Raw genomic sequence first — 72089 nt, 5'->3', positions numbered from 1 at the left:
TATTTAAATATTTATATAGGTATATTTAAATAGCTCTTTTAATACAACATTTCTTCAAGTCACTATTATGCCTTGTTAAGGATCCATTATTCCGCTTTAGCGGTAATCTGAACTCGTCTCTGAATAGTTTTCAGTTACATACTTTATTAAAGATGAAGTTGTAGTCGGTGGAATGGACAGTGAATTTGTTTGCCAGCTTGTACCGATTTTTATACTTAGTTTAATTAATTTTTTCTGGATTAGCTTAGTAACACTTTTCAAAAATTTAAATTAATGCAGAGTAAGAATTCTGTTATTAATCAAATCAAACTAATTTTATGTTCATACAGGAATTTAATTAAATAAATTCTTCGAAATACCTGTGCAATTTCCTTGAAGCTTTAGCCATTAGCCAACCACTGGTGGGAAGGGATGCAAAGCAATATACTCCTCCTAGTTATACCATTGTCAGATGAGGGAGAAAGTACCAGAGGGGACATATTTATACTGAAAAACTCGCTCTCACCCTTAATGGGTGGTTGTATAGATTATGTTGAGTTTCAGTTTGAGTTAACATACTTCCACATTATTCTAATTATCGTGCAAACCATATTAAAATTGTTCTTCCATGGGTACCTGAATCTGACGTTTCCTTTATTGGAAAATGTGCTATCAAAATAAGATTTAATACTCAGTCACCAACTGGGGCTGGAGGTTTAGGGAATATCATTCACCAAGAAATGATAATTAGAATAAACATAATGAGGAGTGGGGAGGGGGAGAGAGAGCTAGGCAAAGATGTCACGTCCGGGCAGATAAGACGCCCATTGTTGAGATAATTAATCTAGCGTCCTTATAATGCTTGTCAACATTGTCCTGGCCGCCAACATTGCCGAGTCTCTGGGAAATGATGCTTGGATCCAAAACTGTTTTCACAGTAATAATCTACCCCTAAATCTAAAACCTTCTCTTCTGAAAATTATAATTTAATCTTTATATTTGATGAGTTATATTTATATTTTTAATAAAATCCCAACGGAATTATGAGCAGTTGTTATTTTAATGTACAATATTGTTGGATTTCTTTTGTCCCTAGCTAGAAATTCTGATCAGTAAAACAACGATTAAACGTAATATTGCACTTATAACAGGCTTTATCAAGCATCTTACATCCTCAGCTGTTAAAATAAAACAAAATTCAATAACGCTAAACCATACTTTCCAGTGTTTCATTTCCAAACATTTAAACTATAATGTATTTATTACTTTCAAATTATAAAACATTGTTTTTTTTCTCCAATCAGTACACTTAGCTTAGGTAACAGTAGTATATTCTGTAAAGTCATTCACATATCTCATTTGTATATAAACGAGATTACGTAAATAAATTTAATTTTTTAAAATTCTTCATTAACACAAAGGAATAACCCTTCCTTAAGCCTCCTTCCGAAAATAGAAAAGTAGAATGGCTACGCCACTGAATATAGTACGCCAGCATGGCTTTGTGCGGGACAAACGAAACGTCTTCACCTACATTTGAATCCACAAAGTACACTGTCTTTTGAACAAGAGTTTTGGGCTTGGAAGAGTTTTTCGGAAAAGAAATTATAATTAAAAGAAACATAAATATTAAACTATATTATAATATATGATAATAAACATTATTAACAAGATTATATTCTTCTAATCATAAGTAATCTATATAAATACAATTACTGACAGAACAATACAAGTTTTACGGAAAACTTGAACATTTTGTTGTTTTTTATGTATTTAGAACTTCCTGCCTGTTGATTACGTAACTTGTATTCATATTCATATTTATACTCCAAGCATTACAAAATACTCTATGACAGTGTAAATCATTGCGCTGTAATGTTTGAGTGATTTGAATTCATGATTAATCAAGCATTTATGCTTGTGTAACCTAACACAGATTCTGCTCCAAAAGAACAGCCTATTTTGGCTTGATCCATACTCATCTGGAGTATGACATAAGTCTTTGGAGTAGCTGTTCTAAATACAAACTGGAAAGGGTATTTAGACTTCAAAAAGAGCTGACTGAACCATATTCAAAATTGAAAACTTGAGAATCATGTAGAGTAGCATTCATGGAGCTTAGGTTATTGACTTTACTCTGCCTCTATATTTTTGAGGTCGCCTGTACTGCAGGTCAAAGTGCGTTTTGACTCAAGTTAGGAATGTTCACTCGTATGAAACTAGAGACAGGGCCGAATATAGAACCCAACAACATAAAAGTGCACAAAGTAAATTAATTGCCTTCCTGACTGCATACAAAATTAAAACCAGAACCATTCCAAAATTCGCATAAGACCTATTGTTGGTCTATATGTATGGTGCGTTTTACACGATTGACAAGTTTTTTTTTCAAAACTGTTGAGATATTCAGTAATTAATTTCAGTAACACCACCACATATTTTGCTGTTAAGAGTGTTAATGGTGACAAAAAAAAAACACCAAAACTTTTGTTTTCTGTGGTGGTTGGACTGTTAACAAAATGTATGTCTGAAAGAGTTTAAAAATGTGTGTCGATGGTTATAAACATTTGACGATGCCACTTGCAACACGATTGTAATTGTAGGTATTATTAAAATAAGGAAGTTATTATTATCATTTAAATATATTATCAAGCCGTACGTTATGATATGGTGTACTTTTATGACGATAATCAAGCAAAAATCTTTTTAGTAGAGTTTACAAAATATAGAAATAGTGCTTGACAGCCATTGTTAAATTAAACAGTAGAACCTATTCACTTCACCACCACTGTTCACTGAGTTCATTTTCGTACGCTGGACCGGTGGGACACAACTGTTGTAATGTATGGTTTTATAATATAATTTTTAATATAATGATTTCAACAATAATAAATTGTTTAGTTTAACTTATTATTGTTGTTGATTGCTAATTTTTATTTAAAAAAATGTTAATTTAAAAAATTAATTTATTTATTTATTTAATTTATTAATTAATTTAATTAATTTAATTTTTTTTAATTTTTATTTTTATGAAAATTAATTTTATCGTACAAACCTATTTTTGACAGTTTTGTACTGTATATACTTTATAATTAACATATAAAATATTGTTAATTATTATTACGGTTTGTCTACGTTTTTAAGGAAAACTATTCCATCAATTTCACAAAAACTAAGTTGTGTGCGTATAAAAAAATAGTTGTCGGGCCATAGATTACGAAAAAATTAAACTGGTATGTATTTTATTCGCCGCAGCCTGGTAGTAAACGTTTGTACTTTCATACGTGGTGTATACTTCTATTAAATACATGACAATAGAAGAAAGAGTTTATATTAAAGATATTAGTTAAAACCTTTCTAGAATTTATGGTTTATATTTTCCAATAACCATATATTTATATTCTGCACCCGTACAGCTGTGCAGTTTTATTGTATTTCATTAGCTATTTTGTATTAAATTTACTATTCAAATGGAAGGGTTATTATGACTTGGCCATATCCAAGTCTATAATTTAAGGCCTCCTCAACATAACCTGCTCACTGTGGTTATTGACAATAATAAGGTACGACGCGCCAGAACATACGTCGCATGACAATCTTCGCTGAATTTACTTGCAAAGTGTCAAGTTTATGGTTTAAGCAATTCATTCTCAGGCATCATCCGGAGTTAAAAGCTTTGCTACCACTCAGCCACATGCGCCATAATTGAACTTCTATCTTGTAAATCCTAATCCTAATAATATTATAAATGCGGAAGTGTCTGTTTTTCTTTCTTTCACGGGTAAATATTGAACCGATTGTATTGAAAATTTACATGCACATTATTACGGTCCCTGGTATAAATATAGGCCGATTATTATTTAGAAAATCACTCCGGGCTATGCCCCACTGGTCTTTGAAATAGCAAAGAAATCTCTATCTTGATCTCTAAAGTTGTCAAATATTAATTGAAAGAATAATTTTATCAACTGTTATGTGTAAACATTGCTTTTATGGCAGAACAACCACATGTTTAACTGGTTTAACCACTATTCAATTTGTTTTCATTTATAGCGTGAAAGCATGGAGTAGGCTTGATGGTAACAACACTTCTTATTTTCAAACCTTTTCTGCCACCGCTGTTGAGCACAGAGTAAGAAAATCTCCAGATAAGTTAAATTAAAAGTTTTTCTAAAACTATACTTGTAATTGTACATTTTTAACAAATATTAAGTATTAGGTATACAAAAAGTTACTATCTTAAATGTTACTATAAATTTACAGACTGTTATAAAGCCCATCTTTTGACAGAAGTAGGCTTCTCAGTTGTATGTATGTATATTTTTTTCTTGATCGGGAAACAAGGTAAAATCAACTACGGAAGAAATATATTAAGACCGGAATAAATTAGAATAGCCATAAATATACACTGTTTTGTAAATTGTTTTGGTCGTGGCAACAAGGTAAACACAACATTGACTTCAGAAATAAAATTAACTCTAATATAAAACTATAATATATATATATATATATATATATATATATATATATATATATATATATGTTCTAATACACGCACAAAGCCTACGGAATTGCGTGCGAAGACGCGGGTTAACTGCTAATATAAAAATAAACGTAATGTCATTACAGGTTTGTGTGGAATATAATATGATCGTTCTCAATTTGTTTACATTTGTTTTATTCTCCAATTGTCTCGTTGCCATGATGTCTACCCATAACCTCAATATAAAATGTTGACTAGGTAAGCTAGGTCCCGTGAAATGACTTGCATGATCATGGAGCTCGTTATTTGTGTATGTACAGTAGAAACGAGGATGTATGCAAAATTTCACAGAGAAACTGAAGCAGGATCTGCTATATTGGAGCAACGAAGAACATTTTAAGAGCGTCTTTGAATTGGTTTTCTCTTCAGTGCCCTCCTTTAAAATACACTATGATTTGACAATCTTTCAGTAAAGTAAATATCTTGAAATATAATACAGCTAATGAGAACGAGTAAAGGATTTTAATCAAGCAAAAATTTTGTAGTACGTCGATTATAATATGACACGCTATTATAACTAAAAATTTAGAGATGTCATGAAATGTTCGCATAGAAAAGAATTTTTTTTATTTATTTGTCAGAGATATTTCGTTCGCGACAAAGTTGGAGATGAACAAGTAAACTATTTTTTATCATGCCTAGATTGGCCAGAACTTTTAACCCTTAGCACGCCGTAGACGGAATAATCCGCGATGTTGTTTGGTCTTATAACGCCAAAGACGAAATAATCCGCCGATCAATAAAAATACATTTTATTACTGTTTTTGAAGTTTATAAGTTCAATACATAAGCCACAATACAAAGTAATGTACTGGCTTGACCAATTAATCCAGTTGCAGCTGTCAGCTGGCCGCAGTAGGTAAACAGTAAATTGTTTTGTTGCTGGCAGCTGTTCTCCCACTCCCGTCTGTACGCCGATGACGATACTATCCGCCATTACCGACTGTCAGTGGAGCACGCAATGTGCCTTTGGGAAGTGTTCTTGCGTTGTCATTCCTTATACAAACAGTTGTAAAAAGTTATTGTTACCATGTTTTAGGTGTTATAATACAGTTTTTATTGTTTCTTTTCTGTTGTGTAATTATGGCTGCAAGTCATGTCCCGAGACCCCATGGCTTCATCCCGATTTTATTTTTGAAGTTTACCATACAACTGCCTAAATCTATTATTATCAGAACTTATAAAACTAATCAAGATCAGCATATTACATTTTATTTGTTTTCTTATCCTTGTACATAGTTTTCATATTTTTCATCACTTGCATTTGATTACTCTGTAACCTAAATTTGATTTTGATTGAAATATTCCATTATTATGAAAAATGTGATTATTTTAATGCAAGTATTACATTATTGTAAAATTGATTTTTTTGTGTGACTATTAGTCATTAGGATTGAATAGAAAAATTAGCTTTAAGGAATTTTCATTTTTATTTTTTCACCTTAAATGAGCGTAATCTAAAAAATTACTAAATTTATATCGGTGTTCAAAGGGTTAATTATGTATGGGAGTTCTGAGAAGACTGGGTGGGGTTTGGCTACCAAACCGCCACTCCAAGACTCACGCTCCTGTTGTCTCACAGTACAATACAGAGTTTACAAAAAAATCTTTATTTCAAAAATTACATAATTTTACAGAATCAAGTGATTAGAAGCACGTGTGACTTATTATTTCAGTACATAATATCCATAAATATGCAAAAATATACATGCAGTTGGCAAGTAAAGGTTGTTTCTTATTTTTATGTTTTCTTATACCATGGTGCACAAATACTGTATTCATACTATCAGAGCGTTAGCTAATATTTTTACATTGGTCTCATAAGTAACTATAATAGCAACGAGTAAATAACAGAATAAATAAATTTTTAAACGAGCTGAGTACAATCTTTTTATATATATAAATGATAAATGTTTGTTTGTATGTTCCGTTATAACTCTGGAACCAATGCACGAAACATCGTGAAATTTTGTACAGTGATTCTACACGTTCCTGGAAGTAACATAGGCATACTTTTAGAGATTTTAATAGTTTATTTCATTAATTTTTTAATTATAAATTGTTGTTGATGTTGGTGTGTTTTATATTGGAACCGACAGACTGCGCTACGACACGTAATACAAAGCGAACTGATACTTAACAGCTGATAATACTTTCAGCTGAAGTTCATCAAAGAGGCAAAAACATTTGTTTACATTTGAAATTTAAAACATTTTTATTTTAAAGTGCTTGATCAGTAGTGTTTTTAAATTCAGATTGCATCAATGATCAATAAACTATTTAATTCAAAGAAAATACTATTAAACGCTATTATGAAAACAACCTCATTATACAAATCCGTGAATGTTTGCACATAAGGTAATCGAATTTGGTTACATGGAAGGTAAATGAAAAGAGCCGAAAGAAGACACTTTATGATCGAAACTTGGTTTCTTTGATACATTTTCTTGAAGGCACACTCCTAAAATAATACTGGAAATATCTTAGACAGAAAATTAATTTTAACAGACCGAATGTGATTCTTTATAACCTAATTAGTTTACCGAGATTCATCCATATACAGTAATTGTTCTGAATAACTTATCAACACCTAGCAAAAACCACGAAAGATAGAGGCAGGAATATGATACATACCTTCATAATGCGCCCAAGAGGCTCACGAAGGAACAACTGTCAATTATCTCAGCAATGTTTAGAATGTGATAGAAAAAGAATAAGTGAATATAGTGTACTGTTTTCAACGGGAAATTGCGTGCGAAGCCGCGGGAAACTGCTAGTCTAACATATTTTAACACACTACAATTAGAACATGTGTTAAACAAATTTATAATGTTAAAGTATAAAGTAGGTGGCAATATTTGATTTCAGCGCACTTTTGCGTTGTAAACTAGGAACCTCCATGTACTAAAACAGTGAAGCTCTCGGGTTTTGTAGCATCCTTGATGATTCTTAAACCCATATTTATGGTTATAATCAACAAATATCGTGTTATGTATATAAATCATTAAATCAATTTCTTGCTGTTTAATAGCATTTAAAATTTTATATCATGAAGATTTTTATAATCTGTTAGATTTCACGATTGTTATTTATTACACTTATTTAATTATAATATTAGGCTTTCAGTTTATAGCTTCTCCCAAATATTTCATTTATTGTAGCACAGTGGCACTATTTTCAAATGGCATTAAATTACTATGATCTATCAGCAGCATTACGAGTAGGCTAAATCCCCTTCTTTAATAAAGGCATTTTTTCATTTCATTTTCATTTTATCTACTGATAAGAAATAATACGTTAATAACGTGTTGATTAAGGCCATATTTAATAATATATTACCAGAAATTATAAAACGGTGGTGTAAAGTTAATGCCACAGTATAAAATAGAGTTGTATTCAGCACCGTCAGCAGTGTTCTCTGGTACGCTGAGTCCGCAGAACGAGGAGTGGAGTCAAATTTATGTAATTTGATATCGTTGACCACTGATGAATAAAAAAAATCATTATTTTTCTAATAGTTGGCTTCTAGTTGGCAATATCAATGGTGTTAGAATAATATTTTCTGTATAATTCTTGAGATGTTTAGTTGATCAATCTATCGTATTAGTCGTAGACATCCTTAAACTATCGTATCAAATCTTCAGTTCTACTTCGTAGTTTAAAACAGGTGTTTTAGATTTGGCCATAGTACCAAGTTATACCTAAGGAAAGGACAGCTGAGTTAAACATTTAAATTTGATTTTGCATTGTCATAAAGCTCTTTTAATAATGTTAAATTCGACTTCCCGAATAGAAGGGTCACACAATTTAAATTATTGTTTTTCATTTAAATGTAATTACTGTATTAAAACCATTCTTTTTTTTCAAGATGGAGGCGTGCTTCTGTTGTTACGCCTTTTTCTTCTCTTTAGTCACGGGTAAGTCCGAAGACCACCGTGAGACAACAAATTGCAAAGATAAATGATTGCCAAATTGATACTCATTAACTCTTACTGGGCGATACGAGTGTTCATTTCACCTACAAACTGCTTCCGTCTGGATTGGCCTTATTTTAACATTTACTAAAGACTGAATTTTATACCTCAACTTATAAATTAAGTACAAATGAAACACGAGTTAGTAACTGATCAGTTATAGTTTTCAGTAATTCTGTACGCATGTTACAGTGTTCGGTCATCTTGGGACTAGGTAGGTGGAGAGTAAGGCTTCATTTTTATACAGGCAACACTGAGTTCGATGATGGTGCATGTCACTCCAAGGAATTTGGATGAGGGTTAGCAAATATTTTTCATTGGTATTATGAGTAACTATGATGGAAATGATAAAAACACAGATTAACAAATATTTATAACAAGCTGAAATGCAACTTGGTTATACAAGAAAAAATGCAGAAAGAAGTCAGTAAGAAAAGTTTATTACATGATTTGATTTCAGCACATTCTTGGGTTATAGTACCTTCCCTATCTCACCGAAACTTTTGTTATTTAAACACTGCTATGAAATCTAACTTAATGAACAAAATGTGAATGTATCAATAATGTCAAGATATCTCAAGAAGGATCATCTGTAGACCTTAAATTCGTCCAACTATGAAATTTGCCTGAGCATCGTTGAAGCTAAATCATTCAGTAGGGGATGGATTCTCATTCTTTTTGTCTGCTAGGGGATTTTAAAAATGTCTTTCTGTGCGATTGCCTGCCTGTTTATCTATCAGCAGGACTTCTTGAGAGTGAAATGAGCTGTAAATCCGAACCTCAATTTGCTCGAAATGTGGTGCCTTACCTTGTTGTTAATAGGTGATGGCAAAAACCCAAGATCTTTTTATGTGTATTTAAGATAACACAGGTGCAGAGTATATTTGTGGAGGGGAAGAAATCAGCAATCTCAATTTCATACTGTGCCAACTTTTCCGCAGGACCCCCTGATAATATAATGAACCATAGACTTGTAATTTTCCATAAAACTTCAGCGAAGCCTGAGGTAATGCGACTCTTGGTCTGACGTATTTCTCTTTGTAGCTATATTTTAATCGCCTACGCACAGGCTGCTTGCCCATGTAGGCTAATTTCCAAACACTATGTATAAGACTTTTAGTTATTTATTGTACATATATTAATTATCAATTTATATATTAATACTAATTGTAATAGTATTGTAATTATAATGGAAATAAACTTTCTTTCATTTCATTTCATTTCGATATAAAAGTATAATTTTACCTTAAAAATTAATAATTGCACACTATACTAAATAAATAAAAATCCGGCCTGGAAATAAATATTACTTCAAAAGTTATAAATGAAAACGAACGTTGTTTCCACGAAAGTTACTCAGAGAAGTCAAATACATATGTGTGTGTGTGTGTGTGTGTGTGTGTGTGTGTGTGTGTGTGTGTGTGTGTGTGTGTGTGTGTGTGTGTGTGTGTGTGTGTGTGTGTGTGTGTGTGTGTGTGTGTGTGTGTGTGTGTGTGTGTGTGTGTGTGTGTGTGTGTGTGTGTATTTTCATCTTACAGTGTTGAAGATTTGTTTTGTTAAATCTTTTATATGTGTGAAAGTCTTATTTCTTAATTTGGTTGGAATATTTTATACTTATAAAAGATTTACCAAAACGCATCTTCAACATTGTAAGTTGAAATCAAATATATTAATTCTCAAAATTGTTATAATATCCTTTAATATCTCATGTATATATTCGAATTCTTATTACAAAACTTTTAAACTTCATAAAATCTGTAACTTAATAAATTCTTTAAGTTTCTTTACGACACTTTCAAATATTCAAATGGAAGAAGAAAGAATATCTATATCTAACGTGCACTCAAAGATATGCATTGTTTTACATTTAGCACCTGAACTGATTTCGACATAACATTAATAGAAGGGAATTTACGAAGAAGAAGTAAGATGAGTATGACTAATATATGACTCTTATACGGGAGAGAGAAATAAAGCTACAAGTTACAATGGTGTTTCGACAATAATAATGCACACGTCCGAATCAGCTGTTCTGTTCTTGACCCACCGGGCCCGTGCTGCACATCAAGTTCACATAGGCTATCTAAATTTTACTTTTCACAAGATTTATTCAGTAACCTCTAAAAGAAAACACAACAAACCTTTCCTTGAAATAAAACCTAATTTTAATACCTCCTTTTGACCTCTTATACTCAGTAAAAAGGAGCCTAATGGCTTAGTCGTTATAGTTAGAAATTAAACAAAACCGGTGCATTACAATGTAGGTTAAATCACAAAGCGTTGTGGTATGCAAAAGGTAGGAATCAAACAAAATGATTTGTGTCAATCCCATGTACACTACAGTATATCCAAAACAAACACTCAATAAATATAATCAAATAATAATCAAACGAGGTAGATAATGTAGGTATAATCTAGGGATAATATAGGTGTGTCGGCTCGTAACTATTCATTGATAAGTTCCAACTTTTTTTTAGTCATCAATCGTTTTTCTATTATCAAAAAAATCTTTAACCTCGGCACAGCGTGTTACAGTTTTGACTATACACACACATACTGCCACAACACACACACACACACACACACACACACACACACACACACACACACACACACACACACACACACACACACACACACACACACACACACACACACACACACACACACACATACATACTGCTGTTTTGTGTTTTGTTTACTGCTCCACAGAAATGTACACACATTTCGCCATAAATCATAGCGGAGCCAAATTTATTACAAACTACAGTGATCTATGGTTATATACAAGACAATAATCTTATCCAACAATAGACACCTCTGTTACTCAAACTCACAGATTTATTGCATAGAGTAATAAATGAACTTAACGTAAAATTGTAAACGACTGATTCACCACAGAGCTAAGAGAGGTTTTCTTCCCTTTTTGTTGTTGTAGTAATGTTACAATACTGGATTTGGCTGAGCGTTAGCCAAAGTTTATATTGGTCTTATGGTAACCATGATGGCAACGATAAAATCGAAGAATAAATAAATTTTGAAACAAACTGAGAACTTATGTAGCCTAATGTTATCCAAGCTATTGACTTAAATGTTTGCACGCAATTTTCGCGACTGTTAGGCCTACGTGACATGCGGTATATTATTTACGTAACAACACTCCTACTATGTGAAAGATCCATCAGTTGCAAGTAGTGTTAATAAGAAGAATACGCTTTGAGGTAAGTAAAAGTTGAGGGCCAGAGTCATTTTTGTCTACAAAATATTTCAATCTTGTCTGAACAATATTTACACAATCTCTTTGTGTCAGTAAGTGTCGCTCGCGATCTCTCTAATTGACCACGTACAGACCTGGAGACAGAGTGGCTGTCACACCCTGTAGACAACCTGATCACTCGACACGACCTCCCAGCACACCTGCTCTTCTTTACCGATCACCTCAAGTAAATTAAACCTGCCCTTTTGAATGGAGATTGTAATGTATCATGGATTAAAGTGGAATGTTTTTTGTTTTAAATTTTAGTTTAAAATTTGGCGTTTACGTAATTTGGTAATTAAATTTACCAACATATAAATCAACAACCAATCAAGTAAATAGTGCCAAAACTTTTTTCACACTTCAAAAGTTATGGTATCAGGTGTTTCGTTCTTTATTCTTTTTTATAACGAGTTGAACCGTAATATTGTGTATTTATAAAGGTTATTTATTAGTATAACAAGATATTTTACAAATAATTGAATTTCTGTAAAAAATGTTCTGAATGCACATATATATATATATATATATATATATATATATATATATATATATATATATATCCGGAAAACTTAGATGTTAGTTAAAAGTGAAATCATACGTTCATTAATTACAGTCCTATTTTATTACATTTCAATATATTCTTATGATTGTATCTTAAAATACTGATAAAGCCTATCAATTCCCATTTATTTCTTTTATTTTTTAATTTATTCCCGACCTGTTATTATTATTTATCTTAGTAGAATGCTATTAGGTACTATTACGAATTATTTGAATTAAAGTGTATGTTTGCATATACGAGAAGATAAATGATCTATATAGTATTTTTAAATGAGTTGGTTTTATAACATTAATACGAGGAAATGTAATGATTGAACAAACGGGAATTCTACTTTAACATCTTTGAAAATAGTTTGCTTGCAAATTATTATTTTCTTTTCGGTTTGAATTATAAGAAAAACCTTTTATAAATCGTTATTATAAATGTATCAAATGTCCATGAACAATGTATCATCAGTCGTTTATAGATGTCGATATTATTTTCTGAATTTTATCGTGTCGGTTCTAATAAAATCCTAATTAAAAGTTAAAACTATGACAATTTTGAAACCATACGATGTTATTTTGTACATTTCTATCCATGAAATACATCTTAATATATATATACAGGGTGATTCATGAAGTTCTCCCCCCCACTTCTACAGCACATATGTATTAGTAAAAAATAATGAAAAAATGTTATATAAACATAGAAGGTCCCAAAAACGCTTCGTTAGCGAGTTACAGCTAGCGAAAGATTTCGCCCTGAATTCCTGGGTAAAGAGTAAAATAAAGCCATACTGAACTTTTGGAAAAGGTTAATTAAGTAAGAAATATCGTGGGATTCTTATGTATTTTTACGTGATAAAGCTAATAAAATAGGTTTTTTATCAGAACTGTACCTTAGTAGTTTTTGAGGGATTTCAGGGTTAAATGCAAAAATTGGTGCACGAAACAATGTTTTTTTAAGTTTGATGTACAATAACTTTGTTAAATTGGTAATAAATACATAAAATCAACAAACATTAATTGTAGAGAATTTAATTCTGAGAAAATTGATATAATCCAAAGTCTAAAATAAAACTCAGAAATAAGTACCAAAAAATCGATTTTATTCAGTATAATACATTACTAGCTGTAAAAGAAATACCGTACGGTATTTAGTTATAAAATAAAACAAAAACACAAAATGTTTGTTCCTTAATGATGAGATAAATTGAGAAAACAAGATTAACTGTTAAAAAAATTTGTTTGTTGTAAATAAAAATATCATGTTTTATTACGCTGTATTTTTTTTTTAATAAAAATGTACAGCAAATGTTCGAAAAAAAAATTATTGTTTACTAATCATCGAAATGCAGTTTTTTGTGGTTTTATTAATTTCTAAGTTGGTTAACGCACGAATAACAGCTGATCAACAATGGTATTCTGTAATGTTACGTTAGAACTGTGTATAAGTGTGTTTTGCAAGCTACAGCAGGAGATCGGGTTCTGTGAATCGGTTTATTAAATGCAATTTTTCTGTGAGTTATAATTCGATTGTTTATTCAGCGGAAAATAATGAATTACTTATTTACATCAGAGGAATACGCTGATATGGTTTTTATTTTGGGTTACTGTAATGGTAATGCTAGAGCTGCTGTAGAATAATATGAACTACGTTAACCCTAATAGGAGGATTCCAGATACCAAAACAATTTCAGGAACTTTTCGTACTCTTCGGGAAACAGGATCACTACCAAGTACTAGAACCCCATTATGAACGAGCTGTCCAACTTTGATGATGAGATATTGTTATTAATGCTGTTCATGCGCAGTCCAGGTGTAAGTACACGACAACGTATTTCTAGGCGGATAGGAGTTTGCGCAGTCAACGGTGTGGAGGTCACTTAATCGAAACAAATTTTATCCGTTTCATAAACAAAAGGTTTCAACATCTACAGCTAGGGGATGGTCCGCTTCGCTTGGAGTTTTGCAACTTTTTGAATATTAATAATCAACTCTACAAGCGTATTTTGTTTACGGATGAGGCACAATTCACTCGGGATGGTGTCAATAACTTGCACAATGAACACTCATGGGCAGAAGAAAATCCACATGAGGTAGTGGAAACAGAACTTTCAACAACGATGTCTGGTGTGGCCTTTTTGCACAATCGGCTTGATTGGACCTTTCATATTACCTGGCCGCCTAAATGCTGAGTTCTATTTGCATTTCCTTTCAAGAAGAGTTTGCCGCAGCTGTTTAGAGAATGTTCCTTTACATCTCAGACAAAATTTGTACTTCCAGCATGACGGAGCACCTCCCCACTTTTCACGTGCCGTTTCTGCTTACTTAAATCATCAATTTCCTGGACACTGGATTGGTCGTGGAGGGCCTCACCCTTGGCCACCAAGATCCACCAGATCTATCTCCATTGGATTATTGCATCTGGGGATGGATGAAAGACATTGTATACAAGACAAAAGTGAATTCTCGTGATGAATTAATTGCCCGTATATGGATTCGGCTGTGTGCAGATACAGGGAAGTCCTGAAAAATTAAAGAAACGCAACTAAACAATACACAAAAAAAAAAACGGTGCTGCAAAATGTATTGATAATGATGGCCTCATTTTCGAACATCTATTATAAAAAGGTGCGTACGGTTGGCCCAACCTGATAATTTTGCTTAAAACTAGTAAAGTATTATACTGAATAAAATCGATTTTTTTTGGTACTTATTTCTGTTTTATTTTAGACTTTGATTATACAATTTTTCTCAGAATTAAATTATCTACAATTAATGTTTGTTGATTTTATGTATTTATTACCAATTTAACAAAGTTATTGTAATCAAACTTAAAAAAAACATTGTTTCGTGCCCCAATTTTTTTTCATTTAACCCTGAATCCCTGAATCCCTCAAAAACTACTACAGTACAGTTCTGAAACTATTTTATTAGCCTTTCCCAAAAGTTTATCAGGTAAAAATACATAAGAATCCACGATATTTCTTACGAAGCGTTAATTAACCTTTTCCAAAAGTTCATATGGCTTTATCGTAATGGCGATCCGGGGGGAGGAGGACGGGGAGGGTCTTTACTTTACGGGGAAGGCGGAACCAGGAATTCAGGCGAAATATGTATCTTTCGGAGACCTGGTCGGAGGGGAGGGGAGCTATAACTAACGAAGCGTTTTCGGACCTATGTTATATATAACATTTTTCATTATTTTTACTAATAACAATGTGCTGTAGAAGTGGGGGGAGAACTTCATGAATCACCCTGTATAAGTAGCCATGCATAGTAATAATATTGTTTGGTTTCATAACCTAGTGAGTTATAATTGTTTAATAAAAAGCTAAAGACCATCAGTTGAGCAAGTCAACACCATTAAAATGTTTCTTTTTTTTAGTTGTTGAATCATATGTAAAGTTTGCTCTTGTAGTTTCGGAACATCCGAGTAGATTTTATAATTATTATTGTAAATTCAAATTTTGATAAATAAAGTATTGGGAATTCAGATACAAAACAGGCAATTATGAATAAGTTAGCAAACTCCCTTTACAGACATATTTCCGATTTTGAAACCAAGTCCTCAAACTCTTTGTAGTCTAATATGGCGAAGGAAATGTGAACGGTAACGTGGTATGTAGTCGTATGTGTACACAACTCTCCCCCTCTCACAGTGCGTCCGCTCTCGACTGATTTAATTTCTCGGTTATTGAAATTGCCGGTTGTAAACCGAACAATAAATCGCATGGTTGTGACCAATGAATCGTGTACCTAGCGTTAAATGAGGTCTGTAATGACTTGCAGTACGTAACCTCTCCCGCCGTGGCGCACTCGTTTGCCACTGTGCGTCTACATTTTCACGTTGCAATCAATTCTATTGTGCATTTCTATTGATATCAATTCTTGTGTGATTTATTTCGAAATGCAACAATTAATTTGAATAATCTATGATAGAAACTATTGAATTCTCCAAAATGTTTTTATTGGTATACAATTATTATACTTAAACATTGCGCCTTGGTGCAGAAGATAAATACATCAATACGTAATGTCATATTTTGTTAGCAATTACCTGTATTTATACTATGAATCAACAATTTAAGTGTTAGCTGGCACAAAATACTTAGCATGTATTCCTTTAGATCCTGGCTGTGTTTATTCACAGTAATGTGACACATTCACTGCATACTACCAAGTAAAGAGTTAAAAGTGCAGCTAACCTAAAAGAAATCTGTATTTTGTATACTTAGTCTGTATGAATGTAACTTTAGTTTAACTTAAGATGATCATATTTATACCTATCAAGTACTAAATTAAAGTTAGTGACAATTAATTTATAGATTTGTCACTTACAATCTTAATTTGATAATAATTTAAATTCCGTATGTAACCTTAACCTAACCGTTAAGTCATACACTAATTTAACTTATTAACTACCATTATTACCTACCGTTTGTCATAATTATTAATTCAACCTTCTTCAACAAGAATAAGAATTTAGACAATAATACCAATTAATATTCCAAACAGACAACAACAACAACAAATGTTTCAATAAAACGACAATCAATATTTTAAATGCTAGTACAGAAATTAAATAAACACTTTAGAAGGACAACGACCTGTATAATGACCAAGAATTCACAAAGAAAATAAGGCTTCTCACCAGATTAATAATAATTATAGGTCGTCAATCAATTAATGTTGAATGCATTACTTGTGATGAACAGTGTGTTTTAATTCGTGAAAAGACTAGTACTTAACGCATTTGCTCGTTATCTCAATGCATGTAACAAGTAGTGGTTTAGAATGTGAAATTAACGAGACGTGTGTAAAAAGTCAACTGAACACATGCACCACTGATTAGCTACATTTGTGCCCTTTTCAATTAACAATTTACATATAAAAATGACGGCATTAAATTGATTTCACTGAATGGCGGTTCTTTTATTTACGTTACATGAACACCATTAAATTACCGACTAGTACACGACGCGATGTGGGACAGGCAGGCCTGGACAGAGTAGCTCTCCGGACAACCCGAGCTCCTGCTGCCCGCTCGAGTGGCGATTATCTCAATTGGTCACAATTACTGATAACCCACGTAATTTGCACAAATTAAGCGACTTGGCGATTGAAACCGATGCTATAAAATGTGGCCGCTCCACAATATTTACCTTCTCCATCGTCCATTGCTCTTGTATTATTAGGGGTTGAGTAGATTCAACGGCATTAATATGTATACTCTAAAGTGTTTTGTTTTTGTTTTTTTATCAAAGAAAAATGTTTTAGTTGCTTGCAAGTCAGTTGATATGTAATTAATTTGCCAGACATAATGCGACGTAAATGTCCTCGAAACCTAGGATTTGTAGAACGTAATCAGAGATGACAGGTAAAGATAGTTATAGGTAAAGAGAGTGATCAATTTCAGGTTTTATTGATTTTTATTGTATTTATCACTGTTTTGTCATGGTTTTCCCAAATTCGTAACAGCATAGTTATTTAAATAAATCAATGAAGAAGTAGCTAATAAATGATATGTCAGATTTATAACTATTAGAGATGTTCATTTTGTAATGGACTTTTCGGAAAATCTTTGAACGAATTAAACGAATTTTTTAACAAGTAAGTGAGTTTTTCCAATTTTTTTGAATTGCATCGAGTTATAACATTAATGGAATGGTGTCCTTTAGATGGGGTATTTAGAATTTTATATCTAACAACAACAATTAAAAATGATTGTATCTAACCCATGATCAAAATTACAATAATGGTATAATGCATGACTTTTTTTCAAAGAGTATCTTATACTGAGTATATCTGTGAACAGGATCCTTATGGATACAGGGTTTCTTACCGATTCAAAGGGAGTGCCGATGGCCGAGCGGTCTAAGATGTTGGACTTTGAGTCTGAGTTAGAGATAGCACAGGTTCAAATCCTGTCTGTGACCGAAGCACTTTTTATCAGTACCATCGACTTGTTCTGTATCGACTCTCCTCCTTATTCTGTTTGATATGAGATCCTCGCACAGGCCAGTGGCCAATGAGGGCGGACAGAATAAGTCTTAAAAGGGGATCGGCCTCTCCTTAAAAAAAAAGATTGTGGCGAACAATATCGTGCAATTTTTTCCATGAAGGAATATATTTTTGTGATGGACTGCAAAATAATTAATTGAATGTTAAATCATTAAAAATATTAAAAATAAAACATTAAAAATATTATCTTTGGTTGCTGATGAAACGGCTTTTAATTTTAGCCTTTTTAATACTAATACAACTTTGCTTTAACATGGACAAGTAATCACCCTTAAAGAGTTATATTTATATTACTTCTTGTTTAACATTTTACACCAATTTTAATGTCGAGCCAAAATTCATAAAGTAATTTAACTTTGATCAACACTAGAAGATTAACATTCCGAGATAATTAAGTAAATAAAAAATATGCAATATCCTCCTGCTAATTATAAAGCCAATTATTGGGAATTTAATTAAATGCAAATATATTAGTGAAATGGAAGTAAAATTGTGTTTGACACAGGACGGTCATACAATGAGAACATTGTTGTCCGCTCCAGTTTAGAAACCGTTTAATGATTTACGGCAGTATGTAGAGTACAATGTTTCAATTCAACCCTTCTGATGAATGGAACCGATGATAAGATAGTGCGGGAGTGTACGGCTGATAACGACGCTGAGTTAATCAAGCAGGGGGTGGAAGGGTGGTTGGTGGGGTGGAGAAGGGTGAACTTCTCTGATTGCATAAACGACAACCAGTATACTCTAATGTTGGTTCGGCTTCTTCTGCTGAGATCAGAGGAATACCGTTGTGTCAGTTGATATACAACCTTACTAGAACAGATCTGATTATTTTGTCATCGTTTTGTTCCTTTACACGAGACACGTCTTTGTAGTTCTTATTTTTATGTTTGAGCCTTGCAACGTTCTGAATCTAATTTTTTTATTTCAATAATACGCTGCATATGACAATGTCACTTCATAAATTAAAACAAATCCAGTGGTACTTCAGACCAAATGAAAGCTTATTTTGTAAAAACGTGTATAATTTATTACAACATTTTTTTAATTTCGTCGTTACTTCTGATTGTTAGGGTTGACACAGTCAACGATATGGAGGCCAGAAGTGACTGTTCAAACTTGCAAGTATCTTAGAAAAGAAAGTACTCGAAGGAAATATATGTTGTATGTCTGGCTAAAGTACTTTAGAAACAGTCTACCCAACTAACCATTGTAACTGTTATTCCATCTGTTGTAAAGTTAGTGTTACTGTCGTTTGGATAAAAAAACCAATAATTTTATTTAAATGGCCAAACCTTATAAAAGACAGTATTTATATTCGATGGTTTGTGATAAGATACTTCCTCTCTAATATCATAATTTATTTTAAAAGTCTAAAAACGTTGTTTCATTTCAAAACAGTCTGCTGCTTCCAAGATGTATATCTTTTAATTCAATAGACATTATAAAACAAAGTTACATTTTTGGTTCTAACTCTTATATTCATTTTTAGTGCGTGAAGGAGCATTTTCGAATCAATTATATTATAGGTATGGTGAAGATTTCATATCTCAATCCGTTTGGAATATATTCAGCCGTATCAGGTCTTCATTTGCACCCTGTATAAATATACATTTTTTATCATGTCATTGTATATTTAGCAGTTAGATTTATTTATTGTCTATGTCGCAATAAAACTTTTCGGTGAAACATGTTTATTAACTTAGCATGTACCAATGTCCGAGACAAAGAAAGCTGGTTAAAAGTACTTATTTTCAGCGCTTGCTCCAAGCGCTTGAGAATTTTGTTGTGTGTAAACAACAAACGCTTGCATTTCAAGCTTAGTGTTTTTTCAGCTCTCGTTGAGACAAAGCTTCATCAAATGATGAAGAGTTATTTTTACTTGAAAATTTCTAATTAAAAATTCGTAGAAGGAAAGTTGGCGCTCATGCAATTAACCGCGGAAGAGGTAGGTTTGGGGATTACCACCATCTAGCCTATTTCCTCAATTGAAATTTAACAAAGTGAGGTTTTTTTCTTATATGAGAATGAAGTTAACCACGTTTAGTAACATCCTCAAGAAAATTGAAAGCGTTTTAGTCAATTTTTTGGGGAAATTGGCATAAGCAACCTATCCATGCCGAAGAACGACTAGTTATTTTATATTTTATTTGGGCGTTTGTCCCAAATAGCCCCTTTTCTAAAGCCTTGAGATATCAGTTCATCGACATCCATACTGCACAGTTGTTTGTCACTGACTGGTTTGGTCAACAAGATCCGAAAAACGAGTACAAAACGTTCTTGCGTGCTTGTCAGAACTTGTAGCAAGCGCTTGCTAGCCGGGACAGGCTTTGTCTGTGAACGCACACGCAATGTAGACTTTTCTCACGCCGGTTGGAGCTTGCAAGCGCTTGCCAACAAGCGCTTGTAACCAGCTTTCTTTGTGAAAGTCGCACCCATACATTCGTGCCTGACTCTAGTCAGGGAGAACTACCGGACTGGGAGTCACAGAACGGCGGTTCTTGAACGCAGGCTTGCTCTCGCAGGGTGGAGTTCATTTGATCAACTGATTGCCAAATGAAATAAAAAATGCCCGACACTCAAGGCTTTTAAAACTCGTTTGAAACGCTGTTTACCGTTCTTCGCGTTTTATAATGTGGACGAGTTTTTGGCAACAATCTGGGAGACCATGTAATCATTTGAATAATCCCGGATTGATGTGGGACTAATTGGCGGTGAATAAATGGAAATGAACAAAATGTATATCTGTGTGGGAGAATTGTGGTATGGAAGTCGAAATTTTAGTTTAATTTATTGTAACTGTTTTGTCGCTGCAATAAACATTTAACTTTACATTTAACTAGCGTAAGCGAAGTCCGTCACTCAGAGAGATGGCAAAAATTCTCTTCTGTCTATCTCGACACATGATATCTTGAGACCCAATAATTAAGCTATAGAATTTAAAGTTTGTATGAACCTTCATTTCCACAAAGGAAGCTCGATTCTGATTATTGTGCAAGTCCGCCTATTGGATCAGGGAAGCATATCGCTCAGAAGGATATCTCGGAAACAAAAAGATTTCTCGGAAGACCCTAAATTTTGCATGAGTCACCTTTATACATAGAGGAGGTAGATTGTGATATCCATATTCTATACGTAGCGAAGCCTGTTCCACGAAACGTGGCCTGGCACTCCACGAAACGGTTAGCATGCATTTAGCTTGGGGATCGAGGGTTATTATTTATAGTTCTTTCTTATAATAGGATCGGTTTTAAAATGTGACTTTTATACCTGCATTACAGTAGTGACCAATCGCTGCATACTTAATAATTGCTAAAATGTACAATTAAAAGTATATTTTTACTAAACCCTTAATTTTTTTATGTGGATATTTTCTTACCCTGTGTTCAACAGCGGTTGCAGTAAAGGTTAAAATTTGAAGTGTTACCATCAAGTTTATTCTATGCTTTCTAGGCTATAACGCAAACAAATTTAAAATAGTGTTTAATTAATTAAGCATATGGTTGGTTGTGCTGTCATAAAAGTATATTCGATTTGACAGTCTTTCAATTTATGACGGTCTGCTGCAACGCAATCTTAGAGACATATGGGACGTAATCAGGAGGAGTTTTCAAAATAAGAATAGGCTTATATGTTAACCAGTGACCCAAAAAATTTGTTTTTGCGTGACTGAGTAACACGCGCGCGCGCTCTCGCGCACGCACGCACAAACATAGACACATTACATTAGATTTGTATATAATAGTATAGGTATAGATAGCAGGCAGATAGAGGCAAGCGCTACCGAATCAAGAACAAGGAATGTGGGCAATTTTGAATTCTGGAGCTTTTGGCGCTACAAAAAGGTCTTGCGGGCATACAGCGATCATTAAGTTCTTGGACTGACAAAAAATCTTGTTTTTGGGAAGTGAACAGTGAAGTATTCAGATATGACGTGGAAAAGACCAGTTCGTTGACACAAACACACGAGCCAGAACGTTAAACCGCGTCACCACAGAGGTTATATACCTGCAACAATCGGGTTAATTGGTGGAGTCCCCACCTGATGATGGAATACTAGATGTATCTCGGAGATAAGTGTCCTCACCGCGCGCGTGGCTGCGCTATCGTAACATCAAATCATCCCGTGTCCTCAACTCGTCCCTCGCTGTCTGTTCCGGTGTTTTGGAATCATTTCAGTCTTTACAGTAATTTGTTCGACACCGAGGAAAATATATCGAGCTCGTGAGAGAAATACCCACATCTCGAGGCACCAAGTCAGATCATAATCGATTTCGTGGTGTCCGAGTAGAGTCTGTGGAAGGAAGGATATTTGTGTGCATCCAAATTGTAAAATTACTAATTACAATATAGAATATTCGTTAATAATTAGATATTTAAGACCAGATGCCAATTACCTAAAGCCGAATCGAAAAACAAATAAGTTTTTTAGGCTTAGTTCAAATTCAAAATAAATCTGGTCCAAAAAAAACAATATCTTAATTTTAGTAAAAGAACTTTATACGTGAACATATAAAGATCTGTAAAAACAGCATATAAACTTTAATTGTGATTACCCACAACCTTGACCATTTTCTACAGTGTATATAACAAAATATTTCATAAGTCGTGTTATCTAAGTATAAAATAGAGATAATTTCAAAAATTTGAAAGATAATATTTTTTATGAGAAAACTGTTATTTAAAAATGTATGACATTTATACGTAATATAGGGTTTTATCTATAAAATGTATAAATGATGGAACAACTTTTATAATTCTTGTCTTTTAAGAATAACGTATATATATCAATGCAAAATCCTACAAGGATTTCGTTGCTTGAACTAGTCCTTGTAAATTAATTATCATAGAAAATGCTAGAACATGTATCATTAATAAGAACTTATCTATTGATATTGCAAGTGTTAAGGTATATTATATGGTTCTATATTATTAAGAACGGAATTATTTGCACTCTTTACATTTTCTGTAGAGTATAAGAAACATTTTTTTGCGTTGTGTCCTAGATGGAAGTCACAAGATTTTAGTACAAAAGATACTTTTATTACTTAATAAATTAAGTAATATAATTTAATATAAAAGCGGTTTCACCAGTTAAGGTATTGTCAGTTAATGTAAACTGAAAAAATATGTATAGTATACAAAAAACCTATTATAAATCCGTAAAAAAATTAAAACTAATTAATCGTAAATACCAAATAACTAATAAATTATCAAAGTATTATATGGGAAAAATGTGGTTTACAATTTCTAATTTTTGAATGGATATTTCTTTTATTAAATGTAGGTAAATGTTACTGAAATTTACAGAAAGTTGAGAAATACACTCATCTTTCAAATCCGTAATACATGCACTTTCAATTTTGTTTCTTTAGTCTAGGAAGGTTCTTTAAAAATTACTCTTGAGGATTAATTTTTTTTTTTTTTTTTTTTTTTTTGAGGTGATCTATTATAGAATGGTCCACTAATTAAGATTTGTCAACGTTTTATTTTTTTATAATTATAAATATGTTCTTTTTAGTCTCGTTTCCCCAGGTATTGATGTTTGTTCAATATAAGTATTTTTGCATCCACATTCAATTTTATAAATTACATTCTTGGTTTCTTGTTGTTTGTCTTTTTGATTTTAATTTTCTTAAGTAACTTCTTAGATTGTTTTATTACGTATAAACAGTACGGATGTTGAATTTAGAATTTATTATACATTTTTTTCTGATGTTCCTTTTACATAAATAAAAAATAGTTACAGGAGTGAGATGACTAGGATTTTCTTTTTTGTTAATTTGCTTGTAACGTTTGTTTGTTGTCTTAGCTCGTTCAGTAATTGAATGAGGATAGTTATTTTTTAATCAAACATTCTTTTTTTTAATTTTATCTTTGCCATCAGTTACCAAGTTATCAATCTTCTTGAACAAACTTTGTACTAATTATATTTTATACACGTATTCTGTTTACATGCCTTAACCGTCGAAAGCGCTTTTGATTTTAAATTATATTGTGGAAGTAATAAAAATTGTCTTTTGTACTGTAAGTTACTATAACCTAAAAATTTTAGTTCGCATGATTTTTAAACTTGAACTAACTACTCCACTTTTAATTTATTTCAGCCGATATTTTGGACAAATAAACACGAATTAAAAAAATAATCGTGTAACAAATTACAGAGGCAGCCACGTTACGATACTCTACAACATAGCGGGATCCAGAATACGGTAACTCGCCTTCCTAGGCGGTTTGTTCCGCTAGATGAACACCCTCCATTGAAACCAAACATGTTCTAATGTTAATTTCAGGTGGTAGATTATTGTTATTCCGGACGAACGCCGGAAGCCGACTCTTCAGCCAATTAGAGACTAGATGCTATCATTCTGAGGAGCTTTGAGTGCAATAATTACTGAAACGATTTCAATGTATTTGGTCAGACAAATGATTTTAATAACGGGGCAGAGCGATTACCGGTCGGACGTCTAATGGCGATGTTGGCGCCCATTACAGGATCTGCATAATGTCGACATTATAAAAAACCTTTCAGGGGATTTTCAAAACCGTCCGACCGCACTTTCTGGGGAATAAGTGGATTTACTTGACGTGTCCTCAGAGACGTTTACTTTTCTTCGAGGCGAGTCTCCGGACAGACTGTTTACACATCGATAACACATTCGTTTCAATTTATGTCTGAAATAAGTGAACGAAGTACAAGGAGGGGTATATCCTTATTATCTATCCCAATTCATCGAACAACTACCTTTAGTAAGTCGTTTACAGTTTCTGCCTGTCGATTGTGGAATGCTTCACCTGTATACATCAGAGCCATCTCATCGATAAGCGCGCTCGCTTCGGGGTGGAGGCAGGGCCTTGATGCTGGGGGCTCGGGGGGTATAGCGGTTGGCGGCTTTGGAACGTGGTACTTAGGTCAATTGAATGCAAGTTGAATGAATGCGTGTGTGTATTGTTATAGTATTGTAAATATGGATAAAGTTACATTAATTATAGATGCTTGTTTTTTAAGCTAAGGTTCGTTTAGTATATAATGTAAATAAATAGATTTATATTTAGTTACAAATGTGTGTGTGTGTGTGTGTGTGTGTGTGTGTGTGTGTGTGTGTGTGTGTGTGTGTGTTTTGTGTGTGTTAGTTTGATTTTTATGAGGTTAAGTGGTAGAGAGGATGTTTATAGTCCTAACTTCGCCTCTAATAAAGACATTTTCATTTCATTTCCTGCAGAACACCAAGGTGCAAGTATTGACGTCGAGCTGTATTCAACTTTTATGTATTTAAAACATACCCACGTAAGGAGACCTTGGCCTAATTGTAAACACGAATATGTAGTCACTGAATAAAAGCACGTGTACACTTGTACTACAAGCGTTTTACTAGGCAACTCCATTAAGTACCCTAGACTTAACTCGTTATTTCATGACGCCTACAAAACAAGTGTTTACAACGACTGATAGTTTATTGACAACATGGCTGCCGGGGGCACAACACTGCAGAGGTCGTAAAGCTTATAACTTAAACACGACAGCTGACTAAAAGCAACATCGCGCAACTCCCCAGGGAACGTATATGGACACAGACATTCAGTTTTATGTCCGGCTTTAAGTCTCATAACGGAGACTGGAGCCGCTGGAACTACAGGGCCCTGGACACTGGAGTCTGGCCTGGCTCTCGTCCTAACCTTGTTTCAAGGGTCAGAGTACTTTACACTGCCGCTACTTTTTGTTACGGTGTTGTACTCTTAGCGGAATTATTAATACGACATTGATATTACCATCGCTAAATTTAACTTCCATTAAAATGAATGTACGAGTTGTATTACGGTACAAAAACACATTTTCACAAATAAGCTTTTGGTCAATGACGTTTCGTATTAATATTGTGTGACCATCAAGAAAGAAAAATGCCATTTTGACCCAGAAAGTAAAATATTTTTAGTTTTATTTCTATTTATAGTTTTTAAAGAGGGAATAATTGACACGGTTTATATTTGTTGATTGTAATTGGAGGGGGAGGGGGTCGGAAGGTGGACATTTTTTGTTAGTCTAGATTTTTATGCTACGTTCAAATGCTCACGTTCTCACTAAAGTTTTTGTCATTGACGTTCCGTAATTAGTATTGTGTGACCATCAAGAGAGAAAAGTGCCATTGAAAAGTGAACCAAGAAAGTAAAATATTTTTTGTTTTATTTATATTTCTGGTTTTTATAGAGAGAATAATCGATACGGTTATTTTTTTTAATTACATTTAGCTGGGGGAAAGGGTTGGAAGGTGGGAATTTGTTGCTGCTCTTGATTTTTATGCTACGTTCAAATGCTCATATTCTCACTTATAAACTTTTGGTCATTGACGTTTTGTAAGTAATATTGTCTGACTACCAAGAGAGAAAAGTGCCACTTTGACCCAAGAAATTAAAATATTGCTATTTTTATTTCTATTTCTGGTTTTAATAAAGGAAATAATTGAGACGGTTATTTTTTGGCTTGCAGTTGAAGGGGGGTGGTTGGGGGGGGAATTTATTGTAACTCTTGATTTCTATGCTATGTTCAAATGCTCCGACCGCAAACATTTGCTAGGATCCGAGAGCCAATTTGCATTTTAGAATCACACAATATAGCTTTTCGTGAAACTGATAGATACATTTTCGTTAAGAAAGAAATCTAGCGTCATACAAGCTAGTTAAGCTAGGAGTCGTAATGGGGAGGAAGTATCGAAAGGGTTAAACATGTCAAACACTATTGTTTCATGTGATATTTGTAAATTGCGGTAAAGTTATTTCCAACATTATACGAATGTTAATAATTAATTGGCTAAAAGTAGCGACATGTCTCGTTTGGCTGAATCTATTATTTATGTGTAAGAAAAAAAGTATCGTTTGATATGTTTAACTTTTTTCATAGCCTCTCACTGCGATCCCCACAAAAACTAGCTCGGGTGAAAGTTAGTATTTCTTCCTTAAATGAATTCCAGAAAGTTGTCGGCTTGTAAAGTCCTTTAGGTACTAAGGGAAGTTACTCTATCGACTAGACGAAAGGTTTTCTGCTTATACAATAAAAACGTGTTATCAGCTCCTATCTATAATTGAAAGATAAGGTCTAGATGCAATGAAATATAACGAATGTACATGATTATTGTCAACAATCACCTGCTCCTTTTAAATATTAAAATTAATGTTAGAAAACTTGGATGCATCTGGTTTAATTACGGTGTCCTATATATATATTTTAAAATTTAAACATTCAGATTTAGCATTGACAATCTGTTAAAAACCAGAACAACACTCACAGTTTTGTCAAAAGGTTTAGTGACGCTGTTGTAGCGGAATTGACTGTACCGATGTGTTTTCCGCGTTGTTTTGGGAGGGGGGGGGGGGGAGGGGCGTACATCATTATTAAGTACAGTCGCAATTATTATCAAGTTTAGATTTATCACTGTCTAAAAACGGGAAAAAGCTGTAAGTTTAGGGACAGGACCGAATAAATTGTTTACGAAGGTATCTAAAAACTTGTTAGCGAAATGTGTATAGTCTGGACCCTCCATTAAAATATAGAAACTTGGTTAACATCCTAATCCTAATAATATTTTTTAATGCGAAAATGCCTTTTTTGTTTGTTTTGCTTTCACTGCAGTAAAACTAATCAACTAATTGCACTGGTATTTTAAATTGACATTTTTACGGTCTCTTACGGTATGAATATAGGTATATCCTTATTTCAAAAACTTCTACGGGCTATGCCCCACTGGTATTTGAAGTATCGAAAATCCCATGTCAGTCACTAAAGTTATAAAATATTAATTGAAAGATTGCATTAACCGTTTTGTGTGAACATTATTTTGCAAACAGTAAAACAATTTGTGTAATTAATTTAGCTACTATTTTCAAATTGTTTACATTTATGGTGTGAAAATTCTCTAAGGAGTAACCATTCGTTTTCACGCCGTTTTTAGATTTCAGCCATTACGTAAGTACTCATCTACCTTGGAAAATGTCCTAAAACATAAGATGGTCAGAATTTGACTCCGAAGACTCCGTTTGAAGCAATCGGCAAGAACTATGCTAGATGAAAGTTTGCTGCATTGTGCTTTTCAACTAATGTACTATTTACAGCTCTTTATTTTCCAAAATATTGAACACATTTTTCAGTTTATAAAGAAACAAACAAGAAAATAGAGTCATTGTTAATGTACTTTTAAATATATATTTTTAGCAAATATATAACATTTAAGTTATGTTATGAACTCCACATTATAGGGTTATCTTTATGTTAGAATAATAAATAGGGGTTTAGTTAACAATTTATTATTATAACATTTAAGATAATATAAAAGACAATGTTACTACCAAAGTCTTACCTTACATTTAAAGACTGTTATAAAGCCGATCTTAGGTGTCTTTTGAGCTTCTTTGCCCTGTGACATTTTCTTGGTCGGGAAACCAGGCAAAATCAACTATGGAACAAAATTACATACTAACAACGAAGTAAATTACAAAGCACATAATTATAAGCTTTTTGACGTATAGTATTATTGGTCGTGGCAACAAGGCAAACTCACAATTGGCGTCGGAAATATAATTCACTCTAACCAGCAGATGTCATACTGCTAACGCTTATTAAATATTGTGCAAAGGAGCGGGTAACTGCTAGCAGTGCAGAGAAAAAAAAGTAGGCTAACTTTTACTATACATTTAAAGACTGGTATAAAACCTATCTTAGTTATCTTTTGACACATGTAGGATTCACCCAACTTTGTATGTATGTGAATATATATTTTCTTGATCGGGAAAAAAATAAATTGACTATGGAACAGAAAATACAAAGACCGTAGTAAATTACAATGACCATAAATATACACTTTGTAACCTTTTATCTTGATCGTGGCAAGAAGAAAAATTCAATATTGATGTCGGAAATATAATTTATTCGAACCAGAAGTGCTCATACAGGTTCAAAACCTATAAGTATTGCGTGCGAAGCCGTGGGTAACTGCTATTTATAAAATAAAGACTCCTAAGTGTTTTATAACCTCTTGGTGATTATACTAATTCAGTTAAATATTTTGTAATAACATCAATGTATTTTACATACAATACAACATTTTAGATTCGAATTATATACGTCACATTAAGTAAAATGGTTTAATATATTAATTTTAATAAAGAAAACTATGCATACTGCGCTAAAATTGTTTGTGAATAGGATTTTTATTTTTATTTCACCATTCTTTCACGTTTATGATTAGCATTTGATTAACGAACTCAACACTTCATTACACAGTTTCACAGTGAAAGGTCTGTTATTGTTTTATTTTAAATGTGTTAACTATTATATACAGGTAAAAAAGGATATAGGATTAATTATACCGATGTTATGTGTAATCTGACCTAGTTTTGAATTGAATGGCGTACACACAGTAATAAGTTACAAGTAGTTTTGAATATAAGTCTAATTGTAATTAAGGTGTGATCATATTTAATGATTATGTGGACTAATTAGTAAAATTGATACTCTATACGTACGAACTGGTAATTATTGTATGTTATGGTATGGTTCTCTTTCTCCTGCAATAAAACATGACGAAGGGTCGATCAAAATTGTTTGGACTTTAAACAAACGAGAAGACACTATATGACAATGACAAATTTAAGAGGTTTATCTGTTAAGTTGTGAGTTTAACACATTAATTTGGCTTGTATATTATACATAAACACTAAATTCCTAATTAAAAGTTTAAGAGATTAGTTAATTTATCGGTTCAAATCTACGCCTCAGATCGTTCCAAATTTAGTGTAATCAACTTACTTATATACTTTTGTAAAACTTCTTAAACTATTAAAAATTACTTACGGAAGTAACCAGACTTTTCTGACTTGGCGTGAAGGTTATTGAGGTTGTAATGATTTTTATTTCATACGATATTCAAATGTTATACACATTATTTAAAATCTTAGATCGATCGTCTGAGACTTCATTAAATATTTTTCATTAAAATGATATAATACACTAAATAGGATTTTTAGGAATCATTACTAACTCGATTACATAGTGGGTAAACACTATTTTAGAACATAAAACATTGTTTTCACAATCTTTGTAAAATTAGGTACAAAGTAAGTCTCAGTTACGTTAAGAAATTTTCAGTTCCAACATTAATCCTCAATTCACTAGCACTGTACTCTACAGACCTGCTGAAAATTAAAGCCACAAATTTAGATTTTTAGTTCCAGAAGGAAAGTAGATTCGTTGAATAATTGATAAACTAGTATTAGTTCAGAGCAACATTTCTTTTCTCCAAAGTTTACTTAATGGTTCTCGTTGAGTTTGAAGATCAATGTTTCTTATTTGTATAATTTGAACCATCATATCAATAAACTTGTTCATTAAATCCATAACACAAAACTCAGCAGTATATTCCGTATCATTATCATAAGCAGAACCCATATACTGTAACCAACATTACATATAACGTATACTATGTATAAATATATATGTACTAATTCAGGTGTCAAACAAGTTCAGCATCGTCCGTAAATTGAATCTGCGGTTCGACTCACGGTCGAAGATGAGACAGTTCCGGTTCCAGGCAAGGATAGGGTTGCGGAATGGTGACAGTCAATGTCCAGAGTTCACGTCCTGGCAGTAAACCAGTATCGGAAGTGTTCCCTGGTCTCATATAGTACACGGTTTATAGAACTGGCTCTTGCACCTGCACCTGCACCTGCATTTAGCATCTCTGCCATTCACTCGGTTACACCACAGAATCTGTAGCAATGCAGCGTGATAGGTCTTCGCTTCGAGTTTCCGAGGTCTATTTACATTTACCATCACTGTACGTAACATCTTAAGAGCTATCCTAGATTGTTGTGGCAGCATTCCCTCAACTGAAAATCTGTAAAACTGTTCAATAGTTCTTAAACATAATAAAACATTTTCAGACACTTGCCATCGTTATGTCACTAAAAATAGAACACTGCTTTTCTATAATTGGTAGAATGTAAAAAAACTTAAGGCTAAACATAAAAAAAAACATATTGTTCTATTATTTTGTAATATTGACGATGGCAAATGTCCGAAAACCTTTTATCATGTTCCATAGTTTTTTAACAAATTATGCTGAATGCCTAAGACCTCAGTTTGTAATTATCATAATGTGCTTACTTTCTGTTACTTGACAAAGTCACACCAATTGATTGTAAAATGGCAGTATTACAATGAATTAATATCAAATCCGCCTCAGTTTATTTGGGGCTGCAGCTCTATAACTGAGAGGTCACAGGTTCTATTCCCAGAGAGTTCAATAAAGATTAGCGATTGCGTTTGGCCGTTTTTTCTTAAAAATTTTATATAGTCTATTAGAATATATCATTCGTTTGAAACGATGCTCCTGAATAAAAAGAACTCTCAGTTACGGGAAAAAATCCTGAAAGATGACAGGAAATTTAAAGGGAGCGTAAACAATGAAGACATATGTGGTGCCGCACAGCACAGCGTTAGCCTTGATTCTGGATCCTTCATCCATAATCCTCAGAAGGATCTATAACCAGTAGACTAAGAGGTCTGAATGGGTTTAGAAATATGCTTCCAGAGTCCGCAAAGCTGCAAATCATGCAGTCACTTATATTGTCAGAGTTTTACAGTAGTAATATATATATATATATATATATATATATATATATATATATATATATATATATATATATATATATATATTTTATGTACGCAATTATTATTTATGTATTTGACTTGTCTTAAAATGTTTAAGTCACAGAATTTAACTGTTTTTGTAATCTTTTTTATTTTATTTTATTTCCAACGGATCAACCATTACAAGAGCGAGCATAATAATTTATAATTATAGTAATAAGTTAGCAACAATGACTAACACAAAACTAAAAAACAAATGAGGCAACAATAATAAATATCAACAAAAGGCAACAAGGAACAGCCGTAAGTACTAATAAAAACAACAAACAGAAACAGATAAACTATATGAGCAATATAAACATGATAAATTGGATATACTAACAACAATATAAATAAGTAAATAACAATAACAAAACAAAAATGCCTACTACCAGGCAATAAGGCACTTATGGTTATGGCCCCCTAAAGGCACCATCAAAAACCAAACACGAGCACAGGTGTGTGTGTGTGTGTGTGTGTGTGTGTGTGTGTGTGTGTGTGTGTGTGTTTTTTGAAATTCATAGTTGAGTGGTCAAGCACTGAGAAGCACAGAGAGCTCTCTCGAAGGAAGCCAAGGAAGCGCAGAAAAAGTCCATGTGTTTTATTTCTTATGGTTTGTGTGTTGTAATGTTTGTTATTGTTATTTAGTTGTTAATTAGTTATTAGGCATATATCATTTGACACAAGTTAATCTGAAAAACAGTTATGTACTGAGAGACGCTTATGAAACAAATGCATTTTAGTCGAAAGATTGACACGAACGTTGTTTCAAACAAGGTTCGTCACGCGGTTACTGAACTACACGGTAGGAACACGCTCAGGACAATATCTGGGTGATGACATCACCCAGATATTTACAGATGGATCACTTGAGCACCTCATTATAGCCCTCACTTTCCCCCTGTGTGTATTTTTTGTTCGCGCCTATGAAGGAATCACTGGGAAGAAAACTATTTGAGAGCAATGAAGAAGTCGAGGAGCACGTGCGCAATCGGCTGATAACTCACCCTCAAACTTTCTATAATCAGGGAAGACTTGAACTTCCAAATCGGTGGCAAAAATATGTAGATCACGCAGGACAGGATATTGAAAAATGTTAAAAAAATAATAAGTGTATAAGATCCTCAAATAAAGGTAAAAAAGTAAATTACCGTTTATATTGATTTACCCTTGTATAAGGCGGTTCAAGTAAGAAGTGGCAACTACCAGAATATTTTACTCTCAGGCAGCTATACTTGCTTTAAATACAGCCAGATAAGAGGACCAATCAAACAGTTTATCCTCCTGGATAAGTGTTGAATTACTTTAAAGCCATTCTAAAGACGATATAGTACTACAGTGTGTCCCCGATCATGAGGGCAAAGTCAATATTGAAATAGTAGACGGAATAGCCAAAGATACCACTACAAAAGGCGAGACAGCTGTTGATTGTGCTCACCAATTGGATGATTACTGTATTGTGCAACACTTCAAATGCCAATTATATTCCACCTTTCTGGAAGAGTCTTTTACTGTACAAGCGGTAAGAGCAGATGGTATCGGGAATACAGACAGTTTTTTTTTTTCAAGGATTCCTTGCTCAAGTAGTGTAAAGATCTTGCTAGAATTGACATAATTACAATAAACAGTCGTAGGTGATTGGTCGACGAATGCAGACCTGTTGTGACCTGTATTCTGTAGGACAGAAGGCTAAAAGAACTCCCATACAAACTCTAAATATAAATGGTAAATTTAGTACATGATTCTAAAGTTATTTGTAATGAGTTTTAATACATTCTTTCTATCTATAGTAAATCAATTAAATATACAGAGAGTCAAACCTGCAAATTTCGACTCTTTATGCTATAGAAATTGTTTTGAAACAAAATACTCTTTCAACTCTATGTTTATGGGCATGGTCTTTGTTGAAGATTTAAGTGCAGTAATAAAAGATTTAAAAAACAGTACTTCACCAGGAATAGATAACATCAATTCTTTTTTTTAATTAAGTTAATATACCCAAAATTAGTAAACGTTTTATTGTATTTAGTAAATTTAAGTTTTGAAAAAGGTATTTTTTCCAGAAATTTTAAAAACAGCTGTAGTGATTCCTTTACATAAGAGTGGCCTAATTACCGACTGTAATAACTACAGACCAATCTCTTTACTTTCTACCTTTGCTAAAGTGTTTGAAAAGTTAATGAAGAAAAAGCTAATTAAATTTCTAGAAAAAACAATTTTTTCAGCAACAATCAATTTGGTTTTAGGAAAGGTTTAAATACTGAAGCAGCATTAAACAGCTTCATAGATAATGTGTATACAGGAATAAATTCAGGGCAGAAAGTTAGTGGTTTATTTTTAGATATTAAAAAAGCGTTTGATACTGTAGATCACACAATTCTCTTACAAAAGTTATACGGATGTGGTATTCGGGGGAATATTTATTCTTGGTTTGTTAGCTATTTAACAAAGAGAAAACAATGCGTCAAAATTAATAATTCTTTTAGTGACTTCGGGTTTTATACAATGTGGCGTACCTCAAGGGTCAGTTTTAGGCCCAGTACATTTTATAATCTACATAAATGATCTTTGTGATTCAAATTTAAAGGGAAATATTACATCTTTTGCAGACGATACAGCTTTATCGTATGTAAAAAAATAATTGGGGATGATATAGAGCAAGAGATGAATTCAGACCTTAAAGCACTGCAGTGGTGGTTTTCAAAAAATAACATGTTATTAAGCCCAGAGAAAACTAAGTACATCAATTTTAGTTTAAAAACAGATCAGCAAATTTTTGGTAATTCAATTTTGTATCGATGTGTCCAATTGTTTGTGTAGTAACATTCAGTGCCAACAGAACTGTGCTGTAGTATCCCAGTGCGAAAATTTAAAATATTTAGGAGTCATGCTAGATAGAGAAATCAACTGGAAGACACATATTGAAATTTTAAAACGCAAACTAAACAATATTTTAAGATTTTTTTATTTTTTTACAATACATTTGCACTGAAGAAGTGTTAAGAATGCTGTACTTCTCTTTGGTCAATAGTAGGCTTGACTATGGAATATTTTGTTGGGGTGGAGCCTATGAAACAAATCTAAAGCCACTTCTAACTCAACAAAGAAATTCATAAGGTTGATTAAACGAAAACGAAGAATGGAGAAATCTTTTCCTCTTTTTGTTGATTTAAATATTCTTCCCCTTAAATATATGTTTGTTTATAAAGTTTTAAAAATATTTTATGTCATAAGTGGCAATTTACCAGAATTAAAAAATAATTACAAAAACAAATTAAGAAAGCAAGAACAATACCAGTTCCAAAGCCTAACTTAGCATTTTTTTCAAATAGTTATTGTTTTTTTGGGACCTAAAATGTTTAGTATAATTTCTTCAATTATTAGTTGTGAGAATATAAAGTTATTATTTCAAAAACATTAAAGAAGTGGTTATTGGGTTTTTGATAAATTAGGATTTTCTTCTCTGCATAGATTCCTAGTTAATTAAAGAAAGTAACAGTAAATTTTAGTTTGAAATTTATTTAAGTGGATTTTCATTTGCTGTGTAACTGCAGCAGCACACTTTTAATAAATTTTTTTAGGAGCTTATAACAAAAATCAAAAGTTTTATTGAAATTTTCTTTGAGCTAAAAAATATTTTTGTAATAAAGGAACCTCTCCACAGGCACTTGCCTCTAGAGGCCCTAGTTATTTTTGAAAATATTTCTTTTAATTTACGAGTGTTTTTGTTTTAATTTTATTTACAAGAATGTTACATTTTTATTTAAGTTTGCTCATTAGGTTTGTACATTGTGTATGCATTTGGTTTGTTTAGGTTACTTTATTGATGTATTACATTGTGTATACCAATGTATATAATGTGTTATTGTAATATTTTCAAAAATAAATTCTATTCTATTCTAATTCTATTCTATTCAGTTTTAGTAGTTAGTGTTGTGTTTTGTTTTTTATTAAGTGCATGTTTTAGAGTTAGTGAAGTTGATACACAACATGGTGGTTGTGATTCCTGACCTGCGCGTGTCACAGCGCTCTGGTTTGATTGGTCTATTTTAACCTAGTTTGTAATTATGTATTAGGTTAGTTGTTTACCTGACGAAGAGATCAGATTGCAAGCTCGAAACGTAGTGTTACTGATCTTTTGTATCACTGAACGATGGCAATTGTCCGGAAAATCCTGTTTCCTTCACAATACTTCCATCGTCAAAAAGAAACTTCAAACAAAGAAATATATTAAGACTAGGACATGCTGTAACCAATGAAACATTGTACAGAATAAAACGTTATTTCACAGAAAATTAATTGTTTTGAATGTTCTATGAATGCCATCGAGTCTTTACAACATATCATCTTTCTCAATCGAAAATTTTAGAATTGAAACTTACAATGTGTACTGGGAACCTTCCTACAAGCTTCAGAATGTCTTAAGAAAAATTAGAAGTCTTGCTTACAATTGTAAAGTATTTCAAAATAATTTAGAAGTTAGACGAATTGAAACAACTGCATGAAAGTATTTTTAGTGGGTTGTTACAAAGCAGTGTAAAGAAAATGATAAGTGATTTCCTTGTCCCAAGCAAATAGAGAAAAATATACTCATAGTACTTGTACAAAGCTATAATGTCTTGTATAACGAGCTTAATCGAAGTTCACATCACTCTTCAGGGCACACGCCAATCACTTCAGTATTGTTTGTTATGACCACTTCAATGTTCAAGCTGCATGGATAACTCAATAACATGTTGAATAACAAGATGTATTTTAAAAAGGAAATATGGCGTGTTCTTTTTAAACAGATTAATATGTGTGGTTTAAAAGTTTGGTATTCAAATTTTTGTTTAGGACAGTACTGTATGGCATATAATATTCAACAGATAAAGATTTTTTTAATAGTTGTGTTTTAGACAAAGATAGAGAATTTTTTGCTCTGGTAAATTGTGGTTTTCTGTTTAATGAAAATGTGTGTTTATAAGAAAATATAATATAGTTTGTTGAGAGAGTTTAAAAAGAGCTTTTTTATAAAAGTATAAAACATCGAAAACGAGGTTAGCAGAAAATACAGTGTAAGTTGTATAGGCAAATTTAGAGATTTTTACAAATATATTGCATGAAACTTAAAAAGTGTTAGTAGTGTGCATTTTGAAGGAATAAGTAATACATTTTATGCTAAGAAATTCAAAAAAGTATTAATTTATACTAGAGTATTCCAGAAAGGGCAGCGATAATATTTGTACCAGATTTTAATTAATTTACTAAATCACACATTTTCTTGCTTACAACAAAATTTTCATCAGACATTTATGAAACACAATATTCTTCATGATTACTAAGCATTAGAAGTTGTCCTTGTTTCCATGTTCGATATATCATCTTCCAATAATTGATCCATTTTACTCACCTCCTTTCAATACTTTCGATCAAAAATTATGTTTATTCCAGGTGAATAGCCAAAATGTCATGCTTTGGCATATAAACTATGCCAACTAAACTATTGCTACAACCGTTATGGCTTATTCCATTTCTTATCTGAATAAGAAGATCTAGGAGGGTTAGGACAAGAGAAAAAATCCTTTGGTCGTAATCAAACTGCAGACACTTCCGAAGCTACCGTTATTGAAGTAGGCAGTATTTAAGAAATTCCAATGACGTTTTAGCCTACGAACCCTTTATTAAATACAAATCTGAGCCTAATACACGAGGCACCGGCTGAAGGCATAATTAAACTTCCATTACGTTCGGTTCTAGTATCATCCTAACGGCATATGTTTACTTTGTATTTCGTCACTATTAAGCCTTCAGGGTTTAGCCCCGTGTAATTTTTGCCCTGCTGCCTACTTTATCATGTAAATTGTTCGCTCAAACACAAAGCCGTATATCCAAATGGCGGCCTCAGGTTTCCTAGAATGACAGGAAATCACCTGATCCGTTTGATGGCTCTAAAATAAATTATAAAACTACCGGACATGAAGGCACGAAAAATGGGAAGTAAATTGGCCACTTAGAGTTGAATAAATTAGTCTTTGGTCTTTAACAGGTCGGCGGGAGCACCCACACGTACAGGGTCAATACAAAGAGGTGAATTTATTATACTTTTTACAATGACAAAGAGTTTAAACTTAACACACTTAAACACTTAACTGTAAACAATAACAATTTTAAATGAATGAATCATTATCCTGATTATAGACAGATATAATATAAATTGTGTGTGTCAAAATTTTGTATTTTTTAATCGTGAACCTTGCAGAAACTGCTTTCTTTTATACTATGATAGATCTCTAGTTATGTTGTCTGTTGTTAAACATACATTTACTCAAAGAGTTAATGACTTTAACTTCAAATAACAAAATGAATTTAAAACAACTAACAATCCTTTCATTGTTTGTTCTTAATTTTCTTCATAACACTACAGATATACCTGGTAACTTAAATACTCACCCACTCATTAACTGACCTTGAAATTCTTTTTAGGTTGAGGTCTTCGTGATGTCCTGGAGAATTCAAATTTTTACACTGGTGGAGTTTAAAGTGAAAATAGTAAAAAATATAAAAATAACATTTATTTTAGAATCGTATTGATAAATCAAAACTTTAACTTTTTTAATTATAAATACAGAATTCCTCGAGACTTTTTAAATGAAACTTTTACAAGTTTACTTGTTGAGATATGTACGTTCACAAAACCAATGTAATGGCCTCAAAATGCTATTCTTATAGGCATTTCTTTGAGAGCATGTTTTTCGGTAATATTTGGTAAAAAACCTTTTGCACAATGGAGAGGGGGTAATGGTAATCTTCCCTAATTACTATGGTAACCTTCCCTAATTACTATGGTAACCTTCCCTAATTACTACGGTAACCTTCTCTCGTAAAGTATAATACATACTTTCCCCTGAGAGTCAATTCAAATTCAATTCAAAACCTTATTTATTTCCAAATAAAGAAATTACAATTGCATAATAGAGTAATATGTACTATAGTAATTTTCAAGTATGATTAAAACATTAACATTACTTAAAATATAGGAAAAAAGTACCCACATAGGCAAGCCTGTGCGTGGGCACGAGTCGTTGAAAAGATAGGTCGACCCACATTGCCGATAAGTTTTAATCATTTATAACTCAGATATGTAGCACACTTAACACACTCACGTACATACATAAATACATAAACCTAGCTCCCATTACAATAGAGCTAAAACAAAGTAAGTAAAGTAACGGGCATAGGCTAGTAACAGACATGAGCTTGAAGAAAAAGAAAAAGAAAATCCTATCTGTAATCTGTAATAGTCAGTCAATGTATGTTGTATATTTAAAAATAGGAACGTATATGAAAGGCAGTGTCTCCTCTCACTGCCAGATTGGTGTTGCCAAAAATGTTTTTAATTGATATTCAATTTTTCATTAGCAACGTAAGTTAAGTAGCTTGAGACAATTAATTGCTCTTATTGCCCAAAGTTAGAAGTTATACTATATGAAGTGGAAAGTTAATGATTTATTTTCGACTGATCCAGTTATGATTTGATATCATAAAAGTAAGCCTGGAACAATAAAATATCTTGACTTTGAACAATTCATTGATGTAGTGAGAGTTGTGGAAAAGGGCTCTTGTCATAAAAAACAGAGGTCAGTTTGAAATTCTAAGGTACGCAATTAACAGATCCAATGCTGATATTTCATCATCTTCCTAGAGGTAAATGTATTAATAAAATTGGCAAATTTCTATGTTCTCAGTGAGGAAGATCGACATACTTTTAACTTCATGCCTTGCTACATTTTGGAAATTTGGTATGTCCCCTGTGTATGACATGTGACATATTAAAAGAGGTTTAAGGTGGAATAGGAAAACGCAAGTAATGCTTTAAAAACTGTTTGCCTGGGATGAAATGAATTATAAATTTTTTGAAAAGACATAGTCGTAATATGCTGTTTGACCACTTCGTCAAAACCTCTAAAGAAGTCGGGAAAATGTTAATGAAAATAATATACATTTTCATGAATTTATTGATAGATTCAGTCAGTGATATTTTTATCTTTGCTGTACGTAAGTTATTGAGTGGTTCGAAGAAAAAAATCTTTACCCAGAAAATATGAATTATTATTGATTTTCCCAAATAAAGTACGTATTTCATGTTCCCTGCTGTAGCAGATGGAACTCTTTTACTCCAGTATGATTCATACAAAGTAAAATACCTTTGTACTACAGAAACCGAAAATGACTCCAAGGTGTGTGTTTATAACATAACTAAAACTGGCTGATTCAGCCTTCATGTATACAAGGATCGGTTCAAACACATTGCCGAACAGTACGTTCGAAAATGTATTCCAATTATTCCAATAAATGTTTAAGTGTAGACAATCTTGCCAGATATAAAATCTCGTTGGTAATTTGGAATTTAAGAATACTTTTGTGGTTCTTCTCCCTTAACAGTACGGAAAACACTAAACCTCTAAATACTAAACTTTTTTCAGGCTATTAAAAACAAAATTAAAGTATACCTTAAATAAATAGAAATCCAAAAACCAAGGAACCATCCCCGAGGATATATTCCCACTCTTGTTAATGAGGTGGCTTCAATACATAAACATTAACAAGGATTTTTAGAGTTGTAGGTATTTGTCGTTTACATTGGTAAAGAGCATTTCAAAGGATTTCAATACGAAACCCTAACAAAAACATGCAAGGAAATCAAGCAGTTTGGTTAGCCTCGATTGAAGAATATTTCGATGAAAGTAGGGGAAAAGATATAGCCCATAACGAATCACAGAAAGAATAAATTTAATTTGCCAGCTGCTGGAAAAGGAGATACAGAAGAAGATTTAAATGTTGATATTGCGAAACCCCTGTTATTATTTTTACAGACAAGCAGTAAAGGTCAACCTATGTTGATTGTACCTAAAAGCAGACAAATTACTGAAGACACTTTGGTGACGACGATGAGCAAGAAAAGTATTCCCTAAAACATTTATACTTAATTATAAGTTACAGTAGTGACCATGGAAGTGAAACAGATGCAGAAGATCCTCTACCAATAATACCCGAAAGACAAGAAGTACTAAAAATAGCAGCTAAATAAATACATATCTCTGCATTTGTGTAATGAACATTTCTTAAAAACAATCAATGTTCTATGGACAACTATTGATAATGTCTACATAAGAACAGTCTGAAGGTAAAAATAAGGAAAAAATTGGAAAATGATTACGTTTTCCCTATTGTACAAAAGCGAAATTGACAATACAAATATTATTTCAACGGACCTTCCAATAAATGTGAATAGAGATAGAAACACTTTCAGCTGATTCTTTAGATACGGGTTCTTTTGGAAGTCTACAAAGTTGACATTAATGCCTGCCCCTGTTTTTTATGTGTCATCAAATTTTTTGTAAATTGAGTTTTCAAAATACTCTGCATGGCTATCCTAAGATATCCCAATCTCCAATGTAACTTGAGAGAGCTTATAGTAGTTTTTAATAACTTATTCATATTTTTAACTAAACATAATAACATGAATAATTAAAGCACACAAGTACTTACGTTTGAGCATACTTATATAAGAAACATTTTTATAACAACTATATGATCTAGTTCTTTAAAGGTTAAAAATGTCCGAGTTACCCCATTATGTGGGTATATGCATTACAAGAAAAAACTAAACAACGTTTGGATGAATATTAATTATATCTTTGAAATGAGACATCTTCCATAACCATAATTATGCAACCAAAAATTAGGGCGGGGAAGTGTTTTATGTTTGGGATTGATCTTATGTGGCAAACCTCTGATAAAACTCGGTCGTTTTACTACAGCCAGGAGTTAGAAGGTCACTCTAGTATGCTGCCAATCTCACATCAGAGATTCAGCTTAAAACATGAAGCAGAAGTATAAAACTGCGCTGTAAACCAAAACTCGTCTCAAACCCACAATTGTTTCACTTCAGAAACTTACATTTTAGGTCTTAATGCTAATCTATTGTAAAAATACGAACATCTAGCAATACCAGAGGTATGCAATTAACAGAGTAAAATAGAATTATTATTGCATACATATGTTTATATGGGAAAATTGTGAAGATAATCGTGTTTGAAACACTGTATTAATATTAAGACACTAAAATCTTTTTGAATTGTATGGGTTTATTTGAAGATGTTGTTGAAGATTTGCGTCTAGCATCTCATTTAGCGTTCCTTCAAGAGGTTCCTCGAGAGGATGAGCTTCGCTGGTATTGTTGTGAATTTCGGAGCACAGTCAATTACAATATTAAGTTTTGTATTTTGTAGTCCAGCAAAAACTCTTTGATATTATTATGAGATTTTCGACTTTTTTATATTACATATGTGTCATAGAATGTGTGATTTTTCTCTTTTTACTCTATGGACATTGTATTGAGTATGTGTGTTTTTTTTCTGTGTATGTTGATTTGAACGAAATCCGAACCGAACAAAAACACAACATAACCTAAATTTGTTACACACAACCACTTACTTATCATTATGTTAAACTATTTCATAGATAGTGATTAGTTCGTGTTGATAGAGAAATTTTATGTTTTAGAAAGTCAATAATTACAATGGGTGATAATCCATTTGGGGATAGAGGAAGAGACACTAGAAAGAAAAAGTTTTTCCCTTCAAACAGGGTAAAAAGTCAGACCTTATTTAATTTTTTCAGTTTTAGTACATCATATTTTTAGTATTTATTAATTCCATACACATGTAATGGCTAAATATAGTATAAAATAGTGTAGTTTTATGTACAGTATGGTTTTATTGAAATAAATCATTTCTAGATTTAGATGAGGGTCCAACTTATATGATGCACCAAATTAGGCTATCATCATCGAAATAAGTATGATAGACTTTAGGCTGAGTAGAGCACTAGGCTCTCCGTTAGGCAGGAAAGTAAAATAATTAGGTTTGGTAAGTTTTTGTAGGCTAGTTTTTTGAAAACAATATTTACAGTATTCTCATTTTTTAAAGGAATCTTTAGCTTCACTATAACTACTATGGCTATCAAATTACCGATATTTGTGATTACAGAATCATCGATATTTGTGAGTATTGAATCCTCAATATTCATGAACGACTAAAACTACTGAAAACAAAGTGTCGTACCAATTCTTGTAATTGGTATTTCTTAAAACCGCACGGTTCGGCAGTTTTTATATCTTAAAAAGTAATAATGTAATGATGAATAAGACTATCTGACTAATGTATATTTATAATATGTAATAAACAAAACACTATAAAACAGTCGTAGTTATTTTGGTTCCAGCTAAAATAGTACCTAATAGTTAATATATTCATTAAAACAAATTTAGAGAGTTTAAAAAAGTGTTTTTTGTTTTGACTTTTCTTGCGACAAAACATTTTGATTTTCCTCAATTAATTGTAGTTTTCACCTCCTCACTGCAAACTAGAATTAAAGTAGCAAGATTGTTATCTTTTAGCCATTTGAAACATTTTTCAGTGTTTAAAAATATGTTTTGACCCAAAATCTCATGTTCATCACTACTTTTCTTGCCAATTTCATTACTCTAATGATTTTACTTTGTTTGAATTAACTTAATTTTAAACAATTTTATAACAATATCTGTTAAATAAACACAGTCGGCAATTATTAATTATGAATGTCTAAAGGTCAACTGTTTTCATATTCGATAGTTTAGTTATTTCTAATTGATAGTTGATTCAATTGTCGTTGTGGCCGCTTATTATATTGAAGCCAAAGTTTTCTTTTTAGGTATGTCCTCAATTTTTTAATTTAATATTACTATTTTTAACACTTTTTAAGTATTTTCCAGTAAAATAGTCAACAAGGCTCACAAAGTGGGACTAATACTAAGCCCTTACTTTGAAAGAGAGTTGATCTCGTGCTCTGTGATACTACCCACTTTCTACAGTCTAATCTCTTTTATAATTTTGGAGACAGATGTTTCTTTGCCTTAGATATTAGTGCCCGTATTATACTATACCTGTATTAGAAACTTCCATTTGAGCCTGTACTGCTATCTCTTTTTTTATAACATGATATAGGATCAGTGATTTAAAAATCCATGCATTTTAAATTAAGCTTTGGTCACCAGTGCTCCAGGTTATTGTTTGAACCATCACATCGAGCACCTGAGAAGCTGGTACTGTTTAAAACCACCAAGGCATAATTGTACACTTTTACAATTGCTTTACGTTTCGCTCTGTAATTCACTCTTAAGTAGTTTTTAAGTAAATTGAATTATTTCTATCTTTGTTTTGCAGCTTTTTAGTTAGTCTATCAATTAGTTTAAATTATACTTTAGATATACAGGGTGGGGCAGGGAAACATCCCTACTTTCGAGGTGGCATTGTGAGTAGTGGGGACATGTTGGAGGAGTGGGGGTAGGTTCGAATGACGCTGTGGCCACGGAATTTTCCGATAGTAGCGCTGTCAGTTGTAGACATGGCTTGGTCGAATGAGCAACGCGCTTTTGCTGTCGAGACGTATTTTTCTCAGAATAAGTCTATTGTTGCAGTGCAGCGTGCGCTGCGAACTCGTTATCGGATTCCCCCTCGCAACCCTGTTCCTGACCGCAAATCCATTTTGTTGTGGGTGGAAAACTTCCGTGCATGTGGTAGTGTAGTGAAAAAGAGAGTTGGGGCTCGGAGAACTGTCCGAACTCCAGAAAACATTGACCGTGTCAGAAGATCGATCTTGCAGTCTCCTAAGCGTTCTGCCCGCAAGCATGCATCCGCCCTTGCATTGTCTAATCGCACTGTGCGTCGTATTCTCCACGAAGAACTCCACTTCCATCCATACAAGATGGTCATCGTTCAAGAACTCACACAACGGGACTGGCAACAACGAAACTTTAATTGCTGACTTGCCTCATGATGCACGAGTTTTGTTTAGTGACGAAGCGCACTTCCACATTTCTGGAGTTGTTAATAAGCAGAATATGCGTTATTGGAGTGGTGCAAACCCTAGGGTAGTTCATGAGAGGCCTCTACACAGTGAAAAAGTGACTGTTTGGTGTGCAATCAGCAGTGAAGGCATAATTGGGCCTTATTTCTTCGAGGAGGACAATCGTTGTGTTACCATCAATTCCGAGCGGTATGTAAACATGCTCCAACAATTTCTTGCACCACAATTGCAACAGAATAATTTTGGAGTAGTGTGGTTTCAGCAGGATGGTGCCACAGCCCATACTGCTAGACATTCGATGGCTGTTTTGAGGGAAATGTTCCCCGGGCGATTAATCTCCCGGTATGGTGACATTCCATGGCCTGCGAGCTCGCCGGATTTAACTCCGTGTGATTACTTTTTATGGGGATACCTCAAGAGTGAAGTGTTTAAACATCGACCCAGAACCCTACAAGACTTGAAAGATGCAATTCGCGTTGAAGTTGCCCGCATTCCACAACAAATGTTTCGCAGAGTTATGCAGAACTTCAGAACCAGACTAGATCAGTGTGTTGACAATGAGGGATATCACTTGAATGATGTATTGTTTAAAACAAAGTAAGAATTAACTTCCATCTGTACCCTTTCGATGCCACAATAAAGTTTTGTTCTAACACTTTTCGTTTTTTTTTAATTTACCTTCAAAGTTAGGGATACTTCCCTGCCCCACCCTGTATAACTAATTTTGTAATTACCAAATAATTAATTTATATAAAATATTCACTTTAGATCTGAGAAAGCTGTATTTTGTACAAAATAAAACCTTATCCATCACAAACATTTTTACTTGATAAGGTGGTTACATCTTATTTTTATAATAAAATAATATAATGATCTTGTTTTGATAAATAGATGGACAAAACATTCTTGTAATACTTGGGCACATTAAACAAAAACGTATTATTGTAAAAGCATCGATTTACAATATCATATAAGTTTAGAAATACATAGTTTGAAAATAATGGCTGTTTCCCACTACCATATTTATTTTGAAACAAAACCAAGAATAGCCAAAAAATATCTTTAAAAGTCTGTTAATTTAGCTATGAATAATTCATTTCTAAAAGACTGATCAGTTGGACGCTAATAGTTTTAGTCTGAACCTCGACGATCCAATCAATAAGATGTTGGCTTCCAAAGGGTTAAAACACTACTAAGCTTAAATCACAACTAACTCAGTTTTGTTGAGCTGTTTTTATCAAGCAAATGACACACTGATTTACTAGTTGGTCATAAAAATGTCTTGACTAGTAGGCCTACTTGATAAGAATTTTGTTGAAACTGAGCAACAAGCTATCGCTAGAGATACTGGTAAATAACCCAGAGGTGGTCAATTTGCTGTTAGTAAATTGACTCTAATGTTCATATTGTCTGATTGTCAAAGATCTACTTTTGTAATTGCCTGTTTAGCTGTTTTAGTAATTTTTACAATATCCGAAAGGTGCACACCTTTACTAAATTACTAGCCTAATAATTACCAAAAGTTAATTATTATTTCTAATGCATTTAATGTACGTAATGTATCAAGAAAATACATAAACAGAATTTTTGTCGGAATATATAAAGCATTTAAGTGTCAACATATCACTAAATATTGTCTTATTTCAGGAAAAAGATGAAAGAAACTATGGGACAAGAAAATTAACGGTTATATTAACCAAACCAGATGGCGAGAAAGATAGAGAAGGGAAAAGCTTCAAGGGTAGACCTCAAGATAATGCAGAAAAACCACTTTCCCAGCCAACCATCATCCTTCGTAATCCTGGAGGAGACAATCGAGCTGTGTCTCCTAGCCAGAGGACTGCAAGGTAAATACTTAAGCTTATTTTTGTTTTTAAATGCTCAAAAGAAAACTGTAGATGTTATTTCTTAATGCTAAATAACAAGGTAAACTCTAATCATATTGCAGATCCATTCTCTGATATTTTAGTTAACACTCCATTTTCATTGTAGGTCAAACTACATCAGATGGATTTGTCAGTGTGTGAGCATGCAATATGTATTTTATGAATGATTCATTCTGCAGCTCTGAAGAGTTGTGTTTTAGTGCTAACTATTAAACAGTGAGTTTAAATTACCTCAAAATTGTAATTTGCTCAATGTTTAGCCGTAGTGTATACCAGAAAACTTAAAAGTTTGTAATAACTAATGGTTTACCGTGTAAAACATTTTAAACCAGATATTTATTTTAAAATCACATTCAATTTCCATAACACAACACTTTGGTCCTTAACGTTTCATGCCTAATTACAGTTTAAAAATCAGTCTTAATTGTCCTCATCTGAATCATGTAAACTGGACAGATGCTTCAGGGCTTAACAAGTTTATGATTCAAGGTTTACATTTTTTTAACTTGGCTGAAAGAAACTAAATTATGTACCTCAAAACCTTTTAACAAAATGATTATTTTTGCAGCCCTCATTCTGACCCAGCCATTCATTGAATTTATATGAAATCTCTAATCTACAAAGTATTTGAACCATCAAACTGAAAACCATCCTATAGGCTATAATGTTGGTTTTTTTTTCTTACACACCTTAAAAAAATTTAAATATGGAGATTTACATATGATTGGTTAGAATATTACAAGCAGCTGTCACATAATTACTCAAAAAATATGTTTACAAAATTCATTAAGAAAGGATTTTTAAGTAGTTTTTGTATGGTGGTGTAACCCCTCAAGAGTAACCCCTGTATACAGCACTTCTCTACTAAGTGTTTTGAACTGCACCTACACTAAAACTTAAGTAACATAAAAACAGCAGTTTTGACTCTGCCATCGTATTGTGAATTTGTTATTTTCTAAAATAATAGAAATATAATATATGTATTATTGCAATTCGTTATTAAATCGTACCCTTCAATAATTGACATTTAGCAGAACAGATACACTTAGAATCTGCTACATTCTGCAATGATGTGTATCATTATTTACATATTGTTATTTTTCAGAGCCAAAAAGGAAAGTGAAACATCGGCTCCTACATACCACATTGCTGCAAAACATTCCAATTCAGAAAGTAAGTTAATCAAAATTAGTAGCACAGAAAGTTAAAATTTTTACCAAGTAAAAAAGTGATCCCTGCCACATGATCAACAATGATGGCTAAGCTATTATTAGATGCACAATGATTTACTTTGGAGCCATTCTTCAATAAATATTGCTTAAATCAGACTTTTCAGACACTCCCTCCTCCCCATTGTTACCAGAACACTAATCCCCTAAAAATTTACATTATTGCTGCCACCAACAACCTCCCCTTAATTTATAGAACTTGTTCAAAAAATTGTAGCATAATAAAGACAGTTTCAAAGTAAAACATGATTTATTAATATAAAACTAGCATTCCACACCTGTACAACACTGTTTTGAACGGTTTGCTATTTCTTTTCGGGTTGTACATTTTTTTAATTTTAATGAGTTTGGCCATACTTTTTTTAATCTAAATGCAACCTTAACTTAGGAAGACAATTACTACATTATCACTCAGCACAACACTCACTTTATTATTACACTCGACTGTAACGCACATGCACAACTGGATCTGACAGATAATTCGGAGTCTGTTTGCTTGTCGCTTGCCACTTGCCTGTCTGTACATGTCATCAGACATACAGACATCACTACATTTCTCGACTCCTACCATGGCGGACTTGCTGATTCATACTTTGTTACCAACTTGCATAAATACCCAAACGGATTTATGTTAGAGACACTGTGTTTTATGTTATGTTTATGTTATTTACCCGCAATATTTCACAAAGTTTCATCTTTACTGTCAACGTTTGGCTCACACTTGTAAAACTCCTACTTGCTCAAAACGCTTGACACAAGTAAATAGAAACAATCTGAGATACGATTTAAGCAGAGATTTATATGTAGGATTTAGAGATAGATTAGCTTTAATTGGACTGTCTCGTTGGAGTTATAATTCTAACTTTAAAATCTTTTGGTGAGGAAACAGGCGAATTTTGTAATTAAATTCAAGCAATTAATTGTTGATTTTTAATAGTTACATAATACTGCATCAAAACCTCCACCCTCCCCTGTAACAGTGCATTATGCTGCCGAAAATCTTCCCTTTGCTCTGGAGCGTTATATAATTTAGGGATGGCAGCCTTATAATTTTTTTCTGTACATTATAACTTTATATTGGAATTTTTGTGATGGTCAAACTTTGAGGTTGACTATTAGCAACATGTAAATAACCAAATTGTTAATACAAATTTTAAAAGATTATATTTTTATGAAATGGTAATTATTTTGCAACAGTTTTGTTAATTTAGTATCATTGTACAATAAACGTTTTATAGTTAATTTCCAAGATACTGATTTTTGTACAGTCGACTCTTGATAACTCGAATTTCAAGGGAACGGCTGTTTTCTTCGAGTTACGTATAGTTCGACTTAAGAATAGTTCGAGTTATAAAGGTAATATTTCACTAAATTCGACTTACAGAGGTAATTCGACTTACAGAGGTAAAAAAAATAAAATTCGAGTTATAGAGGTACAAATAAACTATGTTTTTTTCCCCTACATCCTTTACAAAACTAATGTATGTACTGTAACATAAGTACAGCATTTGTACTTACTCTCACACTGCAATGTATGCCTACAATTCATACGTACATACAATACAAAATTTCGAGTTGTAGAGGTAATGTATTTAAAGACTTCGACTTATCTACTACACTTCGAGTTATAGAGGTAATTTTTTTATCACTTCGAGTTATTGAGGTAAAATTCGGGTGCAAAATTAATTCGAGTTACACATGGTTTTTTTTCGACAGGCAGGTTTTCTCAAGGGAACGGAAAAAAATTCGAGTTATCAAAGAATTAGACTTATTGAGGTTCGAGTTATCGAGAGTCGACTGTACTACACATACCATTTAGTGTAGTTTAGTTTTAGTTTGACAATTTGGAATATAAATTTCTAATACTTTTTTACGGTTTTATTGTTTTTTGTCATTGAAAATTTATTGACAATACACTAGACTGTAAGCAGTAAAAGGCTTTTCAATTATGTAAAAATGTAATTAACTATGTAGTGTTTTCATTAATTAGATGTAATATCATTTGGAACAAGCAGAAAAGATAAAACAAAAGATATGTTAGTTTTCTATTAAGTGTATTGGTAGAATTAAGTGTATTGTTGATGTCCAACATACAGAATGACTGTGAAACTTTTTAATCATTTGAGTGTCTATTGCCAGTCACTGTACACTGTAGCATGCAAAGACTGCCAAGGTATGCATGAAACCTGTAATTTTTTATTTTAAAACATGCTATTCTTTTATTTTTTTTTAAGATTTAAATACAAACAAATGATTTTTTTAGAAAAAATACCTGTTTGATACTGTGCCAAATGTAATTAAATTTCTGCTGAAATATGTGTAAAAATTTAAATTTCAAAAAGCTTTTTACTTTATGTATGATTATGTATTTGTAAATAATACTTTTTGATAGAAGCGTGTTTACTTAAATTGTATTCTAGATAAACTCCTGATTTTATTAAAAAAACATTACATTTGGGTCTCCTTAATTGTTAAGTGTGGTTAAGTTAATGGTTTTTCCAAAATTTGTTTGTACTTTTAATTGTATAACTTATATACTAAACTTTTAATGTGAAAATATTGATTAAAATACAGAAACATTGATTACTGGAAAATAAAAACAATTGCATTGATTTTAATTCAGTTAAGTATCAGGATCTGCTATTTAGCTAATTAAATATCTTTTATAATAGACCTAAACTACAATATTTACAAACTATTTAGAAAATAAAATATCTTGTATAATAGGCCTACACTACAATTTACCTTTAAGATGTTATTTACAACTACTGGCTGTTAGATATAAAATCATAAACTAACAAAGTGAATCAAGTTTTTATCCCCATACTGTATATTATAATTATGCTGAATTAAAAGCTTTTGTTACATATAAGTCAGTGAGTTGCAGAATTTTGAGTATCCACACTATTTGGATATCTGTGATATAGCGAAAATGCCTACATCGTACATTACAAATATCGGTTGCTTGTATATATATATACATACATCGTAGGCCAACACTGAGTAATTATTTTTGCTCTCCATATTTCCTAATTTCATAATACCAAATTTGAAAAATATAAATTAAGGATTTCCAAACTGTCTTGATATCATCACTTTTAGCAAAAATGTCAAAATCTGTATTGTACAAATGGCAGTAAAAGGATTTTAAAATGGTTTGAGATTGATATATTAGTTACCCTAATAGAGCAGAAAAAGTAAGCGCTCTGTGGATACAATTTAATGTAAATAAAAAGACGTTTGACAGATATTTGGTCTTCCGATCATATGTTAGTTTGCTTATTTAAACGCATATGTGACAGATACGGCCAAATACAAAATAATTTAATCGGAAAAAGTAAGTGCTCTGTGGTGTAATGGTACCTAGCACATTCACCCGGCAAGTGAGAGATCCGGGTTCGACTCCCGGCAGAGCAAGTACTTTTTGTGATTCAATGTTTATTGAAATTAAATAAGGCTATTGCCATTTATACAATTATATATATATATATATATATATATATATATATATATATATATATATATATATATCTGTATATATAGCCTACTTAATTCTCCAAGAACACAAACTTGATATAATTAATTTGTAATCTATAAATATTAATAGTTATTAACTAAAGTTTAAGTCTGAAATTATTGTGAGATTATTCAAAAGCGTAAATCTGTATTATGACATACTTCGAAGATATTAAATGCCAACACAATCTTTATTAATTAGTAAACTTCCAAATGGTATACCTTTACACTTTTCTCTCATTTTGTGGAGCATTATGAACTGAATGTAAATGACATAGGCTAGTGTTGACAGCAACGACAATCAGCCATCGATAATGTAATGTCAAACCTACCATATCAGATCACTATGGCCAATAAACCATGATCAGGTGAAAAGTATTCAGACTGGAGCCCAAAATTTCATAAATTGTAACAAACACAAGGCCAGAATTTAAAAATTTAACTCTTCAACAATTCACTTGCAAAAGAAAGGTGGGATTTTCGAAATTCAAGTGATCCATTTGAGCAGTAATTCAACATTTGTAATACTTGCTTGAATGTTATTTAAACTGAATTTAATTAAGATTCAGATTCAGATTCAGATAATTCTTTATTCATAGGTATTACAGTCAATACATTGAATAGTGTCATTAACTTAAAAGTATTCAACATGTCTTAAAATTAGGCTAATTTTACTTTATTGCATTTATAATTCCTTAAAAGAGTATAATACTTTGATTGTTAGGTAATCCTTAAGTATTTTTTTAAACTTATTGAATGATGGTTCAGCCTTAATATGTTCTGGAATTTTGTTAAAAAATTTAATTCCTGCATACTGAGGTTTCTTGCAAAAAAATGCCGAATGATGAGTGGGAATGGCAAAATCTTTACTTTGTCTGGTGTTATACATGTGAAAATCACTATTAAATATTTGATCATGATATCTTTGTTTTAAAGATACAATTACTTCGTAAACATAAAGGCCATAAACTGTAAGAATGTTTAATTTTGAAAAGTGTTCTTTAACTGAGGTTTTTGGTTTCAGGTTCTGAATAATTCTAATAGACTTTTTTTGCATTTTTAGAATAGAATCAAGATTTTTTTTGGCTAGTTGCACCATATAAGGAGATTCCAAAACTGATAATTGAATGAATGTAAGAAAAAATATATGATTTTCAGTGTATTATGATCACATAGGTGTCTTAATTTGCTCAATGCATAAACACCAGATGATATTTTTGACATAACCTTCTGGACATGTGCGTCCCAGCTGAGGCTATGGTCCAGTTTCAAACCTAGAAAGTTTGTTTCATTTACTTGATTAATTTCAAAATCACCTGTACAGATTTTTGGATCAGATTTATTTTTAATGTTTCTTTTTTGAAAGGAAATGAGATTAGTCTTTTCAAGACTAAGCAATAAGTTATTTTTGGTAAAGTACTGTGAAAGGTCTGTTAATATTTTATGCAATTTAATTTCTATATCATTCCAGGAAGGTTCATTTATATTAATACTTGTGTCATCTGCATATAAGCAAATGCCACTTGAACAACAGAGTTCTGGAAAATCTGTTAAATAGCAAACAAATAGTATTGGTCCTAAAATTGATCCCTGAGGGACGCCATGTTTTATGAGTTTTTCATTAGATTTGTAATGATTTACGATATTTTTACCATCAAGATAGGTTAATTCAACAAACTGTTTACGGTTTTCAAGGTAGGATTTAATCCAGTCATAAGATTTGCCTTTAATGCCTATTTTGTATAATTTTTCTAGTAAATTGAAGTGAGAAATAGAATCAAAAGCTTTGCTAAGATCTATCAAAAGTCCAACAGTTTTTTTATTACAATCCAAAGCATCCAAAAACATTCAATGTTCTCAATGAAGTTAGTAAAAATAATTTAATCACTAAAGAAATTTTGGTTTCAAGACAAAGATTAAAATGCATCTCTAACATTCATACACCATTCAATGAAGAATTTGAATCTTTTTTCATCAACTATAAAGAGTGTACAGAAAAGTGATCCAAACTGCATTTTGGATTTAGAAAAGGCAAATCGATGATAAGATACAATCGTGAGTCATGATTGTGGAGTGGTTGGTAGGTTGAAATCACATTGTAGATGTGTTTCTCGACCTGCACAAAGCTTTTGATTGTGTTATCTATAAAATTGTACAAATATTCAAATACACATACAAATAAATGACTCAAAAGTTAATAATCAGGTTTCAATTTAAATGGTATAGAAAAGTTGTCATCGACTGTTTTAATAGATGAGAACTAATAAATGTTTTGTTGAGTGTGATAAAAGGTCTTCCAAAGTTGCATTTTTTATAAAGAATTAGAGAATAAAAGTAATTTTTTTAAGATGAAGTATTAAATTCTTTTGATCTTTGTATTTTTAAATCATCAAGCATTGACAAGTACCATATTAGCTTTATTTTATATGTATATCATGATTCATAATTTTACACAATTTTCTATGGCATTTAGGTACCAATGCTCTGGCACTACCTGTGGAGATGAAGTCATCAGTTAAGCTGATCGATGACCAGTTCCAAATATTGGACACTTGTGTTGAGTACCTCACCGATCAGACAGACTTCCTAGTGGTGGGCTGTATCGGACTGCAGGGGGTGGGCAAGTCCACCCTCATGTCCCACCTTGCTGGGTCTTCCCCTAACCAACTCTTGAAGTGAGTATCATCTACATGATGGATATTATTCTAAAGAGGTAACATGTTGAATTTTAACATAGAAACATTAGCCTGACACTATTCAACATATTGTATCTAGATAGGCCTTTTGTTTTCACCATTCCTTCCCTTGAGGTCCACTATACTACTATAACTACTATAATGGTCTTAGAGTGGAGGTTACCAACTATGTCCTCAAAGAACTCTTGCTGCTAGTCAAATCGCATTCTATGTATAAGTGAAAAAGGTATGATAGGCAATATCAACTCCCCCAATACAATACAGACACATGGTAGTATTGTTTATCTTGTCAGAGAAGATTGAAGGTCTATCTGTGCTCATTGAGGAGTTGAGTCATCTTGTACTATTTCTAAACATGCAATTCAACCAAGATTTGATGTCCGAGGTAAGAACTATTCATTGGACTCTTCTCTCGTCATCTCATGACCATTGGACAAGGGGTTACCCATGGTAGTGTGGAAAGTCTGACCCCCATTCTGTCACACTTTCTTTCAGGACTCAAAGGAACTGGCTTCTGATAGCATTTTATTTCTTCCCCACAGTATAGCTAGCTCACATCAGCCCCCAGAACCAATCCCAGCTAAGAAAGCTAGAGGCACTCCTAGAGTTTGTGATAGGGTCATCATTCAATTTATTATAAAACAACTCATAGTTCATAAGTATAAATATTTCTATACATATTGTTTTTTATGCACACACATAACATCCAATAAGCCCAACATGTTTGGATAGTATCGTTGTATCAGCAAATCAATATCAACAACCAATTCCTTTTATATTGCTCACATGTAGCACATAAATTTTTGTATGCAAAATCCATTTTTGAATTACCTTTCTTGTCTGTGTTAGAAAATTGCATTTATCACAGCTTGGCTTGGATGGGGCTAATGCTGTTATCATCAGTCGCTCCGGATAGACCTGTTAGTGCCCCCCCTCCATCCCCTTCGTTACTGTAATTGATGTTCTACATGACGTTTTCCAACAAAGTCTAGATAAAAATTGTTACATTATGCTCAATTTTATTATTATGTTCATATCTCTATCCAGAATTTTCATTATTATTATGTTATTAATTTTTATTTCTACTAAAAAGTACTGTCATTTACAATAACATTGGTGTACTACTTATAGCAACTCGAGCATATGCACAGGCTGTTTGCCTATGTAGGCTCAATTCCATATTAATTGTACTTTGCTTTGGTTGGTGCGAGTTATTTCAATGTTTAAAATTTAAATTTTACCCAAAAAAATTTACAAATGTATTAATGTTTTTTTTAATAAAAGAATATTTCGTTTAATTTCAGTTTAGAAAAAAAATTAGTAAACTGAAATGAACTTGGGGTTCCTCAGACAGAAAAGTGAAGAAAGGAAACCAGCACACAGATGCATAGTGGTGTTGGCCATGGAATAGATTTCAGTGCTATAAGAGAAGGGAACTGGGATGTGGTATGTTGGGCTCCTACCACAAGGCTTGTCAGACATGGGTACCTTACCAGTAGCAAGCTACCGCTTGTGTACCCCTTGAAGTAATGGGAGCTCATGAGACCAATATCAATATGAAGATACTATCAGGGGAGGGTTTATTTAAAATATAGAGTCTCAAATAGCAGTCCTGTAATAACAAAAATATTTAAAACAATTTCTGTGTAAGTGTTGAATATAGCTCCAGTTCACCTTCCTCTTACAGCATCTGAAATTTGATGTTGTTGCAGACTTGACTCTTGAAATCTAGAGTCATGTTCGTCTTAAGGAATACAAAAAAAGCTGGTGACGAGGAATGAAGATGTTCCAAACGAACCCACTGCATCGTTTCTACATCAGAGACACCCAGACTACAAAAAGTAGTGCAATTTAGCTGAAGAGGTATTCTCATTGTCTCATCAGGTGCACAATTGAGCGCACTACGATATTGGCTGACACGATCTCAAAGCACGGTGGGGCAACCGAGCCTTTTCTTCACATAAAGCAGCTATGGTGGGAAGGGCTGATTTGATATAAATGTTGAATTTAACTCCAGTTCACCTTCCTCTTATGCACAGCATATGGAATCTGATGCTGTTGCAGACTTGACTCCTGAAATCTGGAGTCATGTTTGTCTGAAGTGATACAAAAATAGTCGTTGACGAAGAACGAAGACTCTCAAAACGACATCAGAGAATTTCTGTGTACTTTATATTTTATGTCACCACCATGTACGTAAAAGTTAATTTTTTTGGAAAAAGTTTGATGTGTGTAAATGAAAAGCTGTGTTAATGTAATACTGTATTTTGATGTAATTTGATTATTGACTGTTTTACAGCACAGTTTTTAAAAGCCAGACAATGGAAAACCAACGGGAATGGAAACATTGCACCTCTGGCGTGGACTTTTACATCACCCCCAACAGAGTGGTGCTACTGGACTGTCAGCCCATCTTGTCCTCGTCCGTGATGGACTGTCTGATACAGGTCAGTTGGTAGTCCATTCATGACAAACCCATGAAGATAAGGAGTCGACATGTATCAATGTGTTTTATGACACAAATATGTAACCCTTTCACTAGTCGATGCATTTGCCACTGATTAGTATGGTCATTGAAGAGTATTATATTCTATGTTTGAAGTTTGTTTTTGACGATGGAAGGATTGTGAAGGAAACAGGATTTTTCCGGATATTTGCCATTGTTCAGTTATACCAAGTTTTCATTATATTCTAATTGGCTTACAACTAGTAGTGATATTTGATATGTGTTATTTTAATAAGAATATTAATAGAAGAAAACAAAGGTTTGTGCTGTAATATTTAGAATAAATTAGAAGGTCTTAGCCTACAAGATGGGTGTGTGGCACATCATGGAGATTTTTCATCTGGTTGTACTGTGTGGATGGAGCAGTAGCTAGTAATCAACAAAAACTGGTGCCAAATATCAGGACTATAAACTAGAAATGCTCCGCCCCACCTTTGAACTTGGTCCCTGCCACCAGATCCCCATATTTGTGTATATGATTTTCATGTGAATTGTTATGAAAAATCATAACTTTCACTATTTTTGGGTATTGTGTGGCCTTACATTTGTATAAATAAATAAAGTAGGGACATTCCAGGACCATAATAATGTTAATACTCTCCAGAACAAATTACTCTGTACTCAATAATTAAGAAATAAATAGTAAACATATTTTAGCCGTTAATGTGTGGTGTGGATTGATACCTCTTCACTGAATAGACAGTATTACTTTTAAGGGGATGAGGAGAAAGAGTTTCCTAACACCACTTTTACAATACATTCAATTTGAACTGCTAAAAAGTCCTACTCTGTTCAACGCCTGTTGAAAGGTATGAGATTGTCAAACCCCATTCTCAATGAAAATCATCCTAAGCACTCATCATCAGAAATGCACACCAAAGTAAGGAAATACAGATATTTGTGTGCAAGAAAGACATAATTGAAAAAGATTCTCAAAGATTTAACACTGCAATGTTCAAAGAGTAAGCAATTGTTACAAATAAATTTTAAATGTCCTGTAATTTGCAGGATCCAAAGAAGATTGTACCTCCGACACATAACTCTGTAGATTTATCATCAACCGAGAATGCTATGGAGGTCCAGTCTCTGCAGGTGACTGCATTCCTCATGTCCGTGTGCCATGTGGTGCTGCTGGTTCAGGACTGGTTCTACAATCCCAACATTGTCAGGTATGTGTGAACATATGTGTGACTGTAGATCTATCATCAACCGAGAATGCTATGGAGGTCCAGTCTCTGCAGGTGACTGTATTCCTCATGTCCATGTGCCATGTGGTGCTGCTGGTCCAGGTGGTTCTACAATCCCAACATTGTTAGGTATGTGTGACTGTAGATCTATTGTCAACCGAGAATGCTATGGAGGTCCAGTGTGACTGCATTCCTCATGTCCGTGTGTGTGGAGCTGCTGGTCCAGGACTGGTTCTACAATCCCAACATTGTTAGGTATGTGTGACTGTAGATCTATCATCAACCGAGAATGCTATGGAGGTCCAGTCTTTGCAGGTGACTGTATTCCTCATGTCCATGTGCCATGTGGTGCTGCTGGTCCAGGACTGGTTCTACAATCCCAACATTGTTAGGTATGTGTGACTGTAGATCTATTGTCAACCGAGAATGCTATGGAGGTCCAGTCTCTGCAGGTGACTGCATTCCTCATGTCCGTGTGCCATGTGGTGCTGCTGGTCCAGGACTGGTTCTACAATCCCAACATTGTTAGGTATGTGTGACTGTAGATCTATTGTCAACCGAGAATGCTATGGAGGTCCAGTCTCTGCAGGTGACTGCATTCCTCATGTCCGTGTGCCATGTGGAGCTGCTGGTCCAGGACTGGTTCTACAATCCCAACATTGTTAGGTATGTGTGACTGTAGATCTATTGTCAACCGAGAATGCTATGGAGGTCCAGTCTCTGCAGGTGACTGCATTCCTCATGTCCATGTGCCATGTGGTGCTGCTGGTCCAGGACTGGTTCTACAATCCCAACATTGTTAGGTATGTGTGACTGTAGATCTATTGTCAACCGAGAATGCTATGGAGGTCCAGTCTCTGCAGGTGACTGCATTCCTCATGTCCGTGTGCCATGTGGTGCTGCTGGTCCAGGACTGGTTCTACAATCCCAACATTGTTAGGTATGTGTGACTGTAGATCTATTGTCAACCGAGAATGCTATGGAGGTCCAGTCTCTGCAGGTGACTGCATTCCTCATGTCCGTGTGCCATGTGGTGCTGCTGGTCCAGGACTGGTTCTACAATCCCAACATTGTTAGGTATGTGTGACTGTAGATCTATCGTCAACCGAGAATGCTATGGAGGTCCAGTCTCTGCAGGTGACTGCATTCCTCATGTCCGTGTGCCATGTGGAGCTGCTGGTCCAGGACTGGTTCTACAATCCCAACATTGTTAGGTATGTGTGACTGTAGATCTATCGTCAACCGAGAATGCTATGGAGGTCCAGTCTCTGCAGGTGACTGCATCCTCATGTCCGTGTGCCATGTGGTGCTGCTGGTTCAGGACTTGTTCTACAATCCCAACATTGTATGTGTTGGAATATGTAACTGCTTGTTTAGCTTTCATGCATTTATCAATTTATTTGTTACAATAGTAATGCTGTCTTTTGTGTTGTTGATGCATGATTTGAGATTAATCACTCCCCCCCTCTCCCAAGGAGAACAAAAGCAATATGAATAGATAAAAACAATTATATAGACCAACCGTCTTGTAAAGATTATTAATGGCGTATTGTAAACTACAATTTTACTGCTTAAATATAATATACAACAGACTGATAATGTTAATCTTTAGTCTAATCCTAATACATTATCGACATTCTCTCCTTCATGCCAAAATATACCAGAAGAAAATAGTATTTAATTATTATTTCAAGCTTTGTAAAAAACACACAAGAAGTAGGTGATAGTTTAGTAAGATAGTGTGATAGATATGCTATTACTAAATGAATACCTGCTCTTTACACAACAAGTTTTGATTTACTTTAGAAATAACTATATTTTTTCCCATTTGTTTTATATACATCTATTGTAACTACGACGGTCTCTATCAAAAAGTAGGGAGAAATGGATTAAAAAAGAGGCCTACCCTACAAAAAGTCCTGAAGTTCTATACAGATGGTTCACGCCTTGACTCTAGGGCAGGATACGGAATATATGGACCAGGAGTTGACATGACTGTTCCCCTGGGAAGACATGCCATGTTTTTTCAAGCGGAGGTCATGGCAATAGACTCATGTTCCAGAAGGCTCATACAAATGAGGACAAAAGGATTAAAATACTTAATACTTTCTGATAGTCAGGCTGCACTAAAGGCACTCGATACCTGTTCGTTTGACTCGAAAGCAGTCTGGGAATGTAAGAATGCTCTAGCTGAGCTGGCAACGAATAAAAGAGTAACACTAGGTTGGATGCCGGGTCATGAAGGCATTCATGGAAATGAAAAAGCAGACATCATCGCCAAAAAGGGAGCGGAGTCCATAATGGTGGGGCCTGAGCCAGATTGCGGGGTAGCCTTCTCCAACAGTAAAGCTCTGATCACAGATTGGGAAAAGAGGATAAGAAACATTAATTGGAGTAGAGCCTCAGGATTAAGACTATCCAAAATGTTTATTTCTCCTTACGTTAAAAGGGTGGACAGCTCTCTTAAATCAGAATTAGGGGAATCCTAATATAAGACTAATATTAGGAATGTTGACAGGACATGGCCCCTAAGGAAACGTCTTATGAGGGTGGGCCTTAGCCAGACTGACGAATGTAGACTCTGTGGAGAAGAGGAGGAATCAGCAGAGCATATCTGGTTAGATATATCTTAGAAATATACTCAAGCACACAGTAAATCAATCATGCTTGCTGGAGACATAAACATCGACAGGATGAAAACAACCCTAGACAACACTATCCTAGAAGATGAACTACACACCCATAACATCCGAAGACTGCCACTTCCTGCAACACGTATCACACATAGCCACTGCCACCTCAATTGACTTCATATGCACAAACATAATCGAGGACAACATTGGCACAGCCATATTTGAAACTGGACTTTCTGACCATACTGCTCAAATTATAAAAATATATGACTGGAGAGTAAACATCCCTCCCACAGATCATTCTCAAGAGAAACTTTTGTTATTCTAATACAGACCAGATAAAATTCTCTCCTAATGAATAAAAAACTGGAAATGCTGTCCATATGGCCCCAGATGCAGAGCAAGCATACAACATCTTTCATAGAACTCTCCAAGCAACGCTAGACATTGCCTGTCCTACTAAAAAAATGTAGTCAAAAACACAAAAGGAAACATGTGTATTATGACAACGTGGCCAAAGACCTTAAAAATGACTTTCTAAAAGCCCTGCACAAATTTGAGACCACAGGAAATACCCAAGACAAAGAAGATATGGTGGTAAAAAAGAAAAATTATGATAAAAAAACTTAGAGAAATAAGAAAAAAATGCTAATGCTGACTTCATCAACTCGGCTGACAACAAAAGTAAAGCTCTTTGAAATGTCATAAACAATGAAAGAAGAGGAAAACATCAACTACAGCCAAACATATGTCTCTCAGATGAATGGGAAACATGTGGACAACCCCACACAAACTGCAGACCACTTTAACACCTTCTTCACAGAAGTAGCAGAATTGACGCTGAAACAGAATAACTGCTCCCCAGGGGACGCAGATGATAATGAAAATTACGAAACTCCCACTTAACTATGTTGATAAACCTCTATATCTAACCCCAACATGCATCAATGAAGTACGGAACATCATAAATGCCCTAAAATCAAAATCTTCAAGTGGAGTGGATGAATATTCTTCTAAAATTGTGAAACACTGCTCTGAAGAGCTAATGCCGCCTTTAGTCAGCATAATTAATAAGTCCTTTCAGCCTTGGTGAGTTCCCTACAGCCCTTAAGCTCTCTAAAGTATACCCCAAACATAAAAAAGGTTCAACACTGGAAGTCCAAAATTACCGTCCCATCTCTCTAATCTCAACATTCTCAAAAAAATCATAGAAAAAATAGCTCTACACAGACTCATGGCTCACCCTAAAACAAGAAAATCTGATAACCGAAAAGCAACATGGATTTTTGAAAGGAAAATCTCTGCCATCATCAGCCTTGTTGAACATGTTATTGACCAAATAGACAAAGAACAATACGTATCTGCACTCTTTCTTGACTACAGCAAGGCGTTTGATTGCCTGGGCCACGACATCATCTCAAAGAAATTAACATCATTAGGAATCAGAGACACAGCTAACAATGGTTTGTAAGTTACCTCACAGGCCGATCTCAAATAGTCGAGCTGCAAACTACCATTTATGGTGTAACTACTTCACATCAATCCAATCCACTACCTGTTACCCGCAGAGTACCGCAAGGATCTGTTTTGGGCCCAGTTCTCTTTGTCTTATTTGTGAATGACTTCCCAGCTTATATACGTGATCACAATACCACTTGTGTGATGTATGCAGACGATACAACATTGTTGATTAAGAATGACTCTGCTGAAGGAGTGTACGAAAGTGCCACAAGCTCTCTCAGTAAAGCCCTCAATTACTGCAGAAGGAATGATCTAGCCATGAATCCATCGAAGACAGTTCACATCAACTTCAGCAAGAGGAAGGACCATATCCCTAACCCACTTGATGTATCAAGAAAAGACCATATCAAATTCCTTGGCGTAACTAATTGACCACAAACTTACGTGGACTGAGCATGTAAACCAGGATTGCAAAAAAATAAGCACTGGTATATATGTAGTACGCCGAATAAAATGTATCGGCAACTTGGAGGCAGCAAAAACAGCTTACTATGCTTTGGTGGAAACTCATGTGAGGTATGGACTTGCTGTTTTGGGGTGGATCCTCTGCAGGAAACCTGAACAGAGTACTACTCCTGCAGAAAAAAGCTATCCGAACCCTAGCGGAACTCGAACACCAACAAAGCTGCCGACAAGCATTTAAAACCTTTGGAATTATGACAATTACTGCACTCTACATACAAGAAGTAATTTTGCACGTTGACCAACTGCATGTACAAACAGGAAAAACCCTTCATACACATAACACACGCCATGCAGGAAATTACACACTACCTCTACATCGGACATCACTTTTCGAGGAAAAACCATCCTACATTGGTAGGAAGCTGAGGAACCTCCTGCCACAAGCTGTGAAAAACCTCAAGGGAGCTGCCTTGAAAAGATGTCTTCACAACTTCCTGGTGGACCACCCAATATACACCATCGAAGAATTCACAGAAGTAAACAAGGAAGATTGGAGGCTCTGACATCTTGTATTGATTATTTATTAATATCAATTATGTAATTTGTTAACATTGTGACTCTATTACTGTTCTTGAAGAATATGTTAAATAAAGAAATATGACTATGACTATGACTATGACTAGATTGTCCTGCCATCTTAGAAACTCTGAAAAGATTCCTGGGAGCATATCTCCTCAGCCCCAAGGATATCAGAGAACAGGAGCCCTCAAATCTGATCGATTTTTGCAAAAGCCTCAGACTTTGAGGACACAAAATTAAAGTAAGGAAGGCGCAAAGGTCCTTTTAGGACTAAGCGCGGGGACAAACTGTCCTTTTCCTTCAGGAAGGAAAAAAATCTACGATAGTTTAAAGTTTATATTTTCTGAATAGGTTTAACAGTGAGTCATTGGATGTAACACATACGCATGTAAACAAACCTGATTAATAGCATTCTTTGACATTTTCACATTACTTAATTTGTACTTGGTATAAAAACATTATTTTTAAGTTTCGTAGTCTGTAGCCATAGTTTATGTACATTTTATGTACCTGTAGTCACAATCTTTGTAAGATTTTAAACTACTTGTGTATTATTAATGTCCACTAGCTTGAAAACATTGTTACACTGGACAGGGTCCAGGCATGTTTAATGCAAAAAACAATAGTGAACTTATAATAGGAAATACATCCACATATTTGCGGCACTATTAACAATAGTACTATTGCGACCAGTATTTCCTCAATATTAATTATTAAATTTGAATATTGGATTTCAAAACTTTATCAATAACTTTGTACTCATATGGTAAGTGAAAGAGTGCCAGAATAAGCCTAGAATTATATTATTCTTAAGTATTAAAATGTAATAATTTATTCTAAATCACAAAGCTGCAGAATAATGAGTTTTACAATTCAAATGAACTTCAATTGAAAACCATAAGATACAAAACGGACTGTTCTTTTTTAAATCACAACATCAACTTTACATAGGCCAGGACATTCTGTCTTTCGAGGAATTACTTAAACTTGTTTTCCAAATGAAATGATATGCCCTTTGAAGCTGCTTTAAGCATCGTCATGCTTTTCACGCAGTGTTTCCAAGACTTGCCTTTTATCATTTATGTATGTTGGCAGTTTGTGAGATTCGGCTTGTCAGAAGTTGAAATGAAAATGTACAACTCTATGGTTATGCTCAATCCAAGGACCATTGTTGCTATCCAGTAGCCTTCCACTGCCTTTATTCTCTGCCATCCCAAAAGGCACAAGATATAACATGTGGTCCAATGACCAGCTTCATCTTTTGTCGAGTTCATGTTCAGTTCTACCTTTGGTTCCATGTGTGAGGTATGAACCTAAGAAAGGCAATGCAAACTTGAAGACTTTGTGGTCTTCTATTCCTTGTTTAAAGTTTGTTATTGATGATGGATTTTTGTTGGGTTCTACTAACAAAATGAGGGTGTGTAGTATTAATGAATTGTTCTCTCTGTCTTATTCAGGTTCATGCAGACTGCGGCTATGCTGAAACCTCGCACTAACACCACTGCAGACGAAGGCCTGGTAGAGTACTTTCCTCACCTTATGTTTGTCCACACGCACGCCCACAACTCCGATTTTTCCGTCGAGAGAGTCAAACTTATGCAGGTTTGTCTACCATGTTCACAACCTTTTTTTTACCAGAACATATCAAGCTGCTCTTGACTAAATCACTCGTACTTCCACATTTCAATTACTGTAACTCCGTGATCAATGATATGACCATAGTGCTGAGTGAGAAGCTGCAAAGAACTCAAAACTACTGTATACGTTACGTTTACGATGTGAGACGGGAGCAGCACATCACACCGTACTATATTCAGTCAAATATTCTAAAATTAAAAGATCAAAGATCCATCAAAATTTTAAAAACTAGTTCATTCAATATTGAAATTTGGTTTTCCAAGATATTTTTCTGAATATTTTAAATCTGTGTCTCATGTAGGTGTAAGAAGCACTCGCTCTGGCTCATACATTTTGAGAATGCCTCAGCACAGGACTGCAGTGTTTGATAAGTCATTCCATGTAATGGCTTGTAGGTTGTGGAATGCCCTTCCCCAAACAATTACTTCCATCGATAGCAGTTCCCGGTTTGTGGCGAAACTGAAAGATATGTATCTTGAACGGTTAGCCGGGGCAGTTCCGGTCTGAGATGCTGTGGGCGTGACACTGGCAGAGGGATGAATGTGAGATTGTGTGTGAAAAAGTTCATTTAGCAATAAATACTTTAATTTATTTGTATATTAAAAATATAAATTTATATTATGTTTTAAGAATAGTAGAGATGGTTAATTTATTAATGTGTTAAATTTTAATTATTACACGTTAAAATATTACATTAATTTCACTACTTTGTGTAAATGTAATTATTTCTTTATTTTATTATCTTTATTATGTTTTGTTTTATTCTTAGGTAATATTTATTTAATGTTTTAAATTTTACATTGCAACAGGTTAAGTGTAAGAAAGGGCCATGCGGCCCTAACTTTGCCTGTAAAAATAAAGAATTTTTCATTTTTCATTTCAACCTTAGTTTATACTATGTATGAATTTATTTTTTTATGTATAATTTTACGTTGTTAAATTGTAAGTAAATAAGCCAAATTTTTTAATAATTCTAATTCTTTTTTGAAAAGTGACAGTTCAAAAATGAACTGTTTTTGATAAGATGGACTTGTGTACTGTTGTTAGTGGCCAGGATAAACAAGGAACCTGTAGTTCAATGTGAGCTCCAATTGTTTAGTTAATTTATGGTTTTATCAATTAATCGATAATATTGAGACTTACTTGAGTTTCCATTCTTCTGATCTTGCCAGAAAATTCTACCACCAGTACTGCTGTCTAGAGTTGGCAAGATTATACCATACTATAATTATATAATTAAATGATCAATAAGGGAAAATGACAGAGTGTTAAAAAAGGGAAAAATAGCATGGCGTATTTGCCATTTCTACTTATTTCTTAGTTTTGTAACAACATTGCATTGTCTACCGAAAAGATTGCCTTGGCACACACCAGGTGGCAGGCATCAGGTGGAAACGTTCTTTACTTTCTGAATAGCTCTCGTATGTCTAGCTACAATGCCTGTCCAGAAATTAACAGACATTTGGGCAGCAGAAGGTGGGATTAGGTGACAAAACGTTCCAACACTCAGTAAACAACCAGCTGTGATTGTTGTATGTACATTTCTACTTTCATGTGTGAAGTGTATATTCTGTGATTGGATTTTCTATGCCAACAAACAACAATTCAGTTGGAATGTATCACTAATTTTGTGTAGGAATAATAAGACAAATCCAAGCAATTTAATAGTGCTAAAAATCGTTGTTTTAGCTTCTCAGTGATGATCACAGTGGTGGGCCCAGCCTTGTGAACTGGTGATAAAAATCAGTGATAAAATAGATTTTTTCCTTTTGAAAACTATGTCTTTTCATTTTGAAAAATATTCTGATCTCTATTACCGCAAACCTGTGTTGACATGAATTGTTTCTCATTGAAGGATGTTTACAAGCAATCGTTTGGCAAGTCCTTGCTTCAGCTGCACAGTGGCCTGGGGATTGCTAATGGGGGTGTGATGCACACGCTCTCCCCATTCACTCTGGATCAGGAGCCCCTCAACCTTTTCCTGCTGCCTCCACTGGTGGACCAAGGTAACAAGATTGTTATGTTAATAGACATGTACTTTTACAGTTCCTAATACACGAAAAATAACATTATGAAGGCGATGATTGTTTTTGATGTACATTGTCTGAACAAAAAAATAAATAACAGGATTTTTTATTGTATTAAAACACATTTATTTACCAATACTAATTCTAACTTTTAGTAAACCCCCTCAGTATAATACACTTTTGCCACAACTTTTTCCAATATTAGAAGGACGTATTCAAGATCTCAAATTTCGGATGGCCCATCAGGCAACATTATTCAGTTTGATGTAAAACAGATCAAAAAGCTTATTACATTTTAAAATTCACTTTGCATAGACCATGTTTTACCTAAAATCAGATTTTTACCTGAGTTATTAAAATCAATCCATTAGTAACAGAGGAGTTTTTTTGCCTAAAAATGCCATGACTTGTTTGTAAAGATTGCAAACTTCTCCAGCTATTTTACTTTTCTAAGTATACAGTTATACATAAGATATTACGCTTGTCTGTACATGTCACCAGATATGTAGTACCTGACGTGACGGACCGCTGACTCATTCATGTTGATCAACTTGCATGTTTGAATTTATTATTAAAACAATGTTTTTCCCACAATGTTTCACAAAGCTTTATCCCCTTCAAAGGATTCAGATTTCTTTCTGTTTGATTTTATGGTGGGGGGGGGGACAAATATAATACTAACTTGTTGAGGGGACAGGCCAATGTTGTGAACAAATGCAAGCAATTAATTGTTTCGGTTTAATAGTTATGTAATACAGCATCGAATCCTCACCAACCCGTAACGGTGAGTAACGCTGCCGAAAACCCCCTCTCCTCTCTGGGGCACTACTTAAGTAGGTCTTTATAGTTCAGTCAGGATTATAACTACCTTCTATACAAGAAGAAGAGTCTTTCAACTTTATAACCATACCTCTATTGCATATTAGTATTAGTATTAGTAAGACACATGGTACAATGTTTTAATCTAGGCCAGTTTATAGATTATTTTCAGACAAAAAGGTAACAGACAGATTGAGGGGATAAATAATTTTAGGTCTCCAGAATTTGTTTTAATTATTTTTACCAAAAGAATAGTATTCTATAGTTTTGAAATGTGATTTGGTACATCCAATGTATTTGAGACAGACAAGTTGTATATTTATATCAAATTACAGTGTTATTGAATAGAATTTTCAATTTGAATTGTACGATTATTTCTAGATGTGAAGGGCCATTTTCAAGGACATCCAGGATATGAAGATCTTCTCAGAAAAATGAAACAACAGTTGCAGGGAATTGGTACATGTCAGTTGTCAACATCCCAACTTTCAGAGAAAAACTGGTTAGTAATAATAAAATTTAAAATAATTTTAACCATCTTGTTAATATTGTTTGATAACTTTTAACCCTAGATATGTTGCCATGTTAGAAGTTCAAAATAGTTATGCAGTTTTTAGCATTTTACAAGCTTTTTTTTAAGAAAAATCGCCAAAAATAGAACACTAACATCAATTTTATTGTAATACACATTTTTTTTCAGGCAATGTAAATTACAGTATTTATGCATATATAATAGTATTTATAGGTTGAAAAAAATGTTTTTATGAGATGTATAAAAATTTTCTAAATTTATAGATGTAGATAAAGATGTACATTCCAACTTCAGCCCGTCTTTTGGGAGAGTAAAATAATTGTGCACAGAAATTAAAAACATACAAAATGACCACACTTTTAATATAAGATTATACAATTAGTTTATTGCCAGTTTTTAGGATGTTTTTAGGTTTTTACTATAAATTCTGTTGCAAAAAGTTCCACGAATTGATAAAAATATTTTCCTCGTCACTGCAAAAATGCTATAAAATTTCCAACTATTTTTACATTGCTTATAAATATGCTAAATGAAAATAATAAAAATTTTCTAAAGGAATAATAATATTCCTATTATATAATCTACCATTTTTATCATATTTAAAAATGGTAGATAGAGAACTTAGTAGTATTAAAAATATATCTGTTTCCTTGAACCTCTGTGAATTCCATTGAAATAGTATGGTATTCTTAGGCTTAAGTTTTCCACAAAAGAATAAACTAAGAGAATAAGTTAAAAATAGAGTTCACGTGAAAGTTTCTTTAGTTTATTTTTTGGTTGTATCGAACTGACCTTGTGTACTGGAAAAATCGTGTGGTATCATACCGAAGATTCATGCATCGCAGACCTCTGACCCGTAATGCTAGACTGCATTATGCCTCACAGTAGCGCCATGTTGGTAATCGTTTATTTTTTGAATTGCATACAAGTATTTTCCAAATATCACAGAAAACAAAATAATTAGGTATATACGATGTTTGTCAACACATTAATAAAATATATGGAAATATAAACAAAGGGGCCTAAAATAAGCAGTAGCGAACAATTGTCACTGAATTTCTCACATATACCGCTAGCGACAAAATTTGCTAGGCTACATTATGGTATTTCCTGCAGATACAGCTAATGACGAAAAACTTGGTGTAAAAGTTAAATATAGTTCATATTTGGTTTGAAAATAGACTAGAGAAACTTTCAACTACGAAAGCTGGGGAAAAACCAGGAATTTGAAAAAAGATTTTGATTGGTCCCTCTGATTCAGCATATTACATATGCTCAATGTGCAATATCCAGCAAAATGGGACAGACATTCACTAAGTAGCAATTTATTCAGTTTTATGCGGTTTATAGAAATTTTGACAAAGTATAAGTTATTTAAATAAGTCTTAATTTAGTAATTTTTTAAATAAGAGGCATTAGTGAGATCAAGTTGATATTACATTTTTTAAATGCATGGAATTTAACTTTTTTTGTTAACTCTGCAAGTGGTAACTAATTATAACAAGATTAATTGGTTACTGGAAAGAGTAAATAAAGTAAACCAGTGGTCTGCTTTGGGAAATCACTTTAAATTATTAGATTTTTTCAACAAATATTTTATTTTGGTTTTTCTTCTAGTGAACTTAACCGTTTATTTTTTAGCTAAATGTTATTTTTATTATAAGACTATTAAATCACATTCTATAATAATTGTAGGACTAATCATTATAACTATTATCGAATGTAAGTAGTTTTTAAGACATATAAGGCAATTAAGTTTTTAATCTATGTTACGTAAGTTAGATTTACTAGCAAAAGAAGCTCAGAAGCATATTTTTATGGATGTTTAATTTAGCTATAAATATTCAGTAACAAAATTTAATTTATGTGAGAACTTAATTTTGTTAATTGATGTACTAAACCTGTGTTTAATTAATTACATAATTTTTAATTGTAACTTTAGATGGAGTTGATTTATTTTTTGATTTTTTTCCCCTTAGTTTGTTATTTATGTGTCACTTTTTAATACTTTCAGTACATCCTGCAAACCTAAACAGTCAGTTTGGAACTCATTGTTTTAATTTGGGTATTTGATTTTAAATATTAAAAATTGTACTTCTTTAAAATAAAGTCATTATTAATTAAATTCAGTTAAGCAAAATTAATTTATTTCATGTATTAATTATTAAAAATATTAATAAAATATTATTTCTTTAAAATAGCAAACTTATTTTGAGTATATTGTTGTTAACGTTTTGTTTTTTCTGATGTACAGGTTTCACTATGCCTCAAAGGTTTGGGAAGGCATTAAAAAGAGCACATTCTTTCAAGAATACAGTCGTCTGTTACCGTGAAACGCAGGTGTCAGTAACATTGTGGTCAGCTGATCGTTCAAAGCAGATGGAAGCAAAAAGGAAGCTTTCCCTTTGTTGAAGATGAGAAACTGCTTTCAGGTCCAAGCTGCTATTGGAAACCATACCAATGGGTTTGACAGAAGTTTGTATGTTTAAAGTTATATCTGGTTAAACATTTCACTTATTATTCTGTATGATCCAAAAACGAGAAAGTGTATGTTTTGTTCCTTAATTTTAAACATTTTAGAAACAGTGTATTTTAAATTCAAATACAAAAACCACATCAAGTTTTTTAATCATCAGTGTGTTAATTAATTTTTTAAACCTTTCACTACAGCCTTTTTTCATGGACTTGTCCAAATTCAAAGGGTGAACATTGTCCGTTATAGAGTTCAGAAGGAATAGATATGATTTTTTTTATTTTATGATAATTTTGAGTTTTTTCTCAATTATTGATAGGTAAGTGTACTTTTAGTGTTAGAATAATTGAAAAAGTAATTTTGTAAAAGTATAAAGTTAAAAATGTATATTCAAAAAAAGTTTATGTTTACACAACTGTGAAAGGTAGAAAAAAATCATTGTTCCTAAATATACATACATTTTGTTAAACCTTCTTACAACATATGCAAAATTTGAAGTACAATTTGATGAATACAGGAGGTATAGCACAACAACCTATGCCTACATTTAAAATTTTCTTTTGATTGCTTATGGACCGTACCCCTGAAGAAGTAACAGGTATGTTAGATATGTGTTAAACTAGACTTTTGCCCAGTAAGTTTTTACCAAGTTTTGTAGCTCTGTCTTAAATCGTTTCATAAATATTTAACCGTCCTGGGACTTGAGACACCTAGTATAAGCAACGTTTTATATAGCCTAAGTGTGAGTTAGGTACATAGCCTACTTATAATTCTTGCATTCTTCGGAATATTTGTTTTAAGCGAATTGTTATCTTAAACCTCTTACCTATCAGATAAAACACCTATGGCCACCCATAGTTGCCCAACGAGCTGAGAGGACTTCAAGTTCAAATAAGTTCAAAGGGTTGAAATGTTGAACAAAGGGAGCTGGATTGGGGAGGAATTACAAAGGGGTAAAATAGACTTTATAAATAAAAAATGAAGGAATAAAGCTTGTTGTTGAACTTATGGTAACAAAGACTTCACTCTCACATGAGCAGCACAACTCTTGTTTTGGCCCACGATACAGCACCTTATAGTTTTCAACATCACAGTCAAAAAGTTTATAGTACATCCGAATATCAACGGTACTTTTACTTCCAGTAAAGATCATTGGTTCATTCACAGCTTTATAGGAGGGTACAGACACAGGGATGTCCATGAAAAAACATAATTCTAGAACAGAGTTTTGCAGCATGAAAGTTGTAAGCAAATGTAAACCGCAGCAGGAGTCTGAAGGACAAAACCACACACCTTGATAAAAAGACCCGTCTATTTAACCATTACATCAGAGACTCTGCATAGCATGCAATGCTACATGCCTCAATATCGCCAAGAGGACGACACTTAAGAAGATCTAATTTGTAGAAACTGCTCTCGTTTCGTGACATAAGTAAGTGAAAATTAATATCTAAGGTGCGTGTTAATTAGTGTTATTTCTACATTCTATATTAAAAGATAAAAGGTAGATTCAAAGTCTAATGTTTATTTTAAATTTCTTTTCCA

The 72089-nt window shown here is 33.3% G+C and overlaps 1 protein-coding gene across 1 annotated transcript; it reads left to right on the top strand.

Annotated features, from left to right (window-relative positions):
• The first annotated feature begins 42431 nt into the window (after nucleotides 1-42431).
• Nucleotides 42432-70703, top strand: LOC124356766 (protein SMG9). The gene is made up of 10 exons (XM_046807955.1): nucleotides 42432-42639; nucleotides 46545-46744; nucleotides 47889-47956; nucleotides 54002-54203; nucleotides 56524-56671; nucleotides 57739-57899; nucleotides 64513-64657; nucleotides 66549-66699; nucleotides 67921-68041; nucleotides 70326-70703. Exons 1-10 carry the CDS (start codon nucleotides 42571-42573, stop codon nucleotides 70402-70404), a joined length of 1344 nt encoding a protein of 447 aa, XP_046663911.1. The 5' UTR covers nucleotides 42432-42570; the 3' UTR covers nucleotides 70405-70703.
• Nucleotides 70704-72089: the final 1386 nt, after the last annotated feature.

Source organism: Homalodisca vitripennis, chromosome 3, assembly GCF_021130785.1.
Source record: "Homalodisca vitripennis isolate AUS2020 chromosome 3, UT_GWSS_2.1, whole genome shotgun sequence".
In the NCBI taxonomy this organism is placed as follows: Eukaryota; Metazoa; Arthropoda; class Insecta; order Hemiptera; family Cicadellidae; genus Homalodisca; species Homalodisca vitripennis.
The sequence above is the reverse complement of the archived record's forward strand: the minus strand, read 5'-3'. Positions and strand labels throughout refer to the sequence as shown.

Coding starts and splice junctions, on each gene's coding strand:
- LOC124356766 (XM_046807955.1), top strand. CDS start 42,571: ATGGGTGATAATCCATTTGGGGATAGAGGAAGAGACACTAGAAAGAAA. Junction 42,640..46,544: donor AGTTTTTCCCTTCAAACAGG/GTAAAAAGTCAG, acceptor GTCTTATTTCAG/GAAAAAGATGAAAGAAACTA. Junction 46,745..47,888: donor CCTAGCCAGAGGACTGCAAG/GTAAATACTTAA, acceptor GTTATTTTTCAG/AGCCAAAAAGGAAAGTGAAA.